This window comes from Camellia sinensis, chromosome 8, assembly GCF_055761805.1.
Source record: "Camellia sinensis isolate YWXY chromosome 8, ASM5576180v1, whole genome shotgun sequence".
Lineage (NCBI taxonomy): Eukaryota > Viridiplantae > Streptophyta > Magnoliopsida > Ericales > Theaceae > Camellia > Camellia sinensis.
In genome coordinates, this window is record NC_138968.1 from 195,202,613 (window position 1) to 195,263,560 (window position 60,948).

At 37.6% G+C, this 60,948-nt stretch overlaps 2 protein-coding genes and 1 non-coding gene across 6 annotated transcripts; 2 read left to right on the forward strand and 1 right to left on the reverse strand.

Annotated features, from left to right (window-relative positions):
• Positions 1-19,841: 19,841 nt before the first annotated feature.
• Positions 19,842-25,461, forward strand: LOC114314757 (putative WD repeat-containing protein C2A9.03). The gene is made up of 10 exons (XM_028261232.2): positions 19,842-20,137; positions 21,685-21,846; positions 22,053-22,220; positions 22,317-22,403; positions 23,016-23,150; positions 23,244-23,354; positions 23,765-23,856; positions 23,964-24,069; positions 24,458-24,544; positions 24,643-25,461. The coding sequence occupies exons 2-10, from the start codon at positions 21,706-21,708 to the stop codon at positions 25,054-25,056; spliced, it is 1,341 nt and encodes a 446-aa protein (XP_028117033.2). The 5' UTR covers positions 19,842-20,137; positions 21,685-21,705; the 3' UTR covers positions 25,057-25,461.
• Positions 25,462-50,443: 24,982 nt separating this feature from the next.
• On the reverse strand, positions 50,444-50,515 carry TRNAW-CCA (transfer RNA tryptophan (anticodon CCA)). Its single transcript has one exon. It is a non-coding gene; the product is annotated as a tRNA-Trp (tRNA).
• Positions 50,516-50,613: 98 nt separating this feature from the next.
• On the forward strand, positions 50,614-56,723 carry LOC114314756 (high mobility group B protein 10). 4 transcript variants are annotated; one of them, XM_028261230.2, is made up of 6 exons: positions 50,614-51,102; positions 52,184-52,262; positions 53,093-53,255; positions 54,045-54,131; positions 54,786-55,061; positions 56,384-56,723. In XM_028261230.2, the coding sequence occupies exons 1-5, from the start codon at positions 50,864-50,866 to the stop codon at positions 55,052-55,054; spliced, it is 837 nt and encodes a 278-aa protein (XP_028117031.2). In that variant the 5' UTR covers positions 50,614-50,863; the 3' UTR covers positions 55,055-55,061; positions 56,384-56,723. The 4 variants fall into 4 exon arrangements, with proteins under 4 accessions (XP_028117031.2, XP_082740651.1, XP_028117032.2 ...); XM_082884525.1 differs by having other exon boundaries at positions 50,671-51,102; positions 54,045-54,125; XM_028261231.2 differs by having other exon boundaries at positions 50,671-51,102; positions 53,093-53,174.
• Positions 56,724-60,948: the final 4,225 nt, after the last annotated feature.

The window sequence follows — 60,948 nt, forward strand, 5'->3', positions numbered from 1 at the left end:
TGTAATCTGATCAATGAGTTTAATTTTATATAAATTCTAACTTGGTGGTAAATTTTTATCAAATTAATTACACCTCTAGTCCAGTCCAAAAAAAAAAAAAAAAAAAAAATTTATTGTTAAAGGGTGATAAAGTAAATTTTACTATTTTGTTGGGTTGTAAAGAGACAAATTTTAACAACAGAATAATTTTAAATTTCACAACTATAAACAATAATTTATATTTGTCAAACATGGTGTATTTAAAATTTATTATTTATTTTTTAAAGAGAAATTACACTAATATTTTTAAATTTTAGAAAAAATATATCAATTATTTTACACTAAAATATATATACATGTTTTTAAATTGGAAAAATTATATCACAGTAGATGTGAAAAAAAAAATTTACAAAAAATAATAAACAATATAACTATAAATTATTAAAATTATGAACTTTCCACACGTGTAATAACTTTTAAAAAACCATGCTCAAAGGTAATTTCCTTTAGAATATTAGTAATAGTCAGTATAATTTGTGAAAATTTTTATTTCCATACACCTAATTAACTTAATGCACACATTTAATGAAATATTACTTTAATGATGATTATACCCTAAATTAAAATGGCCATAACAGACATCCACCAACACTTATAATATTATATAAAAATATTCTCTGTACACTTCTTTTAAAAACAAAAAAATCTCAATATACATCTTTTGAGTAAAAAAAAATTAAACCTTAATTTTTCCATTATTATCACTTTACTTGATACATACTCTATACTCCTATATTGCTTGCGAAGCAATACTCTCATAACAATTCTCATATTGCTTTAATCTCTACGTTTATAGTGATGAAAATGTTAGTTTTTTCGTGTATAACTAATTCTTTTTTTTCTTTTTTTCTTTTTTGCGGTTTTCTGTCGGACAACCAGTGCCAAATTAATACATTATATACGAACATCAACTACCGAATTATTTCATTATATTTGGATATCAACTGTTGAAAGTTTTTTTATTTTTTTCGGAACAAATTTATCGAACTAATCACTTTTATTCGGAAGTTAAGTTTCGAATTAAATGTATAATTTCGAAAAATCAGTGCCAAAATCCCAAAACTGAAAAGAAAAAAAAAACTAGGGTTTTATGGTAATGGAGTGCATAGAGATCTAGAAATGGTAAATGCAATAACAAAATAGAAAGATGTCTCATCTTTAATAATATTTTGGAGGGCTTTTAATAGTGTTTTCAATGGAGGTTCAATAGGGTCTTTCAATGGAGGAAAAGTGTCTTCACTTCACTTCAGACTTTGGTCTTCAAGGGTCTTTATGTGGGTATGTCTACAAATGTGGAAGTAGGGTTAATCAACAAGTATGTGGAAAGGAGGGTTAAGTGGTGTGTGTACAATAATTATGAGTAAAGGGTATAATAGTAACTTTTAGTGCGTGGATTGAGAAAATTAATTAATAATCAAATTAATAGGTTTGTATATTGAGAAGAGATGTGCACTAAGATACTTAAGTGTGTGGAAATAGAATTTCCCATAATTTGCATATTATTTTATTCAAATGGACTTATTTTTTGTTCTTAATTGGTCTAAAGAAGTGCTATTGGGCCTACTTTTGGGTCTCATTTCGATAATTTGAGTTGTTCACATTTTAAGGTTTATCAAATACATCATTCCTGCAAAAATCAAATTAATCGAATAACGATAATCATGTTTTCGGATCAATTATATAATAATCGTTTATTTCCTTATTGTTCATTTTGTTCATACAAAACTGATTCAAGTTTGTAATTTTCATTATTCAATCGACTTGATTTTTTACAAGATAATGTAATCAATGAAGGGTCAAATTGGGAACATGATTAAAAGCCAATTTTTAGTTTAGGTGATTCTACTTACACCACTCTTTTACCTCCTTACATCCTCCATATAAGGTTATTTTTTTCTTCCAATTTTATCCATATATGAAATTACTTAAAGGGACAAAATACTAAAATTAAATGTATTTGATTATCTCCTTACACCCTCTGACCTTTCAATTCCTACTTCTCTTTTTCCTATCTCAACTTTTCTTTTCTCTTACACATCTCATTTGAAAAACTGATAATCATAGTGTTTTGATCATCAAAAAAAGCAATGGATCAAGAAACGGTGGTGAAAAACCATCAAAAAAGTGAAATGGTTGTAGACGCGCCCGTGGGCCTCACTATAGTTCGGACTCGATTTGTGTCACGGTTCTAAATCTGAACCAAAGAGTCCGAGTCCGGCAAATCGTTTTGAGAAAACAGATTTTGAAAGAAGTGCCAAACATGGATTGCTTTGTCAGATACAGAGTCGCCACCTAAATATTTTATTTTGGGGAAATTTAGGAAACCCTGACTCGGTGCCAAAGGCCACGTGTCCGTCATCACCAAAGTTGCCTCGGCTCGGGAACTTGGATACGATTGGGGAAGGTCAGCTATGAGCACCCCCTCTCGCCCGATCCGAAGATCGGCCTCTACTAACCATGATATCCAATTTTGAAAATGTTATGTGTTCTTAATCCGATTATTAATCTAGAATTACTATATTATGCGCACAGCAAACAAGTATAGACCAAATCGCCTAAATTGGAACAAAACATTTCATGCTTGTTTTGAAAATGGTTTGCTACTCGCAAGTAGGCTAAAATGCAGGTTTTGCCACCCTCGAGTGAGCTTTTAGAAAAGATGGTTTTGCCACTATCTAGTGGGCTTAAAACTCACAGTTTTAATGCATTATTCCAATTTAGATAATTCAACCTCCATCTGCAGGCATTCAAGCAGTTATATCACATAAGCAGCTAGCCTCATGGTAATCATGCAATTATGGCAACACTCACATGCATGCGGTATGCTAAAACATAAAAGCTCACCTAGTACTCCAAGCCAAAACAGAAACTAGTTAGTAATCATATGCATGATCCTAGTTCATGTTAAGATGACTAATGCGACACATGCAAGATGCGACTAAGATAGGCTCGGCTAATCCACAATGACATGTGAAATGCTACAACTATCATGTATTCAATTTAGAATTGAAATACAAATGCAGTTAGAATGATGCGCCGAGCCCGGTGCATGCAAGACAAATGTATGAATGCACGTATGCATAGCATAAGGTATGCTAATTTAAATATGCCCTAGTCTACCATCATAAGCGGGTAAAAAAAAGGGAAGAAAGACGTGGAGTTGGAAGACATACACACACTCACGCACACTTATTACACAATTTCCCTCGCTCGGAGGGTCCAAATAAATATTACAGTCCGAATAAATAATACATTAATTATTACAGAATTTCTAATTAATTAATAGAATGAATGCAAAAAGAAAGGTGGCCACAGCCCCCGCCTCGGGATGCGCGAATGATGCATGCTCGAACCCGTCTCGCCCGAAAAGTCCGTACCATACCACTGCCGCCTCTGTTTACACTGCCTTGCTTCTCTGAAAATTGCCAAAGTTCTGGGACAGGTCCCCTGAACACTGTGGAACACCATCGGCTGGAGGAAATGTCCACCGGCCATTGAAAATATCCATCGGCTGCTGATGAAGTAATCGGCCATTCACCAATGGCCGGTCGGCACTCTATACTGCCGGTCGGCCAAAAATCCCTGCAGAATCTGGTTTTTGACAGCAACAAGGATAGATAGTGTATGGCATGGAATTTCAAGCAAGTGTATGCATGGCTACTCTCCCAATCATGTAACGGACTTAAGGGAGTATGGCCCTTGACCCTCGGGCTATCAATTGTGCATTTGATGCATGATAGCCTAAGAAGCCAAGGTTGCAATTCAATGTAAAAATGCATGCAACACACAAATGAGGACCAAGATCCTATCACGCCAAAGTCAAGGGCCTCGGTGACCGAGGGTTGAGGTGTGTTTTGTCACTCAAAGTACAAACACCCCTCATCCCTCAAGTTTGGTTTGACACCCCAAACCAAACAATGTAATGCACGTATGCACTTGTGATTCAAATTTATGCAACATGAGGCTAAGATGCAAAACATGTCAAACGTGATGCAACCTATCATGTTAAGTATGCAAAGTGCTAATCATATGAAATGCAAATGTAATGCAAACATGGACAAAAATGCCCTAAGGCTAGCATGGGACAACATGTAATGAGCCAAATAAGCAACAAGCATATGATAAGCATGCAATGGTGGACTTAAACCATAAATGGCAGACCTCAACCTTGCCATAAACAGAGGCCAAAATGATGTACAAGAGCACAAATGATGCATGCAAGTGTACACAGGTCCATCACCTAAGCATGAAAGGGGGCAAATCTAAGCATACTTAAAGGCGATATAAATGGGCATTAAACCAACATGCTAAGCTCTGAAAATGAATAGGGGATAATGCCAAATCAAACAAAACATGCAAGTAAGGCATGCAACAATGACCAACACTTGAAGCCAATAAAGGGGGTCAAACCAAAGTTACGTTAACCAAACCTTAAAGGACCAAAATGAACTAAAATAGTCCCAAAGGACCCCAAAATAGGACTAAAGCCTGCACAGATCAAGGTCAAAACATGCCAAGGAATGAGTCCAAAACAAGGGCATTCAAGGCCACTAAAAGGGAGCATCACTCAATACCTATCCCAAGCAAACATGGCATGAATTTTTCAATGCAAAACAGAGTTCTAGTATGCAAAAGGGCCCTCAAAACTCACTGATATGGCAGCCCAAGTGACTTAAACATACAAGCATGCACAATGCCCATTTCAAGGCACAAAACTACAACACCTCAAGGCATAAAAGGATGATAAATGCTGTCATACGAGCATGATATAGGGACTAAAATAGCATGAGAGGTGACCCCAAATCATTTAAACAACCTAACCAAAGCATGCTAATGACTCATTTGCTCAAGGCCAAAGTTCTAAAATGCAAAGGAGCTATGCAAAACACGACAAACATGACAAAAACAGTGGCCAACAGACCTAAGGCATGACAAATCATGACCAAAAGCTTCAATAAGCTAAGCCAAATCATGAAGATATACTAGGCTAAACACATGGCACATTTTTAGGCAAGATAAGGAATTACAAAGTAAGTACAAGATGCATGCTAAGGGCTACAAATCCGACCAAAGACAGAGATATAACATGACTAATAGGCATCCAAAAACCTCTGAGATGGGACCAAAAACGACCAAGCATGCATGTTGCCCTTTTAAGCCAAAACAAAGGTAAAAGAAGGACAAAAGGGAGAGGGGTGTCCCTCCCCTACACAAGACTTTAAAATCACTCCATCACCACTGAAAATCCACTAGATTCAGTGGTGAGAAGACCAACACAACAAACTAAACAAAGCTCAAAGAAAAGGGCACCAAAATAGGCCAAAAGAGGCCTAAGGGGAGGAGTTCGACCCCCAATGCCAAAATACCCTTAATGAAAGATGTTAAGCAGGAAAATACAAGACTTTTTCATGTTATACACAAAACCTAAATCAGCATGCAAGACAGGTAGAAAACTAGTGCAAGATTGGGGAAACTAAAGCAAATGTCTCACCCTTGAAGAAACCTTGAAGAACCGATGATCCAGCCACTCCCTACTGATCAAAATCAGTCCAAAACCTCAACAAACAACCCTCAATGCCTCTCAATCTCGGAGCAAGGTGTAATGGTGTGTGTGTTAGTGCAAAAGTAAGGTCAAAATGCACTTTTAGGCTTCCAAACACACCCTAAGGATGAGAGAGAGAGAGAGATATATAGAGAGAGAGGATAATATATCAGATGTATAGATATAGAAGCTCTGGTTTTTTGATTCAAAAGCTCTAACCCCTAACAAAGAGAGAGGATCAGTGCTTATATAGGCAAATGCCAAGGTTCTAGGCTTCTCCAAGAAGCTAAATGAAAGGGGCAAAGGGTGCAAAAAGGGTTCTTGGCTTCTTGGAGAAGCTAAAACAACTGGCCAAGCTTCCCCAAGAAGCTTGGCCAAAGGGTTCAAGCTTCTAGAAGGAAAGGGGGTTCAAAGGTTCACACCAACCAAAAACCGCACGAGGAGGAGTGATGGTGCATTCCAGCTGGCACAGCTGGCATGCACCATGCCTCAAGGGTGCAAAGGAGTCACACCGGCTAGCAAAAGAAGTCGCCGGCAGAATAAAGTGCCGGCCGGCCAAATATAGTGCCGACCAGCCATTGATTTTAAGAAACCATGGCCAGTGGCACCCATAAACAGACGGTGATGCTAGGGGAAGACCGGTGGAATGTGGGGATGGCCAACAAGCCATTCCCCGCCCTTCAAGGCAAAAGAACAAGTGTTTGGTGCCAAAACCAAACATGGAACAGTCGAGTCGAGAGATCCTGAGGCAAGGCGCGCAGCCAAGACTTTCGGGAACTCAAGACGAAACACAAACAAAGAGGATCACCGAGTGTTCCAATGGTGACGTCCAAGTCTTGAGGACGGTCAAAAATGGGGTGTCTACAATGGTGAGGTTTTTTTTTTAGTTTGGTAGGTTTTTGTTTCGATTTTCTGGGTTGGTGTGCGACTTTTGTTTGGTGTTTCGAAATTGAACAAAATAACATAGTCCGGCATCACAGTGTTGAAAAAAAATATAAGTCTAGCATTCTATTACCGAACAGCCCCAAATTATTATTTATAACAAAGTGGCTCTGTAAATGTATAGCAACAGAACGCTAGACAAATATATTTTTTCCAGTAACATAACACCGGACAAATGTAGTTTGTCTACTATTGTGTGATTGAACAGACACTTCATAGTGGGCTCCATTGACTTTGTTATGAAGCAAATTGAAATTTTCTAATTGTATGGCAACATAATGCTGGGAAAAACTATTTTGTCTGGTAACACAACACTGGATTAATTAAAACTCACTAGCATTTTATTACCGAACAGCCCCAGCACAAATTATTACCATATCATTTGGGAGGATGTGGCTCTGTAAATGTATAGCCATAAAAGGCTAGACAAAACCATTTATTCCGGCGTTATATTACCGAATTTTTGTAAATTGTTTCGCATTGTGTAACCGAACAAGCACTTCAATGTGGACTCTATTGGCTTTGTTGGGAAGCGAACAAAAATTATCCAATTGAACGGTAACATAATGCTGGGAAACAAAATTTTATCTGGTAACATGGAACTAGAGTAGTTCAAATTGTTTAGCATTGTATTACCGAACAAAAACATTGTTTAGGATAAAGTGGCTCTGGAAATATATAACACCTAAATGCTTGAGGCATCTACTGTTTCCGGCAACTGAACACCAGAATAATTCAAATTGTTTAGCAGTATGACGCTGAACTGGCCCATAACACTTAAAAAAACAATGTTACTTCTAGCAAATGGTACCATATCCCTCCAAAACACTGTAATACCATTACAATGCATTACAAACAATAACAAATCCATATGTTCACCAAAATAAGTTTCCATTGACATAAATATTGAATACAAAATAGATGTAAAACTGTTTAAAATTCTTGCAAAAGCATGACAATTCATTACTTGTCCAACCAAGCATCCAGTTTACAAAAGACCCAAGGCATCCACAAAAACTATGCCATTAGGGAAAAGTATATCCCAAATTCTGTACGGCCTAGGCATTCACAAAAACTATGTCATAAAAAAAAAAACTAGATCCCAAATTCTGTACGGGCTAGGCTTTCACAAAAACTCGGCCATAAAAAAAAAAACTACATCCCAAATATCATGTACGGTTAACACAAAACTATATCCCAAAATGTATACGGGCTAGACATTATGCAAAATTATGTCATCAAACAAAATGTAGATCTCAATCCTCACGTACAGTCCATCCTACGACGTTTACGATAGTAGACTTGATGCTCTGTACATGTCGAAGTAGATCCCAAACTCTGTCCATCAAGAATTTGCAGCATGCGACCAATGGTTTCATACAGCATGTCAAGGTGCAAGACACACTCATCACGACCGAGCCTATGGACTGCAGCACCAACATTGAAAGCAGCATCATTACACTGCAAAAAAATTGATAAAAATCGTACTTAGTGTTTGATTTATGGTGAACCACTTAAAAGTGAAAAAAGTTAATTCACAATTTCCTTACCCACTCAGGATCCATAGTAACATCATTCTCGGGACGATGAACACGTGGATCAAACTGAGAGTGATGTGTAGGATTTTGAATAACCAGATGCGAAACACAAGCATACCACTCACGGTATCCCCGTACACATTCAGATGGTCGCTGCTGTATAGGCACACTACGAGCATTAATGGGCAACACATGATTCTCCCACTGCGCCCATATTGTGTCATGGTATTGATACATGATTATATATTGTCCTGGTTTACTGCCCCGTGTAGCTCGAACAGGAGATAATGGTTCTGGTGGGATAGTTTGGACCCTACCAAACTGTCACAAAACCCGATTGGGGTGATAGGGTTCAACGATATCAAAGCATTTCAAACATCCAATATAATATGCAACCTCATGAAGTGGATGGTGTGTCCTACATAAACGGTATGGATCCCACTCGATCTACAAATAAGGAATGCATAATGTTAGTTAGGAAATCTTTTTTTTTTACAATATCATACTATTATAAGATGTCTAATCTCATTAGCACGTAACATGTCAAGTTGCTCTTGTAATGTCTGCAAGTGGTATTCTGTAAAACCTCCATCTCTCCTCGGATTCCAACGACATACACGAGGTTGTTCATCAGAACAAGACAAATTTGGATGAGGCCTTCCTAGATGAAAATGCTCATAAATCCATGCTTCCAATAGCTTCAAGTAATCAGCAATTTGCTTAACACCAGCCCTACTAGCAAGTCCTAATTGTCTATACAGGAATGCCAAAGCTGCAGCACCCCATGCATATGAGCTAACAACATCAATGTCAGTTAACATGTGCAGGTAAGCAACAGGTACTCAAGTCCCACTCTTGTCAACGAAGAGGGTACAACCTAATAAGTATAGCAAGTAAGCTCTCGCTGCGTATTCTATGAAATTTGCATCGTCAGTATCGTTAACTTCATAAAATCTAATTCGCAACCACTCTAGCTTCACGAATTGCCCACGAGATTGAACTAATTCTGCAAATGCATCATTCACTGGCACTTCCAAAGTAGCATTCACTAGTTCAGTAGCCTCGTATCTTGTTAACTTAGGACATAACAAAGCCATGCCAGTGACTGGAATGCCAAGTATGGTCCGCACATCATCCAATGTGACAGTCATCTCACCATCTGGCATGTGAAATGTATTTGTCTCTGGATGCCACCTTTTAATAAAGGCATATGTTGCCACTCTATTGCCATGCCGATATGTGTGATCATTAAGGACACTAAGACTAGACTACTGAACCAAATGTCTTCACCTAATATTTTGGACTATTAGTGACATCCATGGCCACTCGGTAAGCTTTTGAGAATGATTCAAACATTTAAGAGGTCCTCGTTCCTGCATTTTACATAAAACATATAAATAATTTGAAGCATGTAGTACATATGATTAGCTTATTGTTGAGAAATTCTCAAAATACCTTTTTCTTCCAAACAGTGGCAACAACATGGTTACGGAAACTAATTAGCAATGAAGGATCCTCTGGAGCACCAGGAACTGGTTCTGTGTTGTCATCATCCACACCAACATCGTCCTCCATGAGGTCAACCTCTACACCAATATCATTATCGACATCGTCATCCTCCACACCAATATCGTCGTCAACATAATCATTATTCGCATCCACATGGTTATCCTCCTCCACAGGGACATTCACTTCTACTAGTTCAGGTTCTATTTGCCTAGCACGTCTTCTGTTTGATGCCGTTGGTCTCTTACGTGAGACAACACTAACCATTTTTGTGTAAAAAAAAAATTAAACCCAATATCAACAAAAACTCGAATACATTAAATGACTGATGTAAACAATATCAGCAAAGAAACTATAATTTCATGGATAACATTCAATTTAAAGAAAAAAATTTGAATGTGCAAATGTATAGAAAAGGGAAAAAATTCAAATTATAATTCAAGTATGCATTTGATAATTTTAATGTGCCTACATTGTTCTATTTCAAGTTTCTAGTTTGTCTTGTTTATTTTTAATTTTTAAATGTTAACATTGTATTGTATCTTAAAGCTCACAATCTAATCTTCTTGGGATACCTTGCCTTTGGATGTTACAGCTCATAAGAAAATTGACGTTCACAAATAGGTGTTGGTGATTATTCTGGTGATTTTGAGGAGCCAAGTGATATTCCAGTTTGATGACATTGACCTACTTTCAAAATGGATTGATAGTAAAAACATGAAACTGCACTTCTTTACAAGGAAAAGACCATATTTTGTCTGTTCTTACTGTTGGACATGTATTTTGCTAAAATACTATGGTTGTTGAAAAAATGAAGATGAAAATTAGTGCCAGAGGAGGCCATAAATCATTTGTGATTATAGGATCAGTAAGTCTAATTAACCTTACTGACTATTACTACCAGTCATCTCTAATTCTCTTTTGTTATGTTATGTGAAGAAAAACCCCAAAAAATAACCCAAGCTAGTGCTAAATTTTATAAATTTTGTATGACCTACATCACTTTGGGTTTTTCTTTGATTCTGTTCTAGATTTGTGGGTTTGAGGATTAAATTGTGGAAAATAATGAGACAATGAGAGGGCGAGTAGTGGCTGGAAAATGGAGAAGGTTGAAAAAAAAAACTACACATCCAAATACTGCTTTGCTAACAGATTTTTATAGATGAGTCCTGATTCCCCTATTTTACAACTATGGTGATTGTTTAAGCGGCATAATTAATTATATCCTAATATCATCACTGGTTCTAGAAGTAATAGTTTCTATCATTTAAATCAATCACGCACTTTAGTTTCTTCAGAAGCTGGTTCTCCTTACAAGAAGGGTAGCTGTTGTGCCCACAACTGTGGCAGCAACTGTAACAGAGGCAGCTGTTTCTAGTAAAACAGAAGATATGACAGATATTTTTCTCCTTGGTTCTTTTGACTTCACATAAGATGCAGAATGATGATTTCTCTCAAATGTGCAATGATTTTTAAGTTTGGAGTCTCTTATTGCTTCACAACATCAAAAGTAAGATCAGCTACAATATTGTTGGTTAACAATCAAACCAGTGCTGTTTTTCATGGTTGCAAAATATTACCTGAAAGGATCCAAAAAATACTTTATATTGAAAGTGCCTAAAGATTTTCTGCTAATTGGGATTTCCTATGATAGATCTTATTATAAAATTACTTGAAGTTGACAGAGTAAGTTATATCTGTGTCATCCTTGCTCTAAGCAGAGTTTTGGATTTATCGTAGACCCTAGTCACTGAGGAGCAGATACAAATCATTTAGCAACACATGGTCTAGACAGAATACAAATAAACTGGCAATTTCTGTTAAACCATAAGCAACTAGAAGAGAGGCAGAAACACTACAAGAAAATGAAATAAATGTATTATTCACACATGTAAAGGAGGCAAAACTCCATTTCTGGGTCATCAGGAAACATAATGGTGATTGCATTCTGAACAATCAAATTCAATGATATAGATAGGAAAAGCTATACGCTTGCAATAGAAGATATTGAAATCATGCTTAAATTATACAATACAACACAAATACAAAAACAATCAATGGGTTTGCTTATGAAACTAAACTATGGCAAAATGTTCTAGAATATGTAGAATGCAAGTTGTTGAGCACCGAACTATCAGCATGCAAATATAATTACCAATATAGACAAGAGTTTGTTTTAGATTATAATTTACCATTCACACTAGAACCAAAAAGTATAATCGAAAATATATTTGGCATTTTTTTGCTGGCCACGTATCCTGTGATTATGCTTTCTAATTCAAACATTAACAGAATATTCCAGGAGGGGGGGAACTTAAGAAATCAACTACAGCCTCTATTATGTCTTTCTCGCTCTGAAAGTGCTGTGGCGGCACTATAACGACTATACATTGCAGAAATTAAGCAACAGAACCTTCTCTTCTTAAGCAAGTATGAACATTAAGGAACAAAAATGACCGCGATAGATACATATATTCAAAAAAAATTATGATATAGATGATAGAGATACATATATATGTCTATCAATATAGAGAGAGAAAGAAGAGTTTTTCACTTACCTTGAGCAAATGAGAAGAATGAGTTTAATCGTCCATGCCGATAACACACAACACAACGCCGTTCAAATCCCTCCCGCCGTCCGAAACACTCGCCTTCTCTACGTTGGACCCGTCGTCTTTCTTGCTGCTGCTTCTCTCTTGCTTCTCTCTTTTCCCTTCAAAAGGTAAGTGGTGTAAAGAGATGAAAAGTTAATTTAGGGTTACTATTGGTAACATAATGGGGGGTGTAATGAGAGTTATATTTTTTTTAGTGGTGTAATGAGATGAAAGGTGTAAGGAGGTAAAAGACTGGTGTATGTAGAATCACCCTTTTAGTTTTGAACATATTTTGAGTTATATCACCTTTATTTTTTTACACATTTTTTTAAAAAAAATAAAAAATTAACTTTGAACCAATTTCTCAAATCAACTCAAATTCTAAAATATAAACAATTCTAATTATCGAAACTAGCATATCACCCTATGCACGGGATAAAATAATATATTATTTAATAAAAATATGATAATTATATTTAATTCTTTTACATTATGTAAAATAAAAATTAAATAGAAGCTAGCTAATCGGAATTTTCTTAATTGTTTAAAATTAAGAAAATCAAAAAAATTAGTATGAAATATTGATCATAAAACTTCTCACTAAAAATTTCGCTTTGCTTATATAAATGGGAGTATGAGATTCACTTTATGTAAGTGAAACAATTCACTTTTTTCTTCTTTTCTCGATGTGGGATTATAAAATAAAAGTTAAATGAAAGCTAGCCAATGAGAATTTTCATAATTGTTTATAAGTTAACAATTATTTGGATGAGAAGTTTATTTCAAATCTAGCAATCTTGTCGTTTAATTTTTAATTAGGTCAATCTTTAATTTATTTCGAATCAAACAAATTTAACCAATATATTTTGATAAAATCGCTAAAATCGTAGTTAAACCAGCGAAAACCGAAAATGGTTGACCCTATCGGTTAGGTCAAAGGACCAACCAACTCATACAAAAATTAATTAATTAAAACAGTTAAATTTTATTTTAATTTTAAAATTTAAACTGTCTTGAACTTAAACATACACAACACTACAATATTAAATGAGAGTATAAGGTTTATATAGTGAAACAACTCATTTTTTCCCTCATTTTCCTGATGTGAGGTTGTAAAATAAAAGTTAACAGTTGTTTGGATGGAAAATTCATTTATAATCAAGCAATCTCAATCGCTCAAACAAATCTAAGCAATATATTTTGATAAAACAACTAAAACCGTGGTTAAACCAGTGAATCAGTCAAATAGAAAACGATTTGGCACAATCGGTTAAGTCAAAAGACCAACAGATTTACAACAAAATTAATTAATTAAAACCTTTAAATTTTATTTTAAAATTTAAACTATCTTAAATTGAAACATGTACAATACTATAATATTAAATGAGAATATAAGATTCACTTTATATAAAATGAGACGATCCACTTTTTATTTCTTTTCTTGATGTGAGATTGTAATTATTTTAAAGTTAAATATTATGAGAGTTTCAAAATCTAATACAAAACTATTTTAAAATCAAAACGTTTATGTGGAATTGTACAATAAAAGTTAAATGAAAACTAACCAATAAATATTTTCTTAATTGTTTAAAATTAAGAACATAAAAAAAATAAAAAATAAAATTGGTATTGATTATAAGGCTTCTCACTAAAAATCTTCTTTTACTTATATAAATGGGAGTATAAAATTCACTTTATATAAGTGAAATAATTCACGTTTTTCTTCTTTTTTCGATGTGGGATTGTAAAATAAAAATTAAATAGAAACTAACCAATGGAGATTTTCTTAATTGTTTAAAATTAAGAAATTTCAATAATTTATATAAATTGAAGCATAAGATTTACTTTATGTAAATTAAACAATTCACTTTTCCTTTTTTTCTCCCGATTTGAGATTATAAAATAAATGGTAAATGGAAACTAGCTAACGGAAATTTTCTTAATTATTTAAAATTAAGAAAAATCAATAATTTTAGAATGAGTGTTTGGATCGTCTAGAAGACTTTTTCTTTAAAACTCCGTTTATAAGATTTATTTCATATAAGTGAAACAACTCACTTTCTTTTTTTTTGTTTCATGATGTGGGATTGTAACACTTTATATAAGTGAAACAACTCACTTTTTCTTTTTTTTTTCGATGTGGGATTGTAATAATTTTAAAGTTAAATATTATAAAAGTTTCAAAATCTCATACAAAATTATTTTTAATATCAAACCTACGTGGGATTGTAAAATAAAAGTTAAATGGAAGTTAACCAATGAGAATTTTCTTAATTCTTTAAAATTAAGAAAATCAAAAAAATGAGTATAAGATATTGATCATAGGGTTTCTCACTAAAAATCTCAATTTGCTTATATAAATAGAAGTATAAGATTCACTTTATGTAAGCGAAATAATTTACTTTTTATTTCTTTTTCCGATGTGTGATTGTAAAATAAAATGTAAATGGAAGCTAGCCAACAGGAATTAGAGAGGCATAGTTTAGGTTGGTGAATTTATCATACTCGATCATTAATTTGTAAACTTATATGCATATTAAAAAATAAAATCAAATTAATTCTAAAGCCATGTTCATGTGATTTCAATATATTTATCTTTAATAAAAATATATGATCTATTTATAAAATTATATATATTACTTATTTTTAAAAATTAAATATATAATAAAATTACGTGATTATAAATGATAGTTTTATTCAAAGTAAATCGAACTTTAATTTGTTCAGAATATTGCTAATAAAAACTGAAACTAAATTAAAGCCAAATAACTAACCTCTTCTCCTCTCCGATGTGTGCCTTGTTACATTGTCATCCATGTGGTCATAATTGTGGAACTAACTTGCATCATTGCATTTGGAGCAAAATATTATTTTAAAAATATAATTAATTGTAGTCATGCAAGAAAGATGGACACAATTAAGGAAGATGGGTGACGACCTTCAAATTTCGAAACCATTTTATTATAATAATAATAATAACATTAATTATTAAAAAAAGCCTGTAAATTATATAAGTTGATCTCCTATTAGAGAGGTGTCATGACTCGAACCCACCCCTATGGGTTAAGGACATAACCGGCCAGTAATCAAGGGATTACCTACGGCCTCAAACCAAACAAGACATAACTCATCAGAGTAAAGGGGCCAAACGGAAGTAAATTCAAACTTTTGTCCATAGAGCTGTGCTTACATGACACATCATAACAATCCATGCACATACATGTTAATAACTCACATAAGGATATGTAGTAACACAAGGTTCTGTACATACAGGATCATTCAAGTCTAAGTTAGCCAGTCAAAACTATATACAATCGTAAACCAAAGTTCTCGCCAACATGACAAAATATAGCAACTAGCAAAAGGACGAAAACAAGTCTCGTTAGTGAGACGTGTGGGGCTAACTCTTCAAAACCTTGACTGCTTCTCACAAACTTCACTGAGACTGGGTTTGGACCTCCCTTGGCTCACCTACAGACACATGAATGAGCGTGAGCGAAAGCCCAGTGAATAATATCAAATAAAGAAGATACACGAACAGTATTTAGAATGACATGCACTAAACGGCCTTGGGCCCAATTCATATTTCTACCTAGTATATATATATATATATCAAGTAGTTGCGGTTCCAAACACATCAGACGGCCTCGGGCCCAATCCATTCATGTCAAACGGCCTTTGGTCCATTTATCTTTCATTCACGTCAGACTGGCCTTTGGCCCATTCTTTCTTTCTTTCATGTCAAACTGGCCTCTGGCCCATTCATTCTTTCATTCATGTCAGACTGGCCTTTGGCCCATTTATCTTTCATTTGTGTCAGACTGGCCTTTGGCCCATTGATTCTATCTTTCATGTCAGACTGGCCTCTAGCCCATTCATTCTTTCATTCATGTCAGACTGGCCTTTGGCCCATTCATTCTATCTTTCATGTCAGACTGGCCTCTGGCCCATTCATTCTTTCATTCATGTCAGACTAGCCTGTGGCCCATTTATCTTTCATTCATGTCAGACTAGCCTTTAGCCCATTCATTCTATCTTTCATGTCAGACTGGCCTCTGACCCATTTATTTGGCATAGCAAACATTTGTCCACCATTCAAATTAACGAACTTATAAGACTTACATAGGAGTAAGCAATTGGACAAATAACATACTTCCGATATTTTTATTAAGACATTACCCACAGTGATCGGCTGGATGATTTGCCCTGGAGCTCGACCCTACACATTCCATGAACACAATGGGTCACAAACAATTCAATCCGTCCTTAATTCACATATTCCTCTTTAGGCTTCATTCTTATCATTTTAACTCATTTACAATGCTTAATGCATGCCTAAGAGTACTTAGAAGTGAAAGAAAACGAAAAATGGAACACAGAACACATTTACAAAATTTCAGAAACAAGGGTCCCCGCTCGAGCGTGGACTTGCCCGCTCGAGCGGACCCATTAGGTCTGCAAAAATACTAGTTGCCTCGTTTCTACGCTTGAGCGTGAATTCAGACGCTCGATCGGAAAGTCTCACTACATGGCTCCCCTCTCGAGCGTGAACTTCCCCGCTTGAGCGGACATCATGTTTGCAAAAAGTCTTGGGAGCTCGTATTTCCCGCGCAAGCAACGCCTTCCCCGCTCGAGCGAACATGCCAAATTCTGAAAAATCCAGAATTGTTCTTGAACTTCAAACTTGCATTTAAATCAACATATCTTGCATATTATGACTCTAACTTCAAATATACATTTACTAACATGTTCCAACACCAAATTCATTACATTATGAAGTTCAATTTCATGAATTAATCACATACATGTCCCAAATCACACCAAACTCATTTTCAACATAACAATTTCATGCATTCAAAACTCATACTCTTATGAATTGTATATGCATGTGAGATATAACTTCCATTTTCAACTTAAATGGTGCAAATGGTGATCACGAGCATGAACTCTAACCCAAATTCTATATGGATCATACTTTTCATGCTCAACTATACAAATTCATGGCAATTATACACATGCATACATTCCATGACTTCAAACTCATCAAATACAACACAATTTTTGTTCTTGATCACCATACAACTTTGAATTCACAAAATTACAATATTAAACTCATGAATTCGTAACCAATTACTCACCTAAAAGCTCTAATCTTCCAAGCATATGTTTAATTCTTGAGTTGGTCTTCAAATTATTCAAGCTTCAAGATCAAAACTTCAATTGTTTCCCTCTCTCCCTCTCTAGCCGACCCTCTCTCTCTCTTCTTAGAGTTAATATCAGCCAAATTGAATAAAAGAGAGGAATTGAGTGAAAGTGGCCCATTTATAAGCTCCTACTCAAACACATTATTTTATTACTAATTAACTGAGCACTATTTCATCAATTTAATCTATTTAATTCGATCCAAATCAATTTTCAATTAAATTTCATCGTAAGTTCTAAAAATTACTCTAATTACAATGGCGTAATCAATTTCAGTTTCTGCGGCCGATAAGGTCTTCAATTTTCAGTTTATAACAATAAGTTGAACAGATATCCTACGATGAATAGATAGAAATTCAAAACCACATATATTCATATCAAACACATAATCACATACGCAATTAAGATTAATTAGCATAATACGGAGCAGGGTTATCACAAGAGGCATATTTTCATCGTACAGTTTGATGAATCATAAACCTAAACTATGATAAAAACTTCAAACCTAAACTATCCTAATCTAAACAATTCACTTTTTCCTTCTTTTCTCGATATGTGATTATTAAATAAAAGTTAGGCAATGGAGATTTTCTTAATTGTTTACAATTAAGAAAATTAAGAAAATTAGTATGAGATATTAAAACTCTCACATGGCTCCTTATTAAATGAGATGAGAGTATAAAATTATCTTTATATGAGCAAAACAACTAATTTTTGTCATTCATTTCCTGATTTAAGATTATCAAATAAAAATAATCATTTAAAATTAAGAAAAACAAGAAAATTAAAATGAGAATTTAAGGTAGCGTTTGGTAAAATTTTCTAAATATGATAGAGCTGTATTTTGAGTTTGTGAGTTTTAGAATTATGATTTGAGTGTGAAAAATTTGTTTGGTGAAAGAGTTTTGAATTGAGTGGAGAATTATTGATGTGACATATGATATTTGATACAAAAACTTACAATTCATAACCAAACACACAATTCAAAATTCTATTCAAAACTTATAAAAAATTAAAAAAAACTTAAATTTTTCTTATTTAAAATATAAAAAATAACAAGTGCCAATTGTAAAAAAATAAAAAATAAATAAAAAGTAGCACTGTTCCGGTCAATCAGCCAAATTTTTCTATCTTAGAAAGAATTTTCAAAAGTGAATGTGAAATTAATTTTTAAAAACTCTACACAAATAAAACACTTAAAATAAAGAGTAAAAATATATTTGAAGAAACTAACCAAACACAACTTAAAACTCCTAAAAAACTTCTTGCTAAAAAAATCCCTTTTCCTTGTATACACGACTTGTGAATCCAATAGGCCTAATAGCACTTCCCCGGTCCATCCAAGGAAGCACAATCCTATCTTTTTTTTCTTTTTTTCTTTTTTTTTTTTTTTGAGAAAAATCCTCCCTACCCTCCCGCATGTCTAAGGCAGTGCCCCTTGTAGAGATACAGTCCTATCTTATTATAAACCAAAGGGGTGGCTCTTGTCTCTAGTATATGTTCTAGGTCGGCTCATTGAGTCTACTTGAGTTTTTTTTTATAATTTATATTATTCATATTTTAAAGATTTATTAAGGCTTCGTTTGGTACGGAGGTTTGGGGCTATTTTAGCTATAAAAGACAAAATAGGTTATTTTAGTCACAACAAACAAAACATCATATCTAACCCATAATTATTACATTATTCTCTCACAAAAAAGTCAAAAAAACCAAAAAACCAGAAAACCCTTCCCAAAGTAAGCTTTTTAGCCCAGGCTAAAATAGCAAAAAAAGCCAAAAAGCTAAAAAGCCAACCAACTTCCCAAACGGAGGCTAAGTATATTATTCCTGTAAAAAATTAAGTCGATCAAATAACGAATATTATGTATTTGAATCACTTTTTTATGAACCGTTAATTTTCTGATCGTTCATTTTTTTTTCAAACAAAAATGATCCGAATGCATAATAATCGTTATCCGATCGATGCGATTTTTATAAAAATAATATATTCAATAAATCTTAAAATATGAATATTTTTATTTATTTAAAAAATTTAAAAATAAGCTCAATAAACCGAACTGAACCGGATTATTCTGGACTAGAGATAGCCCCGATCCAAAGCTTAAAAATGTCACTTTCGTTCACCAGTTCTTAACATGGGAGTTTGGATTGTTGTTGTGTAACCCGCGCAGCAGTAATTATTGTATGTTGAAATAGATTCATTTTGGGATTTATTTTGATAATCTGAACCGTTGACATTTTAAAATACATCAAATAGAACATACTTGTAAAGAATTAGGTTAATCGGATATCATTTACCCATTCATCTACTCACATTTGTATTTAAAAAATAAATAATAATTGTGATTTAAATTATTAAAATGAATATAAATTTGAATAGATGAATAAACAAACGATATCCGATTAATTTAATTTTTTACAGATATATTTTACTTAATATATTCTAAAATATAAACGATTCAGATTATAAAAATAGACATCCAAATAGGCCCATTCGACGCATAACAGTTGCTGCTGCGCGGGCTGCGCAGCAGCAGCAACCCCAATTCCCTTAATCTGGACGTCTTTCAGAGAACCACTGGATAAAGATAGATATAGCCATTTAGCCCTCTCTCTTTCTCTGTCCGTGAAACATCGCAATCTATTCGCAGGGAAAAAAAGAAAAAAACAAAGAAAAATTTGTTTGTCTTCACTTTCTTCATTGAATTATGTTTAATCTCTGATTCAAGCGATTCCAGATCGAGATCGGAGGACTCGATCAATTCCATTCAAAGGTCTGTTTTTAAAATTAAAAAAAAATTAAAAATTCCATTACTTCTCCACCGGTATTCATCAACACACACACACACACGCGCATATATATATATATATATATATAATGTAAAGTTGAGCCATTTTTGACCTGTTTGTGAAATTCTAGGGTTTATTTGCTTGATCTCTCTGTACCCTTGTTTGTTTTGCGAAAGCTGAACCCTTTTCATCTATACATGCTATTATCGATCTTTTATCTGCCGATGTTTCACTGTTTTTGTGGGGTTTTTAGTAATTGGTTTTATTCTGAATCAGTGTTATCGCGTTAGCAAAAATTGTTGATTGGCATGGAAATTAATTATTTTGTTGTTACGGTTTGTGATTGTCCCTCTAACTTTTAGCCCTAGGGCTGGACTAATTTAGGTTTTTGCTTGTCTGCACATGTTTGGAGTTGGAGCTCTGTTTGATCTTTGTGTCTCTTTAATGAAATTTGGTTTGTGTGAGCAACACAATATATATAGATATACTAGCCTAATAATCAATTGTTGTAGCAGCCTAACTGAGTAAGTAGAAAAGTAAATGCATTTGTGTCAAGCTTTAATCGTAACCTTGTAAGTTTTTCAGTAGTCGTCGCAGCGATAAAATTGTTTTTCTTGTTTGACAAGGGACCAACCTTACCTTCTTTTTATTTACAGTATTTATTTTGTTAGGACCCATAGCTTTGTACATAGGGTAAGGGAGACGGGGATGGTGTATCTTTTTGCAGCTGGGATGAGTCACTTCCAATCTAATCTTTGGCTAATGTTGAGCCTCAGAATTGGTTATAGTCTATAGGACCAAGTATCAATCTTGTCACTACATGATTGCTGGGTGCTGAAGATGTTTCAAGATGAATGCAGTTAGTCTTTCTGATATTGAATGTAGTATTGGCTCGGTTCCCTCAACATATGAAGGCCTCTTGTGGCAAAGACTGTTCCAGATCCCACAGTTGAACGATGCCTGCCTTTTAACTGTCAAAATGGCAGAGTCAATCAATATTGATATGAAAAACTCTTATGCCTCCACAATTGGGCGTCAGACAGGGGATAACTCTCTCTTTCTTCTCTCCATCTCTCTTGATTATACAATCGTGGAGCCTTGTGTGCTTTGGGTCTTTGGTAGAGTTTTTTGTTTTTCTTTGTGTGTTGTGTGTGCATTGTTTCTTTCTCCTCCACCATCTTGGCAAATTGTTTGGGGGAATTGTTCATGTTGAAATTATTTTAACATTCATTTCTACTGTAGTAGTATACATCCCAATGCAATATGGCATCAAAGTGTTTGGAATGGATTGTTAATTTCTCCCATTGTTTATTTACTATTGTTCTCTGTTTCTCCATTATCATGTATAGGCCACAATTGTGTGGCACTACAACTGACCTGGCAATGTATCAAAGAATGGTATTCATGATTCTTTGCGCATGAAGCTTAGTTATTATTGTTATCCTTATTTTTGTCCCGATAGTTTTAGCTGTGAATTTTTATTTTGTTGGTTTTGGTAATTGTTGAATTAGCTGCTTAAATCATTGTTCAGGATTTAATAGTTGCGAAGACCATGTCTCATCAACAAGCAGAAGAGGCCGAATACATGGCAGATGAATATGAAATGGAAGATGTAGATGATGATATGGATGAAGAGTTCCGTGGAAGAGAGATGGGTGGCTCAGATTCTGATGTGGATGAATACGACTACCTGGTTTGTGATATAATTTCATATAGTTTGAACAATACTTTGTCATTGTTATAGACTAGACAATGGCAAATATTACTGTTTATTTGTTTTATTCCTCTCTTCTTGTTGGTGGTATGTTTTTCTATTTCTCAAGTAGTTTTTAGACATATATATATTTTCCCTGTCAAACTCAAGATATATCAAAGGCTAACTATTTGGTACGGATCTAGAATAATAAAATGGCAGACACTTCTGCTGCTCAAGCTAGGAGAGGCAAAGATATCCAAGGAATTCCCTGGGAGAGGCTTAATATTACAAGGGAGAAGTATAGGCAAACTAGGTTAGAACAGTACAAGAATTATGAGAACATTCCTCAATCGGGAGAGGGGTCAGAGAAAGTAAGCCATTTAAATGCTTTTTTTCTCAGCTCCTAATATTTAACCTTTGGGTGCCATGATGTCAGCATTAGCCCCTCATGTTTATATTGTGAATAGGAATGCAAAATCACAATGAAAGGGGGCATGCATTATGAGTTCAGACGTAATTCAAGATCTGTGAAGTCAACAATACTTCATTTTCAGGTTAGTTGGCATTTCTCTTTTCCCAATTTCGGTGTCATGCTGTCAGCTACATATTTTTATTCTAGTTTTCTGTCAATCTATAACACTCAGTCCCTTATTGGCACCTTTGAACTTTTCTTCTACAAGTGAAGAGGAAGCAAATTTTTTTTTTTTATCACATTTGGCAGTTAGTAAATTTTTATGTGACATGCAATGATAACATATACAGTCATATTTCTAAATTCAAATATTGAACATAGAAAATTGCTTCCTAGCTGTAGGAGCAATGTATCAAAATTTAGGTTGTCCAATTTTCTGAATTGGTTTTGCAGTCTGATGGGAAAAAAGAATAGAGAGCTTCTTGTGCATGTTAGTAATGTGTGTATTACGTTTTTAGTGCTAATCTTTTAGTTTTCATCGATGATGTTTGCTGCATATAACACAACCATGCCATCCCCGCTCAAGAGTCGCTTCATGTGGCTCTACAATGTCTTGGTGATAGACTGAGGTTTAAATGACGGCATTCATTTATGGCAGTATATATAATCAAATATTGCTTAGTTTTCCACAATTAGCTAATTTTTTGATCTGTAACATGGTTGACTGACATGAATTTATGGATTGGCAATGCAGTTGAGGAACTTGGTTTGGGCTACGTCAAAGCATGATGTTTACCTTATGTCACATTTTTCTGTCATTCATTGGTCTTCCTTAACTTCTAACACGACTGAGGTTCTCAATGTTTCTGGACATGTGGCTCCATGTGAGGTGAGTTCTCTCTTTCTCTCTCTCTCTCAAAACTATCCTTTTTCTTGAATTATGGTCTTTTGTGAAGCTAATCAACGTGTTTGTTCAAAATAGAAACATCCTGGAAGTCTGTTGGAAGGGTTTACGCAGACCCAAGTTAGCACGCTTGCTGTAAAAGATAGGTTGCTAGTTGCTGGAGGATTTCAAGGAGAACTTATTTGCAAGGTAAGTTGGTTGACTTTCTTCATGTGGTGTTTACTGAAAGGGAATAGTAAGCATTGGTACAACTGTTACTTCCCCCTTTTGACTTCAGACAGTTCCTTGGTCTACTTATGATAGCACTTGAAGTACGAAAAGTTGTTGCTTTTCAACTTTACCTTTAGTTTGAGGAGTCTAATAAACTTTTGTTTATTTATTCTATAAATAAGAGCCTGCTCGACTTCCTACTTAAAACTTACCTTCTCAGGGGTCTGCCGTATGATTTTTTCTGTGAAGTCACTCTGTGCTTCTGGCAGTCAAGGGAACATTGTCAAATCAGAATGCTATAGGGGGAAAATATTGAGATTGATGTTGTTACTTTGATTTATGTGCAAATCTGAACATAAGGTTGGCAAATTCTTCCTTTTCGATTGCAGTATTTAGATAGACCGGGAATTTGCTTCTGCACCAGGACAACTTACGATGATAATGCAATTACTAATGCCATTGAGATCTATACCACTCCGAGGTATTTGCTTTTGTCCTTGTGCTGGTTGTGAGGTATTTGCTTTTGTCATTGTGCTGGTTGTGAAGTATTTGCTTTTGTTCTTCTGCTGGTTGTCACCCCATCCCCAGCGGTGCAGTTCATTTTGCAGCTTCAAATAATGACTGTGGGGTTAGAATCTTTGATATGGAAAAATTTCAACTTACTAAGCATTTCCGATTTCCTTGGCCAGTGAATGTAAGTCTCTCTCTCTCTCAATATACTGGTATACCTATGGTAAAAAAAAATCATATTTTTTGTTTTGTTATTGCTGTAGCATGTGATTTGAATGATATATGATTCTATTATGGTCATATGGGCTACAAATTTGCCATTTTGTGGCTTTCCTTTTGTTTTGTTTCCCCTCCACCCCTAAGATGGCTTCTTCTTTTTTCTTTTTTTTTTTTGCTGGAGGTGATGATGCAAAAGCAGAATTTTGCCATTAAGCAACCATTTATTTTTAGGTTTATCTGAAGTTTTTGGATGTGTAAAGGCTTTTCCTGGTGCTAAGGCTTTTTCTGCACAACTTCAACGATGAGCGGTAACTTGGATTTTGCATACCTAATTTTCTGTTTTGGTTTTGCAGCATACTTCCCTGAGTCCTGATGGTAAGCTTCTTATAATAGTGGGAGATAACCCAGATGGGATATTGGTGGATTCCAGGACTGGAAAGGTAATTTGTATTTAGTACTCTCTGTAAACTTTGTGACCAAATTTTCAGCAGGTGATGAAGCCTGAATAGTTGTTCTAATTGCAGTGTTGATATTACAGATGGTCACTTCTTTGGTTGGTCACTTGGATTTCTCATTTGCATCAGCGTGGCACCCTGATGGCCTCAGTTTTGCTACCGGGAACCAGGACAAAACCTGCCGAATTTGGGATATCCGAAACACATCAAAGTCAGTTGCTGCTTTGAAGGGTAATCTTGGGGCCATCCGGTCAATTCGCTACACATCTGATGGCCGGTTCTTGGCAACAGCAGAGCCTGCTGATTTCGTTCACGTCTATGATACTAAAAGTGGCTATGAGAAGGAGCAGGAGATTGATTTCTTTGGTGAAATATCTGGCATGTCTTTCAGTCCCGACACGGAATCGCTCTTCATTGGTGTGTGGGATCGTACATATGGTAGCCTCCTTGAGTTTGGCCGACGAAGGAACTACACATTCCTTGACTCAATCATCTGAGTGTGAGTGTGCACTGCAAATAAATGTGCAAGTGAGCTTGTTTCCAGCAGTGGAAGTGGGGTTTCGGTGTAAATGTCGTCGTGTTGTGCAATTTAGGTTTATTACTGTTCTTTTAATAGCGAGGTGCGCTGTTTGAAGTGAGCATAAGAAGATATATAGGATGAGGGACGGATGTACAGAAGATGGCTAGGAATTGTTTGGCATGCCAACAGAAAAAACTAGAACTGGGGATTCTCAAGGGGTACTACCAGTAAGACTTGGTGAATTCATGTCGTTCTTTTATCTATGTGGTATCTGGGAACCCTAATTTCTTATTCAATGAGTTTCTTTGGTTTTTGTTTTTCTGCACTGTGTGAACAATTGATATAATTGAGCTCAATTGAGCAAGGGGAAGTCCTATTGTCCCATGGTGTCCATAATTTATTTTTGGACCATCCCTTCTTTCCCCTCTTGGAATGAGGAAACACCATGACTTTGCTTGGTTTCATTTTTTCAAAAACAGAAAAATTTACTTTCTATTTTTCATATTTTTTTGTTTTTATTGATTTTTTTTAATATTTTAAGTAATTTTTTTTTATTTTTATTTTTTAGACATACCTAATACAAATATACTTAAAAAGTAAAAAATTTGTGAAATTTTTTTATTTAAAATTCACTAAATACCAAAAATACAAAAAAAAAAAATTATGAGAATTCAATATATTTTTTGTATTTATTAATTTTTTTAAATATGTTTTTACAAATTTTTTACTTTTTAAATACATCTAAGTAAGGTGTATTTAAAAAAGTAAAAGAAAATGTTTAAAATTTTAAAATATTCACTAAAAATAACAAGACACGAAAATTAGAAAACTCAATTTTCAAAAAATTTAATCTAAAAATCTCAAATCAAACATACTGATTGTTTTTGTTTTTCAAAGAATTTCTTTTTTAGACCATCCCTTCTTCCTTCCCCTCCCTCTTGCGATGGTGAAACACCATTCTTTATGGCTTTTGTTAACATATGCCCATAGGTCATATGTTAAGATTAGGGATGACAATTTGAACTTGATCTCTCGACTCTGATTAGAATGATTTTTTTCTTGAAAAATATCCTTGATGAGCCTAAGATGGTATTCGAAAATGAATCCCTAACAATTTCGAGCCGGGGACGGTGATACATTTTCGTCCACCCGTCCCCGTCCTCGGCCCTGTACCCCCGAACTGAAATTCATATATATATATATATATATATATATCTATTTACCACCAGACAATAAAATAGAAAGCAAAATAGGGAGAAAGAGTGCAAAGAGAAAGTAGAGAGAGCGCAAAGAGAGTAGAGAGCAAATAGAGAGCGTGCACTGAATCAGCGAGAACATCTTTGCCGAATCAGAGAGAACATTGTCGCCTCCTCTTTCGCGCCACAGTTACTGCCGTGATGCCAAAGTCGTCGAACCTCCATACTCCGGCGTCAATTCCTTTCGCCACGGTTGATCTGAGCAAATCACTCTCTCTCTCTCTCTGTGATGTTGTTGTTGATGTTAGTTGATGATGATATTGTTGTTGAATCATTGTTGTTGTTGTTGCTGTTTGGTTTTTTTTTTTTTTTTTGGTCCGAGGAATTTGCGAGATCAGGAAAACCCGATCCCCGTTAGAGGGTTGGGATGGGGACATGGACGGTGATAGGCTTCCCGTCAGGGATTGGGTCTGGGGACAGGAAAATTTTTACCATCAGGGATCAGGGACAGGGAGTGTGATCCATATCCCTGCCTCGGCCTGTTGCCATCTCTAGTTAAGATAACAGTAAATGAATATATTTATATTAATTTGTATAGAAAAAAGTACAATTTAAAAATTGTCTTAATTATATATATTTTTTAATTTATAATGAGACCAAAATACTCTTTTTGCTTTGCACACTTCTCCTCCCTTATTTTTGATTGAGTTTTTTAATATGTTTTTCAAAAAAATATTAAAATTTAGTTTGGTGAAAAAAAAAATTAAAAAAAATCAAACACTTAATTTCATATGATTTTTTTAAACATAAAATATTATTTAAAAATTCAAATATATATTTATATTTAGTTTTGTCAAACTAATTTATAATTTTTTTAAAAAATAAATTCAAAAAATAAATTCAAAAATTCAATAAAATATTATAAAAATATTTTGTAACTAAAGTTTTTCCAACATATCTTCATAAATGTTGGTCAAGTTCTCACCGTATTAGAACCATTTAAAAAAATAAAAATAAAAAACAAAAATATATAAGATAGTTTTTATTTAATTTCAGGATAGATTTTTTTTTAATGTAATTATTTTAATTACCCTATGAAGTAGTAGTTAAAGAATTTTTTGTCTTACAAAAATAAGGGTACTTATGTCTACTTATATTTCTTTGGACCCCTAATATATTTTCGACTTTATCCATTTTCCTTACCTTTTCTCTTTCTTACTCTGGCAAACCTTTATTTCCCACTTCGGTTACCCTTTTCTCCATTATCACAACACTGCCGTCCTGCTATCATCGCAGCACTCTCTCATCTTCCTTCTCTTCTTCCTCTTCCCCTAAAACCTTAACTCTAGATCTAAATCCACCACCATCATCGCCCACCACCACCATCGGCCATATCTTATTTTTCCTCTTTCTCTTCTCCCGAAACCCTAACGCCTACCAATGTTATTTCATTTTTTTTTTCATTTTCTTTTATGTTTCCTCTTTACGCATACTGAAGCTCCAAAACGAAAACTAGAGAAGGAGAAAGGGAAGACGAATGTAGGACTAGATGAACGAAGGACTAACATATAGTGATTCCAATTTTGACTCGTCTCTTGGGGTAGTTCGGACGCGGGTTGGTGTTGTTTCGAATAGTGATTCATATCTTGTTTCTCTTGTCTCTCATTTATTTGGTTATTGGGTTGTGGTTGTGTATTTGAAATAGGTTGGTTGCTTGTTTTTCCAAACCTGTGCTGTCCAAAATTTTGGTCTTTCGCTCGAGCGGGCCTTCTTGCGCTCGAGCAGGATGTGCAAACTCTCAATACTTTGCACGTCTGCAAAAGTACTAGAGGGATGGTTTTCACGCTCGAGCGTCGTTTCCTAAGCTCAAGTAGGTGAATGCTCGAGCGGCCTTCCTTGTGCTCGAACGGGTTATCTGTTGTCTACATAAGTACTAGATGTTGTATTCTGCGCTCGAGTGGGTTCTTCTTGCGCTCGAGTGGAATCAAACTTTGTGTCTGACGCTCGAGCGTCAATTTCTTCGCTCAAGCGGACTATGCGTATATCAGATCGCGAAAACATCATTTTATATCACTTTATCAGATCCATTCTTCAAAAAAGCCCCAAAGTGAGACCCTCTCTCTCTAAAACTTACATTCTCTCTAGATTTCCACCTAGATTTAGTGATCTATCTACCCTATTTCCTTTGATAAAAAGGTAGAACTTCTCAAGATCTTCATTTTGAACCGATTGAAGTTGGATTTCGACATTTTTGAAGTTCCATCCTTGCTTGGCTTATTTTCTCTCTTTGAGGTAGGGATTTTCTACATTTTGTTATAGGCTTTAACTTAGTTATTTGTGATTGTGTAACAATGGTGGCATTCGGGAGTAATTTGGGCAAGCCTAAGGTTTGAGTGAGATGTAAAATAGGGGTTTTTGGTGGAAATGAAATAAATGAAGTTAGGGTTTGAAAATGAAGTTTTGTTGTGTCAAAATAGATGATTTTGGTACTTGGATTTGATGTTTTGAAAATGGAGATTTTTGTCCTAAAATCACTATCATATCTATTTTGTATAAATAGTTGGAATTGGTGTTATAAATGTAAAATTAAGCGAGTATTGGAATGGATGGTGGAATTGAATATGAAATGCTTCATAGCCTTGGAAATTTTGATTGAATTATCTGTCTTGAGATTGTCTATCTGTTTAGAAATATCTGTATTGGGCTATCGGTGGAGGATAACTTTAATTGTTGTAGAAATTGCTTGTGGATTAGGTAAATTGAAACTAGTCTATGGTTGATTATCACTGAATATGATCATGTTGTGAATACATTGTATATATATGATTATTTGGGAGAAAAAATGGGATGTACTCCATGTGTGATTATGAGTTTATATACATTGCATATGTATGATTGTTTAGGAGGAGAAAAGGGATGGACTCCATTATAATTAAGTTGACCGGAGTATCCTGGGTGAAAGTCCCGAAATTTATACATGGGTGTCGGTCCAACAAACGAAATATCCGTAAAATGGCAAGTTGAAATTATACATGGGTATCGATCCCGCAAACGAAATATTCGTAAAATGATAATTGGGACTGTTTGTATATTGAATGTGAAATTGTTAAACCATTGAGTAGTAGTCTCATTTGGACTGTTGAAAAGTAATGAAGTTGGCTCATGTATTGAAATGCATAAAAGGGAAATAAAATGGAATGTGGACTTGATATGTATTATGACTATTGTAGACGTCCCCGAACGTCCCGAGAGGGAATCCCGTTTTGTTCATTGGGCTCACCACAGTTCAGGACTCAATGTCACGGTTCTGAATCTAGTCTCGCAAAGTGCAACGCAAGACCGATAAATCACCAAAGAGTCCAAATCCGACAAATCATTTTGGAAAACTGATTTTTAGAAAGAAGTGTCAAACATGGACTGATTTGCCAGATACAGAGTCTCCACCTAAATATTTTTTATGGGGAAATTTAGGAAACTCTTACTCGTTTGCCTAAGGCTACGTGTCCGTCATCACCAAAGTTGCCTTGGCTCGGGAACTTGGGTACGATTGGGGAAGGTCAGCTATGAGCATCCCCGCTCGTCCGATCAACGATCGGCCTCTACTAACCATGATATCTAGTTTTAAAAACATTATGCATTCTTAATCCGATTAATTAGCTAATCTTACTATGTGATGCGCACAACACAAAAATATAGACTAGATTGCCCAATTTGGAACAAAGCATCGCATATCCGTTGTTTGGAAATGATTTGAGGTTTGCTACTCGCAAGTAGGCTAAAATACGGATTTCAATGAATTATTCCAATTCAAACAATTCAACCATCACCCACAAGTATTCAGGCAGTAAATCAACTAAGCGGTTAGCCTCATGGCAAGCATGCTTTCATGTTAACATTCACACTCATGCGAGATGCTAAAGTATAAACACTCACCTAGTACTCCAAGCCAAAACAAGGAACATGTTAGTGATCAAATGTATGATCCAAGTCCATGTTAAGATGGCTAATGCATCGCAGGCAAAATGCAGCTAGAATAGGCTTGGCTAATCTATGGATGGCATGTGAAATGCAACAGATAACATGTATTCAAGTTAGATTTGAAATACTATGCAATTAGTATGATGCGCCGAGCCCGGTGCATGCAATACAAATGAATGAATGCAAACATGCTATCATAAGTATGCTAATCAAAACATGTCCTAATACCAACCATTAAATGCAGGTAAGTAAAGGGGAGAAAGAAGTGGGGGTTGGAAGACATGCATCACACACACGCACCCTTATTACACAATTCGCCCTCTCTAGGAGGGACCAAAAGAATAATACAAATTTAACTAACTAACAAGCTAATTAAATAGTTACAGACCACTTAACTAGTTAAGCAAATTAATTATGCTAATAAAGCAGTAAAATAGCCTCGGGAAGAGGGTCCAATGCATGCGTGCTCGGCTCCGCTCGGAAATCCACCACCATGCACAAGCTGTCTCTGTTTACACTGCTCTGCATCTCTGAAGACTGCACAAGTCCCAAGAATGCTTCAGCATTACTCCCTGACACTGTGGAAGGTCACCGACCAAGAGGAATGGTCACCGGCCATGGTAAAGTGGTCATCGACCATTTATGATGCTCTTGGCCATCCATTATTGGTCGATCGGCACTGAAAATGGTCGGTCGACCATATCTTCCTGTAGAACCCTGTTTTGACAGCAGCAGAGGACAGACAGGACATGGCAATGCATTTCACATCAAATGTTTGCACAACCAACCTCCCTATCATGTCATGGACTCAAGGGAGTTTGGTCCTCGACCCTCGGGCCACCAATCATGCATTTCAATGCATGATGGTCCAAGAGGCCAAAGTGTGCAATTTCAATGTCAAATGGAATGCACACAAAAACACATAAAGGACCCAACCTCTATCATGCTTGATCAAGAGGCAAGGCATGCATGATATGCACAATATTATGCATCCTAAGCATGTAAGTTAAGTATGCAACATGAACATGCAAACAAGCAATGTGTACTAGGCACACAACCTAAGCAAATAAGCATGCGAGGCATGTAACAACAATGCTAAAAACATGCAACAACATGTGAAGGGGACTTAGCATGGAAACATGTAAAGCAACTTAACAAAGAAAATGCATGCCAAATACAAAGTGATTCAAGCATGCAACAACATGCGATAAGCCAAGCATGCAACAACACGCAAGGCAAGCATGCAACAACATGCAAAGGATGGACTTACAGCAAGATGGATAGCTCTCTACTAGGTCCAAAATAGTGGCCAATATGCCAAGGAAATGAAGGCCAATGCACATACAAACATGCATGCAAACATGGTCCAATACCTAAGCATAAAGAGGCAACTTTTAAGCACACTTAAAAGGAACAAACATGGACAAATGGCATACATTGTAAGCTATGAAATCATGTTAGAAAAGGTGCCAAACCAACTAACAAATCAAGCAAAGCATGCAACAAGGTCCAAGGCTCAAGGCTAGCCAAGGGGCTCAAGCCATGACCATGCCAACCAAGCCTCAAAGGGCCAAAGGGACTCAAAACAGTCCCAAGGCAGACCAAAACAAGGCCAAAGACACACTTAGATGGCATCCCAAATGCCTACACATGATGGCATACACAATGGCAGAAACACGGAGCATGAAACACAAACTCTTTAATACATTAAAGAAGCATCAATTGTGAGTAAACAAGCATGCCATGTGGACTAAAATGACATGGTAAGTGACCCCAAATCACTGAAATAATGCAAGTAAAGCATGCTAGAGGATCCAATACTCAAAGCCTACAAGCTAGGTTGCATGGTAACTATACAAAGCAAGTCATGGATGACCCAAACAACCAAAATCAGACCTTAAGCATACCAAAACATGCATAAAAGCTTCACAAAGCTAAGCCAAAATCATGCTAGAAAGTCATGGTACATCATGATGCATGTTAAGGCAATTTCATGGCATTACAAGACAAGTATGCAAAGCATGCATGGTGTGTCTAAACCAACTTAAAACAGTGTTATATCATGACAAAATAAGTACAAATACCAGCTGAAATGAAGCTAAAGCAAGCTAGGAATACAAGCTACAACACAAGCCATTTGTGCAAGCATCAAAGGCAACATGGAGAGGGGATGACCCTCTCCCATTTAGGACCTCAAAACCACCTCTCCACCACTAAAAATCCTCTAGATTTTAGTGGTAAAGAGGTCATGCAAAGCTCAAAGCGAGGGCCAAAAGGTATGGCCTTAAACAAGGCCTAACAAGGCCTTGGAGGGGGGAAACAACCCCAAACCTCAAAGCAACCTTAAACAAAGTTCTAAAACACGCAAAATCAGAACTTTTATTAGTTATGCACTAAGCTCAAAAATAGATGCAAGATAGGTCAAAAGCTTGTGCAAAAATGGAGAATAAAGGGGTAAGGTTCTTACCCTTGAAGACCTTCTTCAAGAAGACCACTCCAGCAGCCTCCTTAGGTCAAAACCAGCTCAAAAACTTCAAGAACAACCCTTTGGAAGCTCAACAACCAAGGTATGGTGTAACACTAAGTGTCTTAGTGTAAAACTAAGAACAAAAACACCTTTAAGACACTAAATAGGATCAAATAAGGGAATATAGATACAAGGTTGTATCTCAAACTCTAACCCTAATTTTCAGAACCTCTGGAACTTTTTTTGGAACCCTTGAGGAGAGAGGAGAAGCCCTCCCTTTATAGGAATTCCAATCTTGCAAAGCTTACAAAATAAGCTAAGCAAGAGGGAAATCCCTCCATACACGTGTATGGAGGGGGGCATTATGGATGCCAGCTATCACAGCTGGCATAAAATATCTACCAAAAGTAGATGAACAGTGGTCGGCCAGCCAAAAATGACAAATTGACCCAAACAATGGTCAGTCGACCATAAAGAGTGCCAACCAGCCATCACTAATGGCTGGTAGCAACAAAACAGGGCCGGTGGCCTCAAGCCATGGCCGGTGAGGTGTGGGTATGACCAACAAGCCATTCCCTACCCTCAGAAGCAAAACAACAAGTGTTTGGTGCAAAACCAAACACAAAACAAGTAAGTCGAGAAATCCTAAGGTAAGGTGCGTAGCCGAGACCTCCGAGAACTCAAAACGAACACGAACATGGATGATTACCGAGTGTTCAAACGATGACGTCCAAGTCTTGAGGACGGTCAAAAATGGATTGTCTACAGTTGCCCCTCTTTGACAGAACTCGAAAATCATAACAATGACGGGAGTGAGTGTCAAAGCCCAAAGACGACCCATTTTTGACGAGGCCGAAGACTTAGACAAAGCATACAAGCTACAGAAAAAGGTATGCACTCGAAGGCAGGGGCAAAATGCAAGAACAATGCACAAAGCCGAGCATAACTTATGATCATGAAAAAAGAGCTGTAACGAAGCAAAACATGCAATAGTTTTAAGCAAGCCGAAAACGAAACTACATTACAATGCAGAAAGGCTGTAAGAGAATTATGTAATTCTCGCTACATTTGACGCGGAGAATACAATACCTATGCGGTTCATCTGGTCGTGCCAGCTTCAAATGAACCGTACATACAATATCGTGCCTGCAAGAGAAAGAAAACTTACAGGTATAACATTGTTAGAAACTTGCATAACAATACGATTGAAACGTGCGTGACAACACAAGCGAAGGGGTGCATGACAATGCGGGTGAGAGAGGTGCATAACAACGCAACCCAAGTGTGTGCATAACAATGCAATTTGAAATATGCATAACAATGCAATTTGAAATAGGCATAACAATGCTACGAAGGCACAAACACATGTAAGTAAAGTACACGTGACAACGTGAAGGTGAGGAAGAGCATACACATGTAAGTAAAGCACATGCGACAACATGTACAATGTGTGAAAATAAAAGAATTTGAACACATATAAGTAAAGCATAACGCGACAACGTATGCAATGTGTATAGCAGGAATAAAACGTACACATGTAAATAAAGCACATGCGACAATATGTGCAATGTGTGAAAATAAAGGAACTTGAACACATATAACTAAAGCATAACGCGACAACATATGCAATGTGTATAGGAACTTGAACACATATAAGTAAAGCACGACGCGACAATGCATGCAATGTGCATAGGAACTTGAACACATATAAGTAAAGCATGACGCGACAACGCATGCAATGTGTATAGAAACTTGAACACATATAAGTAAAGCATGATGCGACAACGCATGCAATGTGTATAGAAACTTGAACACATATAAGTAAAGCATGACACGACAACGCATGCAATGTGTATAGAAACTTGAACACATATAAGTAAAGTATGACGTGACAGCGCCTGCAATGTGTATAGGAACTTGAACACATATAAGTGAAACACGACGCAACAACACATGCAATGTGTAAAGTAAGGAATAAAATATACACATGTAAGTAAAACACGCGCGAAAACGCATGCAATGTGTATAACAGGAATGAAATGTACACATGTAAGTAAAGCACATGCGACAACATGTACAATGTGTGGAAATGAAAGAACTTGAACACATATAAGTAAAGCATAACGCGACAACGTATGCAATGTGTGTAGGAACTTGAACACATATAAGTAAAGAATAACGCGACAACGCATGCAATGTGTATAAAAACTTGAACATATATAAGTAAAGCATAACGCGACAACGCATGCAATGTGTGTAGGAACTTGAACACATATAAATAAAGCATGACGCGGCAACGCATGTAATGTGTATAGAAACTTGAACACATATAAGTAAAGCATAACGCGACAACGCATGCAATGTGTCTGCGGAAGGATGCAAGACAATGCAACCTAAGAATGCGAAACAACGCGGGTGGACGGGAGGATGCAAGACAATGCAACCTAAGAAGTGGACGGGAGGATGCAAGACAATGCAACCTAAGAATGCGAGACAATGCGGGTGGACGGGAGGATGCAAGACAATGCAACCTAAGAATGCGAGACAACGCAGGTGGACGGGAGGAGACAATGTGGGTGGACGGGAGGATGCAAGACAATGCGACCTAAGAATGCGAAACAACGCCGGTGGAATGCGCATAACAATGCAAGATAAGAGAAATGTATGACAATGCAAATGAGACATGCATGACAATGCAAATGAGACATGCATGACAATGCAAGTTAGAGAAATGCATGACAATGCAAAGTGAGACACGCATGACAATGCATGAACGAGAATGCATGACAATGCATGGAATTAAAATGCATGACAATGCAAAATGAGACACGCATGACAATGCATGTAATTGAAATGCATGACAATGCGTGTAATTGAAATGCATAACAATGCAAATGAGGTGCACATGACAATGCGTGGTAGGAAACATGCATGACAATGCGTGTAATTTGAGAAGCATGACAATGCGAAATGAGACACACATGACAATGCATGAATTGAAATGCATGACAATGCATGTAATTGAAATGCATAACAATGCATGTAATTGAAATGCACGACAAAGATGCATGACAATGCGTGTAATTGAAGTGTATGTCAATGCGTGACTTATCGAAATGCATGACAATGCATACTATTGGGATGCACGACACTGCAAATGAATTCAAAATGCGTGACAACGCACGTCTCTTGAAATGCATGACAATGCAAATGACCTTAAATGCGTGACAACGCACGTTTGTTGTTGTTTTTTGTTTTTGTTTTTTTTTTGAAATGCATGACAATGCAAATGAACTCAAATGCATGACAACGCACGTCTTTTTTTGAAATGCATGACAATGCAAATGAACATTGCATAACAATGCAAGTTGTGCGTGTTACAACGCGTGTAGACGTGCATAACGGTACAATCTATGCATGTTTATCATAAATGAGGCAACACATGCAATGAAACGCATTTAAAGCAGTTATTGAATCTCGCAAGATACCAAAGGATACGGAAAGGATACACCTTGCGCGTATTGAGCATCGCATACGGGAAACACGGCTCGAGGTCAACACGAAGGCCGATAAAGGTTCAAAAGTGCATTTCCTTGTACTGCGTTGAGCAAAGAAGGTCCCAAACTACATTAATGACCCAACCAAGGGTGTAGGAGGTTCACCGGCCACAAAATAATGCTATCCGGCTAACTTTTTGGCCGACCGGCTAACAATTTGGCCGACCGGCCAAAAATGCCTGTGTCGGGGCAGCTTTGTCAATTGGCCACGGGTCTTTAAATATAGGGCTTCTAGTCCTTATTTCTTCACTTGCCCAAGCTCAAAAATTTCTCCCCCCTCTCTCTAGGTTTTTTTCCAACCCTCGATCCTTGTTTTTCTCGTGTTTTAGAGCCCTTTTCATCGTTCGATTCGCGAAATCCTTTGCGTTTCACACATTTTGAACCGAACGAATCTTGGTTTTGGTGCATTTTTCTCAATTTCCACCACCTAGGGTTTGTTTCCCCTGAGTTTTCCTTGATCTCTGTGCCCTTTTCGGACTTCGACATTTCTGTCCATTTTGCACCCTCTCGGGGTTGACTTTTCAGTTGACTTTTCGCATTTTTGCTCGGTTTCCACACTTCTGGCCATTTTCTCATCATTCTCATCATGGTAGACGATCTCCCACAGGGCGGGGCTCCCCCAGAGATGGACGTGGATCCCAAGGCCGAGCTCCTGCCTCTCCACATCCGGCCGTTCGACCCGGCGACCTACCGGCCATTGATACATATGTTGCCTCTCGACGGCATCCGCCACTTCAGCAGCTTCGCGAGGGGCGTGGTACCGGAGCTTCTACTGCGCGAGCCAGAGTCACACCTGTCATTTGGCGCTTCCGAGGTACATTCTTCCTCTATTTCATTTCCCGTGAAGTAGAACATATAACTGATAGCTGTTTGAATCTGAACACGCGCACACGCACTACATTTTCACTGGACCACTCAAACACACTGATACACCATATGCTGGAGTTTTCGGCGAACACACCTGCACCCGATATCTGTTTGAATCTGAACATATGCACACACGCACTGCTTCTTCCACTGAATCACTCAAACACACTAATACATCACATGCTGTAATTCACTGTGAGCACACTCGCACCCGATATCTGTTTGAATTTGAACACGTGTACACGCGCTGTATTCTCATCAATTCTGAGTGTATTCAACACTATATTTGTAACACTGCTTCGCAACTGTTTATTTTGATCACAGGGAGATTCTCATGCCTTCCGGGGGTATGGGAACACTACCGCCAGGGGTTGGTACATGGAGCTACTTGACGCGGTTTGTTGCATCGTTGACCGAGCTGGCTTTGGGACTTTTTGCATGGGACTCTCGTGCCTCACTGCGAGTAGGCCCCTCCTTGCTGCTCTGGTGTAGAGGTGATGGGACACCACCGACTCTTTCTACCTTTCCGCCACCAAGGTGATGACGATGACTCCCTTCGACTTCTTCATGCTCACAGGCATCGGAGTGGGGGGTGATCCGATCCCCTTTGATACTGACATGGACGAGTGGGACGCCGCTCAGATGTACCTGCTCGGTGCTCGGCCACCTCTCGCTCGGGTAGGGTTTGTGCGATACTCGTGGTTCGAAGACCATTTTCGGATCCAGGCACCTACTATCCAAGAGGATGATGAGTAGTACGCTCGCGGTTTTATCATATTCTTATTGGGGACCACACTATTTACCGACCGGGTGAACACCGTGGCCCTCTACTTGCTGAACGCACTGGTGAATGTGACACAGATCCGCCGCTATGACTGAGGTGGCGCAGGTTTAGCCACTCTCTATGGCTACATGAGTTCGTCCTCCTGTCTCAGCGGACTGTTGCTCGGAGGCTACTGGCGAGCTTGGGCGATACATATTTCCTTTTTTGTTTTCTCAGTCCTATTTCACATTATCTGTACACTGCACACACTGTACACTCTGCATGATACACTGCACATACCGCTTTTCGCTTTATCTGCATACTGTTTTATCTGTATACTGCTCATACCTGTCCTGTCATACTGCACAGTTGTGGGTGTATGCCTACTTCCCGAGGCTTGCCCCAGTGCCAGATAAGGAGATGTTCCTTGGCGTTCCATTCTCTCATCGCTTCGACGTGAGGTGTGAGTGGAGACCACGGGAGTCCCTCATTTTCTTTCGCCGCTACTTTGATACCATCACCGCAGCCAAGGTATGTCGAACATTACAGTTCATTTAAGCTTCGCTTTGCATTGCTCTTTCACTATCAGTAGGTAACAAACTGTATTGTATTTGCAGATTACCTGGCAGCCTTAGGCTCCATTGCCTGACGCAGTTCGGGATCGGTATGCTGGTGCCCGAGAGACGACCCGATTCAGAGTTCTATTGGAGGGCCCTGTCTGCCACGCTTGGTACCTGGGCGAGCGCTTCTTACAGCAGACTTTAGGCGTGCCAGAGCAGACAACTCCGGAGTTACCTCCTACGACCATGAGGCAGACAGAGAGGTACACTCTAGAGGAGATGGTAGACTATACGATCGGCTAGGACTCCGAGGGATTCAGGGGCGAGGGCGACTATACTGAGTATATCCAGGCCTATCTGATGCCACCTCTGACTGGTCCTCGCCGAGCTGAGAGGGAGAGGCCTGCGGCACCAGCGGTAGGAGTAGGAGCACGGAGGGCGGCTCGAGCTCGTGGCAGGAGCGGATCTCGGAGAGAGCAGAGAAGCGAGTGGCCAGCTTTACCTATGATGATGACCTGCCTAGGGCAGGGTGGGGAGACTTACCAGATCCCCATTGCTCTTCCTCCGGCTGATCACGGGCTAGTCGGATTCCACGGCTTGCCCCCGGTATGTATTACTGCATTTTGCATCCTGCACAGTCATTTCACTTCATTTCTCTTGATGTTTCGTAGAATACTGATGTTTCTAACACTCTTGCAGACTTCTGCAGAGTACACTCGCCAGTCTTTGGAGTTGACCGCTTCCGTGATGGGGATGCTATGGCGGAGCCTTGACCTGCTGGCTATCTACAGTATCCCAGTAAGCTCTTTCAACCACAATCTCAAACCCTTCATAATCTGATGCATCGCATTATCAACACAGCACTTGATACATGGCCCTCACGGAGTTGATACGTTGTAACCCGCATACTGTTCACAGCGTTCATCACGGCCTTCATACACTGCACTCACACACTGTATTCTGTACCAATATACTGCTTATAGCACTCATGCACTGTACTCACATACTGTATTCTGTTCTGATATGCTGCTCATAGCATTCAAACACTATACTCACACTGATATACTGTTCACAGCATTCATACACCGCACTCGTACACTGCATTCTGTATTCATACTCTGCTTTACTGATACATTTACCATTTATCCTTTTTAGCCCCCATTCCAGATGTCGGTTGCAGGGGGTGCTCCAGCAGGACCATCTGCATCCACCCGAGGAGGAGGGAGAACAGGGTGATGGACCGCAGTACACCCCCGCACCAAGGTAGGGCGCACTCATGTTGGGAGTAACTTACGGGCACCGATTCCGGACGATGATGAGTCCGAGACAGAGGCAGAGGCAGAGGCAGAGTCATCAGAGGATGACACTGGAGATGATTCGGACTCAGGCTCAGATGGTGGGGCCGACAACGATGCTCCTAGACCTTCATCCAGGAAGAGGACGAGGACAGACTCTCATGCCTGAGACCAGTTGACATTGATCCAGACTTTTTCTGCTTTTCTTTCTTTTTGCTTTATTTTCCTTTTAGCTAGTAGTTTGAGTACTTTGTACTGCCGCAGGCAGGTTTTGTTTTCTTCAAAACTATGTATTTGAAAAGATGATGGAATGAAACAAGCTTTTTGCTGAAAAAATGTTGCATTTGTACATGGCATGGCATGGCATGGCATCGCATCACACCATATCGCATAACAATGTAATCGGATGGAAATTGAGCATACATGTACTACCAGGTCAGGTAAACCGACGTAACAAAATTAACTCAATAAGCAAAAATGAGACCTTAACAAGTTTACAACTCGATAAGTAGAGAGTAACAACTCGATAAGCAAAATTGCAACAACTTGGTAATCAAATGAGTGACAACTCAATAAGCAAATGAGTAACAACTTGATAAGCAAATGAGCGACAACTTGGTAATCAAATGAGTGACAACTCAATAAGCAAATGAGCGACAACTCAATAAACAACATGAGTAACAACTCGATAAGCAAATGAGCACCAACTCAATAAGCAAATTGAAGTAATACAGGTGTGACTTTGCAAAATCAACACCGGAAGGCACTGGAAATGGAACTAATCACAAGTTCTCAATATGTTCAACATATAGAGTGTTCGTTTCGAACACACCGTTCACAACACAGTACTCTGTTCGTTTTGGTCATACGGCCTATGCAGGACACTGCTGATTCTGAATACACGGCCCATTCTGAATATTGCTTATTCTGAACTCACAGCCCATAACACGGTATTCGGTTTATTCGGCATATAGCTAATCCTGAACAAACAGCTCGATCCGAACAAGCGGGATGCAAAGATGGGATTGGCAGAAGTTAAAACATACTAAGATGCTCCATATATGGAAGAACAAATGTGGAGAATGGCACAGCACTCTGAGCACAAAGCGATTCATTTTAAAAATCGAGAAATGAGTTCTCAATCGGGTATTGAGTCTACGACTGAACACAGTGAAAAAAGACACAACAACAGAAAACAAAAGGTATACAACCTAAAGACAAACACAGACACCTGAAATGACTCAAGACAAGAATTGAGACAAACAAAAGACACGACACTCGAACGTGTTACAAAAGCAAGAGGCAGGTTTCTCCGAGTATTGTTTTCCACCCTTTCTCATTTGTGATTCTCACATCACTCTGGCATTCAATCTCTATTTTTCTCTGAAAAAGCCCTTTTCCTCACTTTTTCTCTCTGCGCACATCTCTCTATTCTTCAATCTCTCATTTTTTTATCCCTCCCCTGGGTGTTTGATGGATAAACAGGAAGTTGCGGGCTCTTGCCCCTAGCATTCTGCTAGATTCTCTTCTTCTGCTCACAACAGTGAACTCTCCCACAGAGGGGTTACGCTACAACTGGATGTGTAGCAAATCTGCAGCTGACATCGGTTGATGATGTTCTGCTGGGGAGTTTGGACATGGTCAAATGTGTCCAAACGAGGAAGTGGAATATCTTGATCCATTCCAGTTCATGCTTCAGACTTGGCTTGACACCTCGTTGCTTGGAGGATAGAAGAGCTTTCAGCCCTTTATTGTTAACCTCAGTTGTGCCATTTTCTGGCAAATATGGTGCCCTTCCTGGCAAGTAGTTGACAACGGGAAAAAGATAGAACACCTGACTCAACTGTGCCCCTAGTTTATTAATTTGACCATTTTTGTTTTGGTTTTCTACTAAAATAATTTTGACCAATATGAGGGTTAGATTAGCAGTCTTGTTCAATTTTTCTGATTCAAAATCATGCAAGTTAGGTTATGAGTACTGAAAATTTTCCTGTTTTAGGTCCAAAGAAAGGTCCAATTTTTTGGAAAAATGGAATAATTTTCGAGACAATTAGTCAACCTTAGTAAAAATTCTCAAAAACCATTTTGGCAAACAGCCACTGCTCAACGAGCACAGAACTTACTCTTGAGATGCACAACCTCAGATCGGAAGGAAAACTGCCCCTTGTCTGAAGAATACTACATGGCAACGGAAAGTTGCCCCTTGTTTGAATAGCACCACGGCACACTGTATGGCAACGGAAAGTTGCCCCTTGTTTGGATAGCACCGCAGCGCATTGTAATCAATCCTCAGAGTGACGATCACAACCGAACTCTCGGATACAGAGAAGACAATGATGACCAAAATCAATACATGGACACAATCGAACTTGAAGTGTTTTACGGCTGGACTCCAGAATGAAGTTGCCTACGTATCCCAAAGATGGGTATCAAGCCTTACGTAGTTCGGGGTTAAGGTACACTCGGGTATTAACCTCTCATTTTGCGCTCTAACTTTTGCCAAGGCCACCCTTTCTGGGTTTTCAACCTTGCGAGTTTTGTTCTTCTTTTCTTTTCAATTCTTTTCTTTTTCATCTTATCTTTTCATTTTCTTCATTTTTTTTTATATTTTTCTCTTTTTTTTCTTTTTCTTCTTTTTCTTGCTCTAACTTTTGCCTGGGTCGCCCTTCCGGGTTTTCGACCCAGCGAGCCTCTTAAGGGTAAAAGTGTAGCTTTGTCCATGTCAAATGGTTTTGAGATCTTGAAGTCATCTGAATCTAGGAGAATGGTTGTTGTTCGCTAATGATGTAAAAGTCCATCCAATGGAGGGTGAATTTGCCCCTAGTGTTGTGAATAGGAACTCGGTTGTCCTTCAGCAATGTCTTCTTCTTTCCTCCCTTCTAGGGTTTGGCATTCTTGTCGATCTTCATTGATTTGTGGAATGATTCATCTTCGGCTCTTCGAGCACAATCTGGCATCTTTTGTGCCCCTAGTCCGAGGGGTGCTTCTCATCCAGTTTTACAAGCTTTCTTTTGATGACATCCGACCTTCTTGATCTGACTTTCTTGCCCCTAGTTCAAGGGTTGCTTCTGATCTGGCCACACAGGCCTCACATTGTGGTTGATCGTTGAACATTCTGAATCCAAGTTCAAGGTTTGAAAGTGAGGGGTCGAGTCTCGAGGCTAAGAGCGATCCTAGGCTGCATAATCTCAAGAGCGATTCCACATAGGTCTTCGCAGGACCGCACAAAATATTTTTTGAAATCTTTTAAGAAAGCGACAAATCGCTCGCGCTGAAGATAGTGTAGAACCAATCTGGATCAAGTCAGGATCCTTCTCAGTACTCATATTAATAAGCATGATCTCATTCATTAAGGGTTTAGCATGCCTCTTTTTCTCTCAATTGATCAAATTTTTTTGCAAATCCCGAGGAATTCCTTCTTCTTTGTTTTCATCACAATGCTCAAAAGGTTTTGAAAAACTCAGGTCAATGTAATGAGTTCAAGGCACAGAAAGTAGGCGAAAAGTACTGTCGTTTCATTCAAGTTTGCTGGCACAACAGGCTCAAAGCAGGAACAAGCACAAAAGCATGAAAACCACAGCTGTTTCAATTAGATCTTCTGGTGTAACTGGCTCCATGGCAGAAACAGGCTAAAAAAGAAAGCAAAGAGACAAACACAAAACAAAATAGTGACATCCGAGGTAACATCCTCGGAATCACCCGACTCTAACAAAACAGGGCTGACTCGATACAACAAGACAGACCCAACAGACTCAGTATGAAAAGACTGACTCTATACAACGGGACAGACTCTAAACGACATAACAAAACTAACTCAATACCCGAGTCAGAAAGTACAAAAACCAACATTCACAAATGCTCAAAATAGTGCGTGTCATATGCCACATCTGGAGTAAACTAAGCGCCGCCCGCAGGTGGTTCATCCTCTGATCACATAACAACACAGGTCTAGAGTACCCGAGGGATATCAGACCCTTCTGGAGCTATGGTTCCAAAACTACTTAGCAAGAGAGAAAACAGACAGCACCTCAGTCTGATTTCACCAAAACAGATATGAGCAAAGCTGAATGACTGTGCGCTCTATTGAATTCTGCCCAAAATTCTGCCTGTAAACTGATACCCTCAGGTAAAACTGATTCCACCAAATACTGATGCCCGCGGGCCTGATACTCAGACTTGCGAACTGATACATGCATTCCCTGTAGAGACACGCTCTAAAAGCACATAGCAAGCAAGTAAGAGCCAAAACACCCCTATATTGGGGTAGGGTTTCCCTGTCCTATTTTGTTAGGAGCTAGGGTTTCACTACGCACGTAGCGATTTCAAACAACCTAATCGGGTAAGCAACCTGTCCTAGTTTGGAATAGTCACTACGGATTCCGATATGCACTAGGTCGAATGGTCAAAAAAGGTGCCCCGGTGAAAACCGGAGTTTGTGTTCCCATCGTGGCAGAGCCCGTAACCGGTCAGCCTTATGGCACGCAGCCTCCAGCAAACCGTTCAGGAATAGCAGATGGCAAACACGGTGTCCTAGGCGCACCAATGCAAATGCAATGCAAAGAAACACATAAGTGTAATCAAAACAAGATATCATGAGTTCGAGTCAAGTTCTTTAACTCCCCAGTAGAGTCGCCAGAAACTGTAGACGTCCCCAAACGTCCCGGGAGGGAATCCCGTTCTGTTCATTGGGCTCACCACAGTTTCAGGACTCAATGTCACGATTCTGAATCTAGTCTCGCAAAGGGCAACGCAAGACCGATAAATCACCAAAGAGTCCAAATTCGACAAATCGTTTTGGAAAATTGATTTTTAGAAAAAAAATGCCAAACATGGACTCCTTTGCCAGATACAAAGTCGCCATTTAAATATTTTTTATGGGGGAATTTAGGAAACCATGACTTGTTTGCCTAAGGCCACGTGTCCATCATCACCAAAGTTGCCTCGGCTCGAGAACTTGGGTACGATTGGGGAAGGTCAGCTATGAGCACCCCTGCTCGCCTGATCAAAGATCGGCCTCTACTAACCATGATATCTAGTTTTGAAAATATTATGCATTCTTAATCCGATTAATTAGCTAATCTTACTATGTGATGCGCACAACACAAAAGTATAGACTAGATTGCCTAATTTGGAACAAAGCATCGCATATCCGTTGTTTGGAAATGATTTGAGGTTTGCTACTCGCAAGTGGGCTAAAATACGGATTTCAATGAATTATTCCAATTCAAACAATCCAACCTTCACCCGCAGGTATTCAGGCAGCAAATCAACTAAGCGGTTAGCCTCATGGCAAGCATGCTTTCATGTTAACATTCACACTCATGCGAGATGCTAAAGCATAAACACTCACCTAGTACTCCAAGCCAAAACAAGGAACATGTTAGTAATCAATTGTATGATCCAAGTCCATGTTAAGATGACTAATGCATCGCAGGCAAAATGCAGCTAGAATAGGCTTGGCTAATCTATGGATGGCATGTGAAATGCAACAGGTAACATGTATTCAAGTTAGATTTGAAATACTATGCAATTAGTATGATGCGCCGAGCCCAGTGCATGCAATACAAATGAATGGATGCAAACATGCTATCATAAGTATGCTAATCAAAACATGTCCTAATACTAACCATCAAAAGCAGGTAAGTATAGGGGAGAAAGAAGTGGGGGTTGGAAGACATGCATCACACACACGCACCCTTATTACACAATTCGCCCTCTCTCGAAGGGACCAAAAGAATAATACAAATTTAACTAACTAACAAGCTAATTAAATAGTTACAGACCACTTAACTAGTTAAGAAAATTAATTATGCTTATAAAGCGGTAAAACAGCCTCGGGAAGAGGGTCCAATGCATGCGTGCTCGGCTCCGCTCAGAAATTCACCACCATGCACAAGCTGCCTCTGTTTACATTGCTTTGCATCTCTGAAGACTGCACAAGTCCCAAGGATACTTCAGCATCACTCCCTGATCACTGTGGAAGGTCACCGACCAAGAAGAATGGTCACCGGCCATGGTAAAGTGGTCATCGACCATCTATGATGCTCTCGGCCATCCATTATTGGTCGATCGGCACTGAAAATGGTCGGTCGACCATATCTTCCTGCAGAACTCTGTTTTGACAGCAGCAGAGGACAGACAGGACATGTCAATGCATTTCACATCAAATGTTTGCACAACCAACCTCCCTATCATGTCATGGACTCAAGGGAGTTTGGTCATCGACCCTCGGGCCACCAATCATGCATTTCAATGCATGATGGTCCAAGAGGCCAAAGTGTGCACTTTCAATGTCAAATGGAATGCACACAAAAACACATAAAGGACCCAACCTCTATCATGCTTGATCAAGAGGCAAGGCATGCATGATATGCACAATATTATGCATCCTAAGCATGTAAGCTAAGTATGCAACATAAACATGCAAACAAGCAATGTGTACTAGGCACACAACCTAAGCAAACAAGCATGCGAGGCATGTAACAACAATGTTAAAAACATACAACAACATGTGAAGGGGACTTAGCATGGAAACATGTAAAGCAACTTAACAAAGAAAATGCATGCCAAATGCAAAGTGATTCAAGCATGCAACAACATGCGATAGGCCAAGCATGCAACAACACGCAAGGCAAGCATGCAACAACATGCAAAGGATGGACTTACAGCAAGATGGATAGCTCTCTACTAGGTCCAAAATAGTGGCCAATATGCCAAGGAAATGAAGGCAAATGCACATACAAGCATGCATGCAAACATGGTCCAATACCTATGCATAAAGAGGCAACTTTTAAGCACACTTAAAAGGAACAAACATGGACAAATGGCATACATTGTAAGCAATGAAATCATGTTAGAAAAGGTGCCTAACCAACTAAACAAATCAAGCAAAGCATGCAACAAGGTCCAAGGCTCAAGGCTAGCCAAGGGGCTCAAGCCATGACCATGCCAACCAAGCCTCAAAGGGCCAAAGGGACTCAAAACAGTCCCAAGGCAGACCAAAACAAGGCCAAAGACACACTTAGATGGCATCCCAAATGCCTACACATGATGGCATACACAATGGCAGAAACACGGAGCATGAAACACAAACTCTTTAATACATTAAAGAAGCATCAATTGTGAGTAAACAAGCATGCCATGTGGACTAAAATGACACGGTAAGTGACCCCAAGTCACTGAAATAATGCAAGCAAAGCATGCTAGAGGATCCAATACTCAAAGCCTACAAGCTAGGTTGCATGGTAACTATACAAAGCAAGTCATGGATGACCCAAACAACCAAAATCAGACCTTAAGCATACCAAAACATGCATAAAAGCTTCACAAAGCTAAGCCAAAATCATACTAGAAAGTCATGGTACATCATGATGCATGTTAAGGCAATTTCATGGCATTACAAGACAAGTATGCAAAGCATGCATGGTGTGTCTAAACCAACTTAAAACAGTGTTATATCATGACAAAATAAGTACAAATACCAGCTGAAATGAAGCTAAAGCAAGCTAGGAATACAAGCTACAACACAAGCCATTTGTGCAAGCATCAAAGGCAACATGGAGAGGGGATGACCCTCTCCCATTTAGGACCTCAAAACCACCTCTCCACCACTGAAAATCCTCTGGATTTTAGTGGTAGAGAGGTCATGCAAAGCTCAAAGCGAGGGCCAAAAGGTATGGCCTTAAACAAGGCCTAACAAGGCCTTGGAGCGGGGAAACAACCCCAAACCTCAAAGCAACCTTAAACAAAGTTCTAAAACACGCAAAATTAGAACTTTTATTAGTTATGCACTAAGCTCAAAAACAAATGCAAGATAGGTCAAAAGCTTGTGCAAAAATGGGGGATAAAGGGGTAAGGTTCTTACCCTTGAAGACCTTCTTCAAGAAGACCACTCTAGCAGCCTCCTTAGGTCAAAACCAACTCAAAAACTTCAAGAACAACCCTTTGCACCTCAGCAACCAAGGTATGGTGTAACACTAGGTGCCTTAGTGTAAAATTAAGAACAAAAACACCTTTAAGACACTAAATGGGATCAAATAAGGGAATATAGATACAAGGTTGTATCTCAAACTCTAACCCTAATTTTCAGAACCCCTGGAACTTTTTTTGGAACCCTTGAGAAGGGAGGAGAAGCCCTCCCTTTATAGGAATTCCAATCTTGTAAAGCTCACAAAACAAGCTAAACAAAGAGGGAAATCCCTCCATACACGTATGGAGGGGAGCATTGTGGATGCCAGCTATCACAGCTGGCATAAAATATCTACCAAAAGCAGATGAACAGTGGTCGGCCAGCCAAAAATGACAAATTGACCAAAACAATGGTCGGCCGACCATAAAGAGTGCCGACCGGCCATCACTAATGGCCAGTAACAATAAAACAGGCCCGGTGGCCTCAAGCCATGGCCGGTGAGGTGTGGGTATGACCAACAAGCCATTCCCTACCCTCAGAAGCAAAACAACAAGTGTTTGGTGCAAAACCAAACACAAAACAAGTAAGTCAAGAGATCCTAAGGCAAGGCACGTAGCCGAGACCTCCGAGAACTCAAAACGAACACGAACATGGATGATTACCGACTGTTCAAACGGTGACATCCAAGTCTTGAGGACGGTCAAAAATGGAGTGTCTACAACTATATAAAACGTGAATGTTTCATCACTAGTATTGTACATGCACATTGCATTTATATCCTTGTTAAACCTCATATACTCTGTTAGATTGTTCCTACTAGGCTGTGACTCACCCTGTTTGAAAAAAACTATTTTCAGGTAATGATAGCATGCCTCCACCAAGGCAATAATATTGGAGGGACTTCTTTTGGGAAGCAAGGGCTTCTATGTTTTGTTTCATTACTTGTATAGCCTAGGGCTTAAATTGTAAGAGTTAGTCTCATTTTTGTTGTAACCAAGCCAAGACTTGGAAATGTGTAAGCCAATAGGGCGTTTAATTATGTTAAACTTCATTTGTATCATCAACTCTATGTAATTAAAAAACTATTTACTCTGATTTATGCAATTATTAATATATGTTTAGAGTTGTATTTCCATATTATTTTTGGGGGTATGACAGGCAACCGACGACCAGGAAGACACGCGGACTTCGACACCTACAAGAGAGAAATGGACAGTGAAGGGCTGCGATGATGGTGGTGAGGGGTTGTGCATGTGGTGGTAAGAGGCTCACCGGAAAGGAAAATAAAAAAGGTGGGTTGGTCGCTGGAGGGCGTCGGCGGGAGTGGAAGTGGTACTGAGATTCGAGTTAGGGGTTAGGGTTAGACTTAGGAGAATAGGGATAGGGATAAAATTGAAATTTGATGTTAGGACAAAATTGTAATAAAAAAAAAAATGAAAGATCCAAAGTAAAAAAGTAAGAGCATTTAGCAACCCTCATTAAAAATTAACTCTACAAAGATATCACAATTAAATTTCATTATATTCTTACATTCCCCGTGCAAGTTGAGGAAGTTACAATTCATTTATTGTTTTCTTAACATGTACTGCACATGTTAACAAGACCCATTGTTTATTAATATAAATGTTTTTCATGTTCTCAAAATAAAAAACATAATTTTAAGTGTCTCTTTTTTTTTTGAATAAAAAAATTTGTTTTCGTATATATATTGAAACAATTTGTCAAATAGTAATAGTTGTTTTTTTTTTTTGGGGGGGGGGGGGGGGTCGGTTGGTGTTTAATCCGTCTAGTGGCAAGAAGAGATGATGATGGTGATGATTTTTATTGTATTGCATTTTTATTTATTATTGTGCAAGCAATGTGAGAAAGCTAGCATAGGAGTGAAAGTATTGCAATTTCAACTTGGGTGCTTGTGATTCGGTTTTGGATAGTTCAGTTTGCGGTTTGGATCTGTCTACATATGTATGGTTTGGAGAAAACTGAACCCGTAATTGTCCGCAGTGCAGATTGCAATTTGTGCGGCTAAGGTTCGCGGATGTGCGGACGATTGCGAATGGTTTGCGAATTGAAATTTTTTTTAAAAAAAAATTATTTTTGAGTTTTTTTTTCTTTCTATTTTGTAAATATTTATTTTGAGCCATTTTCTCCACATTTTTTAAAATGCTCAACATTAATAATTAATTAATTAAAACTTATAAAATTAAAAACACAAAAAAAATCAATTTCTAATACAAGCAAACAATTCAAAAGCTTAATTTTTTAAATAAAATTATAAATTAACACAAGCACATCTTTTAAAATTTTAAACTAAATCATCAAAATCATTCACTATTGAACAATATAATTAAAACAAAAACATTCAAAATTCAAAAATATCTAGGATAGGAGGAATGAAATCAATGGTCTAAGTTTTTTAAAAAAATAAAAAAAATGTCTAAGTGTGGGTGAGTTTTTGCAAGTGCAAGTAAAACTCGTAATCCGTAATAATGTTATATTCCGAACCGCATCGTGTCTGCGAAACCGTTAATTTGTATGCAAATCAATTCGGGTTGAGCGAATTAGATAACCTTAAATCCAATCCTAATTTTAACAATTTATGTTTAAATAATTATTTTTTATTTTTAAATTTATGCCCGAATAACATGGTATAGTGTGCATATAGAATAAGCCAGCTTAAAACAAAGTTCTGTGAAATACCACTATTGCCTTCCAAATTTATTTTAATATTTTTATTAAAAATAAAAATATAAAATAAATCCGTTACAGGGGGATTGAACCCGACGTGAATCGAACACGCAACCTTCTGATCTGGAGTCAGACGCGCTACCATTGCGCCACGGATCCTAGATGTTAATTGTTTCGACAAATTTATTAATTATATCCTAAAATAAAAATACATTTTGATTTTGAGGCCAAAACTTACTTTTCTATTGCAAATAATTAAAATAAATGGGAAATAAAAAAATTTATAAATGGGTGTAATTAAAAAAATGAAAGGCAACAAAATTTCCCTGAAATAAATTTATACACTTAAAAATTTGAATATATTTTTTTAGTTAACTTCTGGAGGAGAGAATTAAAATGCTCTCCTTTTTGGGGATAAACAAGGTTGATCCATATATCTTGGTATATGCACAATAGTAGATAGATAGATAGATTTTAGTAATCCCTTGTTTTAACCTGTGATTAAAAATGTCGACCCATTCTTCCAATGAGCCAAGCACCATCACTGAAACAGCCACAGTTTATCATCCATCACACGGACGTGGAGAGAGCACAGATGGCCAATCCCACACTAACCACCACAACCACCACCACTCCAACAAGTCTTATCCTCCACCTGAGGCCCTGTATGATCAAATTGTTCAAAACCCAGATGTTTTCTTGGCTAAGCTCAAGGGTTTTCATGACTCCTTCGGTACCAGATTTAAGTAAGTTTTGTTTTTATTTTTTGTGGGTTGTTCAAGTTTAAGTAATTTGTTTGTGGGTTTTCTAATTTGCTCTCATATCTGGTTTTTTTTGTTTTGTTTTGGGTATATATTTCTTGGATGTGATTTCATGTAGATGTTTGTTTTATACAATGTTTCTATATCATCACACCATCTTCAATAAATTAGTAATCAGTGTGTGCAATGCATTTTGTGCATTTATGCGTGTGTTTTTTTGGGATAGGTTTGTCATTTTGTTACAACATAATACCCTGATGGAAAGTGCTATATATAAATGGATTTGTTTCCTGATTTTATTACCACGAGAGAAATCTTAAGAAAATCTTGTGAGAAACTAGTGTATGTGTACCATTCTAATAATTTCTAATGATCAAATATACCTTTCTCAGCGAAACAATGGAATGGCTGATGGTTTGATGAAGTTAAATACTTTTAACTGAGGAATTAATCATGACATCCCAACAAGACGTTAGGTTAAAAAAATGACAGTGGTGCTACATACACCCATTACTATACCGGTTAGTGTACCAAGACATGCTATAATATTACAACTTCAAAACTATAGACCCCACTCATTATATAAATACAAAGCCTCGAAGGCAATAAAACTATGTCAGATCATCTGTTAGTACATTAATTGGTGTACCTATTGGTGCATATAACTTTATTCAAAAAATAAATTCTAATTGTAATGTTATTAGCATATTTAGGATGATTTTGATTTCTATCTCTTTGGACCATAAATTATGACATTATTCCTCCTGCAAAAAGTAGATTCTCAAAATTTGAGTGGGGAAATATATTCTTTTACTAATAGCTTTCACAATGGAAGTTTTGGAAATAAGGAATCGTTTGGTTGTGTTCAAAATTGAAGTTGTGGAAATATGGAATCTTTTTGGTTTTGGAAATATGGAATCCTTTTGGTTGCATAACCTTATAATTCATATTGTGCTGCGTATAATTTAATTTAACTTAGCTTAAAATTCATAGAATGAGTGATTTTGATATTTAGGAATTTGAATGAATATTTTGGTTTATTTTCTTCATGGGTTATTTCTGGCAGGGTTCCTACTATGGGAGGAAAGGCTCTAGATCTACACCGCTTGTTTCTAGAAGTCACATCTCGAGGTGGCATTGAAAAGGTAAGAAATCACTTTGATTTCAGCCTGTGTTTTTTGGGGACTCTTTAAGATGTATAGGTATAGCTTATGTGGTTGCGTCCAATGCAGTAAGAAAAGAAGAAACATATCTTCATCCCCTAAAAAATTAACATACGATTCAATTGCAATTTGTTCCTTTTTTGCACTAATATTTCAAAGAAGGGATTTTACTTATATTGGGGATGCTTTATCACAAAACTATGATTTTACTCTTCAATATTTGGGAGGAAAATTGAAACTTAAGCATTTAGATGCAGACATGTGTTCTAAAATTTTTGAGTTAGCTAAATTTATTGATGACTGATGACACACATTCCTACCCTAGGTATGGTACCTGCTGAGGCATTGTAACATAGAGTTTGCTTTTGGGTTGCTATGTACTGTGGATTTTCAGTTCACTTATATTGAGAGCAGAAAAGGAATATTCAATCCGAGTAACGTAAGCACAGACATGACACACTAGCTTTGTTATAAAACTTGCCTTGAGATATTACTGGGCCTATTAATAAGTCAACCACAGTGGTGAAGTTTTCATGGGATTTTCTATACCATGCCAAATCCATTTATCAGCATCAAGCTGTTAAGTGTCTTGAACTTTCTAGTTTGGTTTTGTGGACAGTCTAGTGCTTGAGAATAGTTACCGTGTGAGCTGCCTTTAAGCCATGTATCTATGCTGAAAGCATGTGAACCAAAGACCAAACCAAATATCTCTATTTTCCGTATGTTTGTTTGTTTTACTGTTTTTTTTAAATTATTAATTGGTGTCTACGTTTGCATTGGGAAACAATCTTCTTACCATGAACTGATTTCAGGTTATCAAAGATCGCAGATGGAAGGAAGTGATTTCGGTCTTCAATTTCCCATCAACAATAACTAGTGCATCATTTGTTTTACGAAAGTACTATCTATCGCTGCTTTATCACTTTGAGCAGATTTATTACTTCCGGAAAGAAGTCCCTTCCATTTCACTGGATGGTATGCCAAAATAGGAGCCTCACAAGGAACACAATTTTGTTTCTTTTGTATCAAAACGGTCAGAACGAAACATTAGTGTAATACCAAAACGCTACACTGAACCACATAGAAACACACCATAATACTGCCAAACATACTGAAAGTACGAGTTGTTTCTACATCTATTAGGAATATCCAACAATAGTCATTTCCATTATCCTTTTTTGCCAAAAGATAAGATTTGAGAACAAAAAAAAACCTTATATTTATTAGAAAATCTAAGAAGCTAGAAAGCAGAATAGGAGAGAGATAGAGAAGAAGACAAAACAAGCACGATTATTAAGTCACTTATCCTATATCTTTATTACCACAAAGTAAATTTAAAAAAAAAAAAAGTTTGTTACCTCTTTTTATTTTCATCCATAATACTACTAGAATTTTGTATTTTTTAATTTTTTTTTCCCCATAAATTCTCCTTCCTCAGCTAGGCCTTTAAACTTTTTATGTTACAAGTGTCTAATATTCATAGGTCTCCTTATGAAATTTTAGAGTAAGAACCGGAATTACATTAGCATGTTCAATTATTTAATTATTAAGAATGTATTAACATTTATATGGATTTTAGTTTTTATTTCCATACACTTCCATCTTTTGTCATTTCCCTAATGTTTCTGAAATATTTTTGAAATGTTTCCATTTCCAAGCTAACTGAAATGATATTTTGATCCTTGGAGCCTCATGATATGTTTATGTTGTTTTAAGTTTTCTTCTAGACTAAAATAGACATGTTTCTATTATTCCATTCTACAGATCCTGCAAGCAGGACCCCTGTGAATGGATCAGCAGCCCCATATGCTCTTGAGGACGGTGCTACAAAAAATCAACGGCCAGGTCAGGGTATGTGTTACTACCATTTCGATATTCTGACTCTCCATATAGATTTAATATTTCACCTATTTGATATCTGCATTTATCATTCTGCTTGTATTTAATGTAATATTTGTAGTTATTGGGTCTAACAATAGAGGATGAGATAGTTTTGTTGTTTTCAAAAGAATCTCCTTATCACATTTATGTTTGAAATGGCCATCTGAGTACTCAAATCTCTCTATGAGCACTGTAAACCTTGTCCACTGGACTCCCAAATTAGAATTTGGAATTTGAATATAGAAGGGGCCTGCCTGAGATGCCTACATGCTGAATTATTTGGACTCCTACGACTTTGTGAATTTGTGAATGTATGAACTCCCTGATATTGGACAATCTAGAATTACCAGAAATTTCAAATTTCTTAAAGTTGCCTAACTATTTTCCTCTTTTTTTCCCAGTACAAGTAAATAGATTATTTTATTTTGTGATTTGATTGTCTAATGTTCTATTTTCCTTCATTCCAAATCAACAATAATGAGAAATTTGGCTTTGTATACCACCTAATATTCTGTATCAAAATTTCCCTTTCTCCTACTTGTGCATGTGACAGCCGGTATACCTGTAGTTTGATAGGCTTACATGTTTAAATTGTAACGAGTATTTCTTGTCTGTGATGTACAGTGAATTTAATCTTGGAGCCTGGCAATACAGTCAGTGGAACCATTGATGCAAAATTTGACAATGGCTACCTGATTACTGTCAAATTGGGTTCTGAAAAGCTGAAAGGTGTCCTTTACCATACTCCTTCATCGTTACACACATCTCTGAGTTCTAATACTTCAACTGTACCTCCTCACCGGAACCGCCAGGGTAAAGCCTTTATGCCATGGGTAGGAAAAAGCCATCAGCCACAAAATTGGAGTTTTATGGAGCAGATTCACAGATGTTGAAAAACAGGTGCCCTATACATTTAAAAAAAATTAAATTAAATTATTCTATCCTAATTTAATGATTGGAATTTTCTTTAATTATCAGGCTTACTGAATATTGTAAAATTCCTGTTAGATCGTAGATTGCTATTGTTAGATCACATCTAGCCCCAAACGCATAAGCTGTTAGAAAAGGAGGCCAATAATACATATCAAGCTCTACAACACTGTCCCTCACATGTAACCCTGTCTTGCATGTGGAGATGCAAGCATCCAAACATGTAGAGAAACTAAATGACGGAAAGACTTGAACCCAATACCTTTTCTAACTCTGATACCGTGTTAGATCACGACACTAGTTCCAAAAGCTTAAGCTGTTAAGAAAGGAGTCCAACAATAGTGCATGTCAAGCTCTCTAACAACTATATTCATAGCCTTAATGGCTGTATTCCCAGCTCTTGCTCTCACATGGGTGGCAGGTGTGTCCCATGTTGTGAGAGAGGGGTTTGTGGATATAACCTGAGAGGCTGAGGGTTGTTGTAGCTTTAGCAATATCCTATTAGATGTACTTAATGTGTTTTTTTATTTATTTTATTTATAATATATCAAATTTTGGATGATATGATTTGAGATAGACATTACAACTTGCATGGCTGTAACGTGCAAGTCACCGCCACATGTGGTTCACCCTATAGTAATTGAAACAATTATGGGCTGCATTTTGTGTTTTTACTTTCCTCTGTTCAAAATTTTCCACAATGGTTAGCATTTGAATTTACTTCTTTTTGCGTTGCTCCCTTTTTGTTTACAAGAAACATTGCGACTATTGCAAATAATTTCAAAATGACAAATATTAATAAACATGTCTTTTTTGGCCATGCATCTATTTCTTTTAAAACCCTTCCCCTGCTCCCTTTTTTTTCTTTACTTGCCAAATATACCACCTTGTTTGGTTTAGTTTTCAAAAACTGTTTTCTATTTTTTTTTTCTCTTTTTGTTTGGTTTTCATTTTTTTATTTAAAAAGAAAAAAAAAAAAAAAAAAAAACTTTTTGGATGCACTTAATCTAATTGCATCTAAAAAGTAAAGTATAGGCGAAGAAATCTAAAAAAGTTCACTAAAGATGAATAACAAAAATAAAAAAGCCAAACACAAATCAGTGTACTAAGATTTTTCACAGGGATAGTTTGCTTCTTTACAAATGTTATTTTTGTGAAGTGTTTCTTTCAAAAAATTTTATCCAAAAAGGAAGTTGCTACTATGATACAAAAGAAACATTTCCCCCAGTTGTGTGATAATTGTTATGTTGCGGGGATAAATGTTTATCGTCATTTCTGGTGATGCATTGCAGGTTTAAGAGGACAAAAGGTTGAGGCAATGAGAGATACAGGAGTGAAACGTTGGTGTACCAATCTTCCATCAATCCAAAAGCTCAATAGATTCCGTGTTTAAGGTTATTTTGGGCAATCATATCTCTGGACAATCATCCTTCCTCTCATCTTCCTTGCTTGTCCTGTGCTGTGTTTGTATCTTTTCTTTGTTGTTTTGTTGTGTTGCACTTGTATGATTTTTTTTTCCCTTTTTTATTTTTTTTTTTGTCTTTTAAAAAGTTTATTTTCTTCAAGAAACTACTAGACAAAGTTGATGTAAAACATCTGGTGAATTTACAGACATGAGATTTTTAGTGGCAATGAGCTCTAAACATGTATGTTGTCTTGGTGTTGTTCATGCACTCCTTAGCTTGCCCGACAGTTAGACCATGTTGTAGCTGGGTATTGGTGGGTCTCGGATGAGGCTGTATTGTTGCTCTTTGTTCGTCTCTGGTCTCTCTATCTCCTCGAATACTTTAGTAAGGTGATCTCATAAATTAGGTTGGTAAACCACATTTGAGATGTTATCTGGAGCAGAATTTCTTTTTCTCTTCCAGTGGGGTCATATTAAAGTGATTAATATCTCCTCCCTCCTCCACGAATCGCTTAAGGCCTTGTTTGGTTATGCAGAAACTAGAGAGACTTTTTCCTCTGTTTTCTCAAACCATTTTGTTAATATTTTCCTCTTTATTCTACAAGTGATCCAACGCAGAAAAGTGGGAAAGAATTTCACTGTCTGGGAAATGCCTCTTTGTATTTTATATATGCACGCTAGGGTTGTGTTTGAATCTTTTTTTCTTTTTCTTTTTTTAAGGAAATGTTTTGAATTTTGTGATCTATGAAAAAGATTTGTGCAAGAAACAAAAAGGAAGAGAAAAATGAAAGTTGGAACTTCTTCTTTTTTTTAATTTTTTTTTTTAACATATTTATAATTTACACACAACATGAAAAAACATTTCGCATCATTATTTGAATTGGGTGTGCTATGGATGTATTGATTTTTATTTTGGAGTTATCATGTAAAAAATAATCACATTATTTCATCTTACTTATTTTGAAATAAATAGGCAAGTACTGTAGACACCCCATTTTTGACCGTCCTCAAGACTTGGACGTCACCGCTTGAACACCCGGTGATCATCTTTATTTGTGTTCGTCTTGAGTTCCCGGAGGTCTCGACTACGCGCCTTGCCTCAGGACCTCTCGACTCGACTGTTTTGTGTTTGGTTTTGCACCAAACACTTGTGTTTTGCCTTGGAGGGGGCAGGGAATGGTTTGTGAGCCATCCCCACACATCACCGGCCATGGCTTGAGGCCATCGGCTGTGTTTTGCTTCCACCGGCCAAATGTTTGGCCGGCCGGCTATCTTTTTTTGGTCAATTGCATTTTTGGCCGGCCGACTACTGTGCATCTGCTTTTGCAGATATTTTTGTGCAGCTGACATACACTTTCACGTGTATGGAGGGATTGCCCTCTTGTTAGCTTCCTTTGGAAGCTTTACAAGACTAATTGCCTATAAAAGAGAACCTCTTCTTTCTTGTTCAAGGGTTAGACAATTTGGACAATATTTTCAGAGCTTGAGCTTTAGGGTTAGGGTTTACATATACCCTCTATCTCTATATCTCTCTCTCTCTCTCTTGTGTTTAGTGTGTGTTTTAGCCTCATTTTTGTGCACAAACACCCACCATCACACCTTTTCTTAGTTGTTGAGGTACCAGAGGTCTTTCCTTGAAGCTTTTGGACTAGTTTGGAACCAAAAGAGCTGCTGGAACATTGTTTGTGAAGAGGGTTTACAAGGGTAAGACTTTTGTCCCTTTTTATCCCATTTTTGCAAAGCTTTTTAGCCTATCTTTCGTCTGTTTTTGAGCTTAGCATATAACATATAAAAGTCTTGTTTTTGTCTACTCTAAATAATTTGTTAAGGGTGTTTTAAGCTTTGGGGTTGTTTGACCCCTCTTAAGGCTTGCTTGGCCTTTGTTTTGTGCCATTTTGGGTGAGCTCCGGGACCATTGTGTTTGAGCCTCCTCACCACTGAAATCTTGAGGGATTTCAGAGGTGAGGATGGTGCCTTGGGGTCCTAGGAAGGAGAGGGCCACCCCCTCTCCTTGTTGTCCTTGAAAAGGGCTATTTTTGCCTCTTGAGGGAGCATCTAATTTAAGTGTGTGTTGACCATGCCTTGACTGATATTTATGCTTATTTTGCCATGAAATAGCATTGTGTTGAGTTGGTTTTGGTACACCATGCTTGCTTAGCATACATGCCTTGTAATGCCATGATTTGCCTCAATACATGCATAGCATTTAGACTACCATGCTCATGTGTTTTGACTAAGCTTTGTGAAGCTTACATGCATATTTTGATGTGCTAAGGGACTGTTTTAGGTCATTTGAGTCATTCATGTCTTGCTTTGTATAGCTACCATGCAATCCCTCTTGAATGCCTTAAGCTTTGGCCTCTCTAGCATGCCATCCTTGCTTTGTTTCAGTGGTTTGGAATCACTTGGTATGTTATTTCAGACCTCATGATGCGCTTATATGCTTGCATTTTCCATCCCTTTCATGCTTCGAAGTGTTGATGGCTTATGCTCCATGTTTGGTCATTGTGTATGCCCTTGAATTTAAGTCATTTAGATGCCATCTAAGTGGTCTTTAGGCTTTGTTTTAATATGCTAAAACTCTGTTTTTGGTCATTTAATTCATGCCATATTTGATTTTGCTAAGGGTGGTTCAATATCTCCTTAGCTTGCCTTGAGTTTTGGACCTCTAATTGCATGTTTATGCTTGTCTTGTTGGCTTGGTTTGGCACCATTTTAACATGATTTTCAGAGCTTATGTTGCATGTCATTAGTCCATGCTTTTGTGCTTACAAGTTGTCTTCATATGCTTAAGTGTTGGACCATATTTGCATGCACGCGTGTGTGTGTGTTGGACCTCACTTCCATAGTATTGGCCACTGATTTTGGCAAGCTTGCAAGCTACCCATGTTAGTTTAAGCCCACCCCTTTGCATGTTATTGTATGCCCACCTTGTATGTTGTTGCATATTTGTGTGTTGTTGCATGATTAGAGTTGCATGATTGAATGAAGTCACATGCTTGCTTGCATGCTCGGACACCCACATTGTGCCTTGCATACTTAATAGTTGCATTGTCTCATGCCCTATGTCTTGCATGACCATTGTATGCCTTGTATGCTTCTTAGCACTGTCCATATTGCATACTAGTCGACATGCTTAGGATTGCATTGCATTGGCATGCATGCTTCGCCTCTTGAATTACTTGTGATAGAGGTTGAGTTCAATTTGCTTGATTATGTGCATTGCATTCCATATCAACATGCACACTTGATTCTTTGGGCCATCATGCATGGAAATGCGTGATTGGTGGCCCGAGGATCGAGGCCCATCCTCTTTTGAGTCATAAATATGAGGAGTGTGGTTGGTGTATACATTGCTTGAAATGCATTGCCATGCCAAGTTCTGTCCTCTGCTGCTGTCAAACCAGTTTCTGCAAGAAGATTTGGCCGGCCGGCCATCTGCAGTGCCGACCGGCCATCTGCAGTGCCGACCGGCCATCCATAAGCGGCCGATGGATTAATTTGTGGCTGGTGACCATTCTCCATGGCCGGTGACCAATTCCCTCAGCCGGTGGTGCTCCACAGCACTCAGAGAAGCAACCCTGGGACTTGTGCAGTCTTTAGAGAAGCAGAACAGTCAAAACAGAGGCAGCTTGTGCATGGCAGTGACATCCGAGCGGAATCGAGCACGCATCGCACTGGACCCTCTTCCCGAGGCTGTTTATTGCTTAAATTAGATTAATTAATTTGCTTAATTAATTAGGTGGTCTGTAATATTTAATTAGCTTGTTAGTTAGTTAAATTGTATTATTCTTTCGGTCCCTTCGAGTGAGGGCTAACTTGTAATAAGTGTGGGTGCGTGTGTGCATGTCTTCCAATCCCCCACTTCTTTCTCCCTTTTACTTACCTGCTTTTGATGGTTAGTATTAGGGCATGTTTACTTTAGCATACCTTATGCTATGCATGCGTGCATCATTCATCAGTATTGCATGCACCGGGCTCGGCGCATCATACTAACTGCATAAGTATTTCAAATTTAACTTGAATACATGCTACTTGTGCATTTTCACATGTCATTTATAGACTAGTCGAGCCTACTCTAGTGACATTCCGTATGCATTGCATTAGGCATTTAAACATGGACTTGGATCATGCATGATTGCTAACATGTTCTTGTTTTGGCACGGAGTACTAGGTGAGCTCTTTATGCTTTAGCATCTCACATGAGTGTGAACGTTAACATGATAGCATGATTACCATGAGGCTAGATGCTTATTTGATGAACTGCTTGAATGCCTGTGGGTGAAGGTTGGATTGTTTGAGTTGGGATAACTCGTTGAAATCCGTATTTTAGCCTACTTGTGAGTAGCAAATTTCAAAGCGTTTTTCAAACAAACGGATATGCAATGTTTTGTTCCAAATTAGGCGATCTAGTCTATACTTGTTTGTTATGCGCATAACGTAGTAAATCTA

What these genes read in the sequence shown, in the direction of transcription:
- LOC114314756 (XM_028261230.2), top strand. Translation starts at nt 50,864, where the DNA reads ATGTCGACCCATTCTTCCAATGAGCCAAGCACCATCACTGAAACAGCC. An exon ending in TCCTTCGGTACCAGATTTAA is followed by an intron (nt 51,103 to 52,183) that starts GTAAGTTTTGTT and finishes TATTTCTGGCAG; the next exon opens with GGTTCCTACTATGGGAGGAA. An exon ending in CCCTTCCATTTCACTGGATG is followed by an intron (nt 53,256 to 54,044) that starts GTATGCCAAAAT and finishes TCCATTCTACAG; the next exon opens with ATCCTGCAAGCAGGACCCCT.
- LOC114314757 (XM_028261232.2), top strand. Translation starts at nt 21,706, where the DNA reads ATGTCTCATCAACAAGCAGAAGAGGCCGAATACATGGCAGATGAATAT. An exon ending in GACATGTGGCTCCATGTGAG is followed by an intron (nt 23,151 to 23,243) that starts GTGAGTTCTCTC and finishes TGTTCAAAATAG; the next exon opens with AAACATCCTGGAAGTCTGTT. An exon ending in AAGGAGAACTTATTTGCAAG is followed by an intron (nt 23,355 to 23,764) that starts GTAAGTTGGTTG and finishes TTTCGATTGCAG; the next exon opens with TATTTAGATAGACCGGGAAT.